This window comes from Trichosurus vulpecula, chromosome 6 (assembly GCF_011100635.1).
Source record: "Trichosurus vulpecula isolate mTriVul1 chromosome 6, mTriVul1.pri, whole genome shotgun sequence".
Taxonomy (NCBI): domain Eukaryota; kingdom Metazoa; phylum Chordata; class Mammalia; order Diprotodontia; family Phalangeridae; genus Trichosurus; species Trichosurus vulpecula.
Window position 1 is genome coordinate 260,440,047 of NC_050578.1, and position 72,089 is coordinate 260,512,135.

At 35.7% G+C, this 72,089-nt stretch overlaps 1 protein-coding gene and 2 pseudogenes across 1 annotated transcript; all 3 read left to right on the forward strand.

Annotated features, from left to right (window-relative positions):
* The first annotated feature begins 21,413 nt into the window (after positions 1-21,413).
* LOC118854991 (vomeronasal type-1 receptor 1-like) lies at positions 21,414-22,352 on the forward strand. The gene has a single exon (XM_036765145.1). It carries the CDS (start codon positions 21,414-21,416, stop codon positions 22,350-22,352), a length of 939 nt encoding a protein of 312 aa, XP_036621040.1.
* A 5,543-nt stretch (positions 22,353-27,895) lies between these two features.
* LOC118855278 lies at positions 27,896-28,423 on the forward strand (annotated as a pseudogene).
* Positions 28,424-66,912: 38,489 nt separating this feature from the next.
* On the forward strand, positions 66,913-67,586 carry LOC118854992 (annotated as a pseudogene).
* The last annotated feature ends 4,503 nt before the right edge of the window (positions 67,587-72,089 follow it).

Consider the following 72,089-nt stretch of genomic DNA (forward strand, 5'->3'; position numbering starts at 1 on the left):
CAACATGAAGAAGAGCACAAAAAAAGGACCATTGATTCTTTTTATGGAGACAGGCATGATGAAAATACCAATTTGGAAGAGGGTAGCAATGACACCATAGCTACATCTGATACCTCAAAAGGTAATGTGAACTGGTCTCCAGCCCAAAAAGCATTGCTGGAAGAGCTAAAGGAGGATTTTAAAACCAAATTAGGGAAGTAAAAGAAAAAAATGGAAAAACTGAAAAAAAATCCACTGACAAAATCAAGTCCCTAAACAAACAAAAAAAAATTGGTGAAATGGCTATGTAGATTCAGAATCTAAATAGAGAAAATGACACCCTGAGAGGTAAAATCAGCCAATTGGAAAAGGAAACTCAAAAGCAAAATGAAGAGTGGAGCAAGTGAAAGCTAATGAATCTGTGAGGCATCAAGAAGTAGTAAAACAAAATGTAAAGAATAAAAAAATAAAAAAAAATGTGAAATATCTGATTGTGAAAATAACTGACCTAGAAAATATATCCAGGAGAGACAATTTAAGAGTTATTGGTCTACCAGAAATCCACAATGAAAAAAAGAGCCTTGACAGTATCTTCAAAGAAATTATCAAATACAACTGCCCAGAGGTCCTAGAACCAGAGGGCAAAATAGTCATTGAAAGAATGCACCGATCGCCCCCTGAAAGAGATCCCAAACTGAAAACACCAAGAAATATTAGAACCAAATTTCAGAACTACAAAGTCAAGGATAAAATATCACAAGCAGCCAAAAAGAAACAATTCAAATATCGTTGAACTACAGTCAGGATCAAGCAGGAGCTCTCAGCTTCCACATTAAAAGACAGGAGAAATTGGAATATGATATTCTGAAGGGCAAAGGAGCTGGCACTACAACCAAGGATCAACTACCCAGCAAAAATAAGCATAATTTTTTAGGCAAGGAGATGGACATTCAACGAAATAAGGGAATTCCAGACCTTCCTGATGAAAAGACCAGAGCTCAATGGAAAATTTGATCTCCAAATACAAAACTCAAGAGAGACATAAAAAGGTAAACAGGGGGAAAACACCCACAATTATTAATCAATAATGACAAATTACTTGCATCTTTATGTAGGAATATATCATCTTATGTATGTTTATTATATTTATTTATTATTATTTATTATTTATATTTATTATATATATATATATATATATATATATATATATATATACATACACATATATATGTCAGTGTTGAGAACAGTACAGCTATTATGACAATTGAAAGGGATACACATAAATTGTGAATTCCTGTATAAAATAATTTATATAAGGATAAAAAACATAAGTAAGGGATGTAAAGGGAGGGCTATGAGAGAAGAGGTAAGGAGGTAGTAGAAAAGGGTAAATTAAACCAAATGAAGAGGCACAAAACATATTATAGTAGAGGGAAAGAAGGGAGGGAGAAGAGCAGTATTTGAGCTTTACTGTCATCTGATCTAGTTCACAAAGGGAATAACATACCCTGATAAGTATAGAAATCTAACTTGTCCTACAGGATGTAGGAGGGGAAAGGGGGAAAAAGGGAGGGGGTGGTCAGAAAGGAGGGGAGAAGTAGCAAGTGGGAAACGGTAAGATAAGGGAGGGGAATAAAGAGGCAGGTAAAATGAGGAAGGTGGTGGTGAAAAGCAAAACTTTGTTGAGGAGGGGAAGGGGAAAGGGAGAAATAAAAGCATAAACAGGGGGAAATAGGATGGAAAAAAAGACACAGATAGAAATCATAACTGTGAACGTGAATGGGATGAACTCTCCCATAAAATGGAAGCAGATAGCAGAATGGATTAAAAACCATAATCCTACAATATGCTGTTTACAAGAAACACATTTGAAACAGGGGGATACACACAGGTAAAGGTAAAAGGCTGGAGTAAAATATATTGCACCTTAGCTAAAGTGAAAATGTAGGTATAGCGATCCTAATCTCAGACAAAGCAAAAGTAAAGATAGATTTAATTAAAAGAGATAAGGAAGGACATTACATCCTTCTAACAGGCACCATAAACAATGAAGCAATATCATTGTTTAACTTATATGCACCAAGTGGTATGGCATGCAAATTCTTAAAGGAGAGGTTAAGGGAGTTACAGGAAGAAATATACAGCAAAACTATAATATTGGGAGACCTCAACCTCCCCCTTTCTGAACTTGATAAATCTAACCTCAAAATAAATAAGAAAGAAGTTAAGGAGGTAAACAGAATTTTGGAGATAAATGGGGATAAAAAGGAATATATTTTCCTCCTTGCGGTACATGGCAAATACTCAAAAACTGATGATGTACTACGGCGTAAAAACCTCACAATCCAGTGCAGAAAGGCAGAAGTAGTCAAAGCATACTTTTCAGATCATGATGCAATAAGAATTATTTGTAACAAAGTACCATGGAAAAATCAGCTAAAAATTAATTGGAAACTGAATAATCTAATTCTAAAGAATGAGTGGGCCAAAGAACAAATCAGAGAAATAATTAATAACTTCATTCAAGAGAATGACAATAATGAGACAACATTCTGAAACTTATGGGATGCAAAAAAAGCAGTTCTAAGGGGAAGTTTTATATCTCTAAATGCTTATATGAATAAAATAGGGGAAAAAGAGATCAATGATCTGGGCATACAGCTGAAAAAGCTAGAAAAAGAGCAAATTGGAAATCCCCAATTAAATACCAAATGAGAAATACTGAAATTCAAAGGTAAGATTAATCAAATTGAAATGAAGAAAACTATTGAATTAATAAATAAAACAAAGAGGTGGTTTTATGAAAAAAACTATATAATTGATAATTATAGCCAATTCTGATGAGAGCAAGGTTCACTCATTCCCCCTCACCTGCCCTCTCCCCTCCTCCCACAGAACTGCTTCCTCTTGCCACCTTTATGTGAGATAATCCACCCCATTCTATCTCTCCCTATCTCCCTCTCTCAGTATGTTGCTCTTTCATCCCTTAATTTCATTTTATTTCTTTTAGATATCTTCCCTTCATCTTCAACTCACCCTGTGTCTGCTCTCTCTCTTTTACATATATATATATACACACACATATATATATATATATACATATATAAACACACACATATATACATACATACATATACACATAGATATATAGATACATACACATTCACTTATATACATATATATATATATATATATATATATATATATATATATATATATATATATATGCATATTCCCTTCAACTACCCTAATACTGAGGTCTCATGAATCATACACATCATCTTTCCATGTAGGAATGTAAACAAAACAGTTCAACTTTAGTAAGGCCCTTGCAATTTCCGTTTCTTGATTACCTTTTCATGCTTCTCTTGATTCTTGTGTTTGAAAGTCAAATTTTCTATTCAGTTCTGGTCTTTTCACTGAGAAAGCTTGAACGTCCTCTATTTTATTGAAAATCCATATTTTGCCTTGGAACATGATACTCAGTTTTGCTGGGTAGGTGATTCTAGGTTTTAATCCTAGCTCCATTGACCTTCGGAATATCGCATTCCAAGCCCTTCGATCTCTTAATGTAGAAGCTGCCAGATCTTGGGTTATTCTGATTGGGTTTCCACAATACTCAAATTGTTTCTTTCTGGCTCCTTGCAGTATTTTCTCCTTGATCTGGGAGCTCTGGAATTTGGCAACAATATTCCTAGGAGATTTCTTTTCGGGATCTATTTGAGGAGGTGATCGATGGATTCTTTCAATTTCTATTTTGCCCTGTGGCTCTAGAATATCAGGGCAGTTCTCCTTGATAATTTCTTGAAAGATGGTATCTAGGCTCTTTTTTGATCATGGCTTTCAGGTAGTCCAATAATTTTTAAATTATCTCTCCCGGATCTATTTTCCAGGTCAGTGGTTTTTCCAAGGAGATATTTCACATTGTCTTCCATTTTTTCATTCCTTTGGTTCTGTTTTATAATATCCTGATTCCTCATAAAGTCACTAGCTTCCACTTGCTCCAATCTAATTTTTAAAGTAGTATTTTCTTCAGTGGTCTTTTGGACCTCCTTTTCCATTTGGCTAATTCTGCCTTTCAAGGCATTCTTCTCCTCATTTGCTTTTTTGGAGCTCTTTTGCCATTTGAGTTAGTCTGTTTTTTAAGGTGTTGTTTTCTTCAGTGTATTTTTCAGTATTTTTTTGGGTCTCCTTTAGCAAGTCATTGACTTGTTTTTCATGGTTTTCTCCCATCCTTCTCATTTCTCTTCCCAATTTTTCCTCTACTTCTCTAACTTGCTTTTCCAAATCCTTTTTGAGTTCTTCTATGGCCTGGGGCCAGTTCATGTTTTTCTTGGAGGCTTTGGTTGTAGGCTCTATGACTTTGTTGTCTTCTTTAGGCTGTATGTTTTGGTCTTCTTTGTCACCAAAGAAAGAATCCAAAGTCTGAGACTGAATCTGGGCGCATTTTTGCTGCCTGGCCATATTCCCAACCAACTAACTTGACCCTTGAATTTTTCAGTGGGGTATGACTGCTTGTAGACTAATGAGTTCTATGTTCCACGTTTGGGGGGGAGGTGCCAGCTCTGTCAGACCCGCACTGCTCCTTCCCCACGAACCCCCAACCCGAACTGGGCTTAGATCTTCGGCAGGCTGTGCACCCCTGCTCTGATCCACCACTTAATTTCTCCCACCAGGTGGGCCTGGAGCCGGAAGTAACAACAGCTGTAGCTGCCCAACCTCCGCTGCCCCCGGGGCTGGAAGCCGAACTGCGAATTCCTTCCACTCCTGCAGCTTTTCCCACTAACCTTCTCCGCAGTCTTTGGTGTTTGTGGGTCGAGGGGTCTGGTAACTGCAGCAGCTCACTGAATCAGGGCGCTAGGGCCCCCTCCGCCCGGCTTCTGGTCTGCATGGTCCACGCCGCTCAGGCTGGGCTCTGCTCCACTCCGTTCCCAGCTCCCAGCTCCGTGTGGAATAGACCTCACCCAGAGACCATTCAGGGTGTCCTGGGCTGGAGCCCTGCTTCCCTCTGCTGTTCTGTGGGTTCTGCCATTCTAGAGTTGGTTCAGAGCCATTTTTTATAGGTTTTTGGAGGGACTCGGTAACGGAGCTCACTCTAGTCCCTGCTTACCAGCCGCCATCTTGGCTCTGCCCCTCTGTTCAGCACTTTCCGTTCTGCAGTTTCTCTAGATGCTGGCTCTCCCTTTGTGTCTGCTGCCTCAATGTCTTCTTGATGTCTGCTTCTGAATCTTGCAGCTCTCTGCTGCTGTCAGTTTTGCTGTTTTCCAATTCCGTTCTCTCTTCTTATACAGTCCTAGCCATCAACTGATTGACTACAAGTCAGCGTACATACCACTGTCTCTGGTCTTAGCAACTCCCCTTAGAACCCTGAGGGCTTCATGCCTCTCCCAAACCAGTTTGCTAACCAGCCTGGGGCCTCACATCTAGTTAGTGTAAGGTATTGGCTGGTCTCTAATCAAGCCTCCTTTTGTTGGCCCCACCAGAAGCATATTCAGTGAGAGAGAAAGATCTTTCACTTATTGATTGGCTTTACACATTTCTCAAAAATATTAAATGGCTGAGGCATGGGGGAACTGGGCAAAGTATACTCATCAAAAATCATTTGTAAAGACCTCAACAGGTATTTTTAAGCAATAATTATCAAAATATTCTGGTACTGCCTAAGAAATAGAGTGGTGTATAAGTGGAATGTATTAGGTACATATGCATTAGTAATTTTGTGTTTAATAAGTAAAAATTGATTATTTGACAGAAACTGCTAGGAAACCTGTAAAACTATATGCCAGAAACTAGGAATAGATCAACATCACACCACATATGAAGATAAGGTCAAAATGGGTACATGATTTAGACAGAAAGGGTGATATCAGAAGCAAATTAGGAGATCTAGGAATAGTTTATTTGTGAGATTTAAGGAGTAGGGAAGAATTTGTGACCAAACAAGAGATACAGAGCATCACATGATATGAAAAGAATCATTCATCTTCTTAACTTCTTGCTTGTTTGTTTTTGTTACATTTATCTACTTTTATGAGGGTAAAGTTGAGCCTCCAATAATACAATTGTACCATCTCTATTTTCCTGTTACTCATTTAACATCTGATTCACAAATTCACATGCTATACTGTTTTGTGCATATATATTTAGTATTGATATCACTTAATTTTCTATAACATGTTTAGCAAGATATAGTTTCCTTCCTCCTCACTTTTAATTTGACTAATTTTTGCTTTGCTTCTCGCTTTGTTCTCCAAATTCATATGCACAGCAATGTATCCAATCTAACTCATCCTATTTTCCCTAAATGTGTGATCTAGTTTTTTTTTCCTTTAAACAAACTCCTAAAATGTACGATCATCATTTTTTTCTTCAGATACTAAATCTGTTGATTTCAAATGATTATTGTGACTACTAGTGCAAAGTGAAATTAATTATAATTATTTTTAGTAACAACAGGGTCAATTAAGGTTTTGTAGAAAAAATCACAAGGATATCTACATTTCAGGAATTGGGACACTCACATATTAGTGTTCAGAGATAACTATTTCCATTGTTCCTGTGACTTTGAAAGGCCTTTATGCCCTCCTTTCATAGTATCAGACAGAAGGGAAAAAAAAAGTTTCACAAATGTAATGAGTTGCCCCTTTAGAGATTTTAATTAATCATTTTTGTTGATGCATATTTTTACCAGAGATACTGTTGTTTCTTCTTCAGACACATCCTAGATTTCTTCTGCTGACTTTTGTTTTTGAGGTGACAGGGTAATTACAGCTCTTGAGGGAGATGAGCTCAGTAAAGACTGTGCCTATAACTACAGCCCTCAACATTCCCACAAAAGACATATACTCACACGCATGCACACATACACACCTGTTTACACACCCACACACAATTGTAGTCACTGCTTGGGCAGCACAGATCAGAGTGGTGATTAACTTTCCACTTCTGCCACAGAGATTCCTAGAAATCTCATCTAGAAGGTTGTCTCTGTGTTTGGGATACAGAAGAGACCTTGCAGATGAAGTTCAACAGGTATTATTTTGTGTTTAAATTACAGCAAGGGCATATTATCATTTCCTAGGCATTTTTCTGGTGTCTCTGCTTTTGTCCCCTCCCAAAAGTGGTCCCCAACCAGCTTAAGGGGAGTGGGTGTAGGTGCAGGTTATAGTTTACATGCCGGGAGATACTGTGCTGTAACAATCCTGTGAGAAAACTAGGTCTTAATTATACCCCTTCTGATTAGATGAGAAAGGGAGCTATAACTTCTGAATCTGAGCTCAACACAAGGAGCAGCAGAAGGCTCTGATCTCTGATCTTTGATCCAGGCTCAACATATTAGAAAAGTCACTGTGAGCTGTCCAACAATTGCATTGTGCAAACTCAGAGTCCTCACTGTCTTGTTGCATAGGCAAAGCACTATGGGCCTTAGACCCCTGGCTGCTGCTCTTACTGGCTTCCGGCCCTGCAGCTTGAGCATAGCCCCTTCTCCTCCACACAGACTGTGGGGCTTTGAAAGAATGTAGATGACAGGCTGAGTTCCTGTGGGGATTGTTAAAGCAAATGCTACACAGCCTAATTTCTCTCCCTGTGGCAGACTCAGAGATTCAGAGCAGAGAGGTCAGAGCAGTTGATCTAAAGCCCACCTTTTAGAGGTGAAGGAACTGAGGCCCAGAGAGATTGAGTGACTTTCAAAGTGCCACAAAGTCATGACTGATGAGGATTGGATTTGAGTGAATGTGCTTCTGACTGCTATGCAGGCCTCTTCTACTTCCTTATTCTGCTTCCCACAAGGCATTTAATGCCAGTTTCATTTGATGTAGCTATGACTGGCAAAATGGAAGATGCTTTCAATACAAACTCTGACTTTTCATTCCTGTCTCCTACATCATTTCATCTGACTTTTTCTTTACTCTTTCCCATGCAGCTAACTTCTACCACTCTAATTATCATGGCCGATCTACATTTTAAAATTTACTTTTTACAAATTGGGAAGAGCCAGTTCCTCTGCTTTTGTGCCTCAGATACTCTGGATGCTTGTGAATAATGGTGAAATGCTTGGACATTCAAATTAAAAGCACAGAACTTGAGTTCAGATTCTGATTGTTGATTAGTAACTGTGCTGTCCTAGGGAGACATTTCATTTTGGTTACAGATTTTAGCAATAGTAATTAGTAACTACTGATAAAGAGGCCATTGAATTAGCTATTGCCTGAGTATCCTTCCAGCAGTAGCTTCAATGTTGGAGTGTCTCCTTGGCAGGGAAAAGACTCTGTCCCCATCCATTCCCCAGGGTTTTTAAAAAATATATATAATACACAGGCAGTTACTAAGTAATCAGGTCTGCCAAGAATTCCCTCAGGCAAAGTAGTAGAGGGGTGAATAGCAAGGTGAGAGGATGACATAAAATTATGCATGTGAAGTATTTATTAAATGTTGATTGGAAGACCTTTGGGAGGCTGCATTCTACTATACTCGGTTGTAAAATGAGAGTGCAGAGAGCTTCTGGGAGTGAGCATTGTGCCATATGCAATACCCTGCCATAGTCTATTCCCCTGGATTTTAAAGATAAGTTGCAATAGAGTTTGAAACTTTGTCCTGACATCTTCTCAGTGTCTGCCACACAGGGAATTGTGTTACCTAAATTAAAAATTCATAAATAAACAAACAAACAAACAAATAAATAAATAAATAAATAAATGAATGAATGAATGAATGAATGAATGAATGAATAAATAAATGAATGAATAAATAGTGTCCAGCGATTTATTTTTTAGTTCTCTTTATCAGGTGACTACTCCATGTATTTTATATGGTGCAAACTTCAGTGTTTATATGGCATAGGGAAGAGTGAGATAATTGGCTGGACCTGTTTACAAGAATAAAGGGCATGCAGAAATTCATCTAACAGAAGCAGGTGACATAGCTTGCATGACGGGTGAGCCTGTGGCTGTGCAGCTGTAGTTCTGTAGCTGCACCACCTCTGCTGCCCTTGGGGCAGTGGCCAAACCAGGAATTCCTTTCAGTCTGTCCCTGCAGCAGCTTTTCCCACTAACCTTCCCCGTTGTCTTTGGTGTTTGTGGGTTGAGAAGTCTGGTAACTGCCACAGCTCACTGATTCAGGGTGCTAGGGCTTGTTCCGCCTGGCTCCCAGTCTGGTTGGTCCGCGCGGCCCACGCTGTGCTCTGCTCTGCTCCGCTCCCAGCTCTGTGAGATAGACCTTACCCACCACACATCCAGGTTGTCCTAGGCTGGAGCCCTGCTTCCCTCAGCTATTTCGTGGGTTCTGCAGTTCTAGAATTTGTTCAGAGACATTTTTTATCCGTGTTTGGAGGGACCTGGGGTGGAAGCTCATGCAAGTCCCTGTTTTCCAGCCACCATCTTGGCTCCACCCACCCATAACTATAGTCTTAAAAGGGATAAATGGATCTGTAAAATAATCTTACTGACAATAAGTCCACTTGCGTTTCAAAGCTAGTTTTCCTATGTAGATCTGTGCTTCATGTTCTTCAGGAAATATCCATGTAATAAAACTTATACAATGTGGAATTTCACTAAACGTCTCCTCTTTCCTTACTCATATACCAGTTAATTTCATTTATAACAAATTCAGTGAATGTTTCACTTTGTTGAAACAACCTGCCATTAATTTTAGTTTAAATTAAATATGTTCAGTTTCCATTTTTACGTGAATGCAAACATATTATGTCTATAATGCTAAACACATAATTGAATATATAGCATATTCAATAATTGTGAATAGATATTATATAGAGGTACATATATATATATATATATATATATATATATATATATACACCAAATTAGCATTTGAATGAGAGACAAAATATTTAAATAAGAATACTAGAAGAAAATGAAGAGAATTTTACCATTTACAGGTAGGTAATACCGTGGATAGTGTTTTGTCTCTGGAGTTAGAAAGACATGATTTCAAACCTGGCTTCAGACATTTATTGTCTTCATAAGCAAGGGCAAGATCCTTTCCTTCTCTCTGCCTTGGTTTCCCCAAGTGTCAAATGTGGATAATAATAGTACTCATTTCCTAGCGTTTTTCATAGTTTAGTAATTGTTAAATATGAAGTGATCTTCACATTGTTGACATAGAATGGAGTCTTAAAAAATACTTGATAATTTGCATTGCTCAGTGAAGATTTCTCATGCAAAATAAACCTAAAACATTTGTGATTTTGTTCACGTGCCATAAAGATGCCAATTTTTAATGATCACTAATAGAAATGTCTTAGATTATTTTAAGCCCCTCTCATAGTCATGTGACTTCTTGATGATTAGACAGATAGTGATATTTTCTTAGTGTTTTTTGGGGGGAAGCTCATAGGCTTTAATAGGAGTGACTAGTATAACTTTCTTAGCAAAACATTCTGTAATCACTTATTTTCTTCTCTTCCTGGTGCATAGGATGATTAAGTTAATGATTGTCCAAGATAGTCAAAATATCTAGTCTGAAAGGGATGCATGGATACCACAATGACATTTATCAGGACTGTCCGTTTCTCACCAAAGTTAGCTCTGTTTCCTTTTTAAAACGAAGCTATATCCTACAGGTATGGTATGCCCATTACCATAAAGCCTTGTTCTTGGCTTGTTGGGTGAGAAAGTTGGGTTCCTAGTGAACACTAAAAATTCCTATCTTGAACAGCATAATCATATATATTAATTTATTTTTGGGGTAGGAAGTCAATTACATACTCCTGAGTCATTTAATGAATTTTTGGGTTTTCTTGAATCGTTGATGTGGAGTTACTTCACTTGGGTCCAACTCTTAGTGAGTATACTTGGGGTTTTCTTGGCAAATATATTAGAATTGTTTATCATTTCCTTCTGCAGCTCACTTACAATGGAGGAACTGAGGCAAACAGGGTTAAGTGACTTTCCAGGGAAACATAGCAAGTAAGTGTCAGAGGCTGGATTTGAACACAGGTGCTCCTGACTCTAGAATTGATGCTCTCTCCACTGCACTATCTAGCTGCCTCAGTCCTTGAACTTTTTTTCTTATTTTATTATCCAGTGTATATCTTTTTCTTTTGGTGGGTGGTGGGGAGAAACAGAGACTGCTCAACCACGTTGTTGTTTTTTTTAAATTTCTTCATAGGTTTTTTGTAAGGGATCAAATAAGATATGAGTTTAGCACACCGCAGACTTTTAAAGTCATGTAATGTAAGCTATATTTACTATTTTGTAATAATAAAGACAATACTTCCATATTTGCTATAATTGAAACACTGAAGTTTTTTTTTTTTTTACTTCTTACAGTCTTTGAATTAAGTAGGTTCTAAATATATTATGTCGTTTTCATTTTTGCATTGTTTTTAGATTTATGTGAAAAACCAGGATTATGCATTGATTGCCCCCTGATGATTTTGAAGACCTGTTATCACGAAATTTAACAAAAGGGTATGTTGAGGCAATTCACTTCACAAGATATCATTTATACATTGGGCACCGAACCTATTACTAAATGGGTATTTGGCCAACCTACATTTTGCCAAAAGATCTGGAATGAGGGCTAAAAGAGATTTTTAAACTAGGTGTGCCTTCCTTCTGAGTGGTGTGATAGTACATCATTTGTACCCTCCCTGACAAAGGTAAGGCAATTGTGAGGGGTTGACATTTTAACAAGGAAGTGGGTTAATAGCTCTTAGCTGCTCCGTATTACTTCATCTTTGGGGGTGGGGAAAGCAGGACTAATCCCCTGATGAAAGTGGGATGACCTTCAGATAAGACTGATCCTGCCCCTCTGTGACAGTTTTTCATTTATTCATGCATTTATCAATTAATTAATTAATTAGTTTATTTATTTATTTATTTTTCTTTTTTTAAATTTATTTTTATTTTCAGTTTACATGACTCAGTTCTACAAAATTTTGAGTTCCAGGTTTTCTTCCCTCCCTCCTCCCTCCTCCCTCCCCAAGGCAGAATGGAATCCAATATAACTTCCATGTATAACATCGCATTGAATTAATTTACACACTAGTCAAATTGTGGAGAACAATTATGACCAATGGAGTGAATAATGAGAAAGAAGAAAAGAACCCCCCCCAAACAAAGACCCAAACAGAGGAAAAAAAAGGTGGGGGAAAGGTGAGCATGAAATGTGCCTCAATCTGCATTCATACTTCGTAGTTCTTTCTCTGGATGTAGATAGCCTTCTCCATCTTGAGTCCTTTGGAATCGTCCCTGCACCTTTTGTTGCTGAGAAGAGCAAAGGCTGTCAGGATTGGTCCTCACAGAATCCATATATCTGTGGCTGTGTATGATGTTCTCCTGGCTCTGCTCTGCTCACTCAGCATTATGTCATGTGGGTTTTTTCAGGTTCTTATGAAGTCCGTCTCATCCCCATTTCTTATAGCACAATAGAATTCCATTATATTCATACACCACAGCTTGTTCAGCCATTCCACAATTGGTGGTGCATTCCTTTGATTACCAATTCTTAGCTACCACAAAAAGAGCCTCTATAAATATTTTTGTACATATGGATCCTTTTTAAACTTGTGTGATTTCTTTGGGATACAACCCTAGAAGTGGTATTGCTAGGTCAAAAGGTATGAACATTTTTATAGCCCTTTGGGCATAGTTCCAACTTGTTCTCAAAAATGGCTGAATCAGTTCACAACTCCACCAGCAATGTAACAATATTCCAATTTTCCCACATCCTCTCCAGCATTTATCATTTTCCTGTTTTGTTATTTTAGCCAATCTGACATGAGAGATGTGGTACCTAAGAGTTGTTTTGATTTGCATTTCTCTAATCAGTAGTGATTTTGAGCATTTTTTCATACATCAATAAATATCTTTTATTTCTTCCTCCAAAAACTTCCTGTTCATATCCTTTGACCATTTCTCAAATGGGGGAATAACTTTTATTCCTATATATTTGGCTCAGTTCCCTGTATATTTTATAAATGAGGCCTTTATCATAGAAACTACTTGTAAAGATTTTCTCCCAATTTTCTGCTTCCCTCCTAATCTTTGTTGCATTGGTTTTTTGTACAAAAACATTTCAATTTAACATAATGAAAATTATCCATTTCACATTTTGTAATGCTCTCTACCTCTTGTTGTGTCACAAATTCTTTTCCTTTCTGTAAATCTGATAGGTAAACTATTCCTTGCTCTCCCAAATTGCTTACAGTGTCAGCTTTTATTCCTAAATCATGAACCCATTTTGACTTTATTTTGGTATATAGTGTAAGATATTGGACTATGCCCAATTTCTGCCCTACCATTTTCCAATTTTCCCAGCAGTTTTGGTGAAATAGTGCATTATTAGCCCAGAAGCTGTCCTCTTTGGGTTTATCAAAGAGTAGATTGCTACAGTCGTTGACTTCTCCGTCTTGTGTTCATATCCTATTCCACTGATATACAACTCTTTTTCTTAGCCAGTACCAGGTAGTTTTGATGACTGCTGCTCTATAGTACAGTTTAATATCTGGTATGGCTAGGCCACCTTCCCTAGCATTTCTTTTCATTAATACCCCAGATATTCTAGACCTCTTTTTCCTCCAGCTAAATTTTGTTATTATTTTATCCAGCTCTATAAAATAATATTTTGGTAATACAATTGGTATGGCACAGAATAGATAGATTAATTCAGGTAAAATTGTCATTGTTATTATATTAGCTCAGCCTAACCATTGGCAATTGATATTTTTCCATTTATTTAGAGTATGTTCATATAGGCCCTGGATTTGCCTTGCCAGATAGACTCCCAAATATTTTATAGTGTCTACAGCAACTTTGAAAGGAATTTTTCTTTCTATCTCTTGCTGTTGGGCTTTGTTAGTAATGTATAGGAATGCTGAGGATTTATGTGGGTTTATTTTATATCCTGCAACTTTGCTAAAGTTGTTTATTATTTCAAGTAGTTTTTTACTTGATTCTCTAGGATTCTCTAAGTAAATCATCATATCATCTGCAAAAAGTGATAATTTCATTTCTTCTTTGCCTATTCTAATTTCTTTTTCTTCTCTTCAATTTCTTTTTCTTCTCTTATTGCTACAGCTAACCTTTCTAGCACCAAATTGAACAGTAGGGGTGATAATGGACATCCTTGTTTCACCCCTGATCTTATTGGGAATGCATCTAGCTTATACCCATTACAAATAATGTTTGTTGATGGTTTTAGGTAGATGCTATGTATAATTTTAAGGAAGGCTCCATTTATTCCTATGCTTTCTAGTGTTTTTAATAGGAATGTGTGCTGTATTTTGTCAAAGGCTTTTTCTACATCTATTGAGATGATCATATGGTTTCTGCTAGTTCTGTTGTTGATATGGTCAATTATGCTAATAGTTTTCCTAATATTGAACCAGCCTTGCACTCTTGGAATAAATCCTACCTGGTCATAGTGTATTATTCTGGTGATAAGTTGCTGCAATCTTTTTGCTAATATTTTATTTAAAATTTTCACATCAATATTCATTAGGGAAAATAGACTACAATTTTCTTTCTCTGTTTTGACTCTACCTGGTCTGGGTATTAGTACCATATTTGTGTCATAAAAAGAATTTGGTCGGACTCTTCTTCACCTATTTTCCCAAATAGTCTACAAAGTATAGGAATTAATTGTTCTTTAAATGTTTCATAGAATTCCCATGTAAAACCATCTGTCCCTGGAGATTTTTTCCTAGGGAGTTCATTGATGGCCTGCTCAATTTCTTTTTCTGAGATGTGGTTATTTAGAAATTTTCCTTCCTTTTTCGTTAACCTGGGCAATTTACATTTTTCTAGATATTCATCCATATCTCTAATGTTGTCTAATTTATGGGTATACAATTGGGCAAAATAATCCCTAATTATTGTTTTGATTTCCTCTTCATTAGAGATGAACTCACCCTTTTCATTTTTGATATTAGTGATTTGATTTTCTTCCTTTTTATATCAAATTTATCAAAGGTTTATCAATTTTGTTGAATTTTTCATGAAACCAGCTCTTGGTTTTATTTATTAATTCAATAGTTTTCTTGATTTCAATTTTATTAATATCTCCTTTGATTTTTAATATTTCTAATTTGGTATTTAATTGGAGATTTTCAATTTGTTTTTTTTCTAGCTTTTTCAGTTGTATGCCCAAATCATTTATCTACTTTTTTCCTTATTTTATTCATGTAAACATTTAGAGATATAAAACTTCCCCTAAGAACTGCTTTTGCTGCATCCCATAAGTTTTGGAAAGTTGTTTCATTATTTTCATTCTCTCGAATGAAGTTATTAATTATCTCTCTGATTCGTTCTTTGGCCTACTCGTTCTTTAGAATTAGATTATTTAGTTTCCAATTAATTTTTAGCTTATTTTTCAAGGGTTCTTTGTTACAAATAATTTTTATTGCATCATGATCTGAAAAATATGTTTTGACTACTTCTGCTTTTCTGCCCTGGATTGTGAGGTTTTTATGCCCTAGCACATGGTCAATTTTTGAGTATGTGCCATGTACCACTGAGACGAAACTATATTCCTTTTTATCCCCGTTCAGTTTTCTTCAAAGGTCTATCTTATCTGCCTTTTCTAAAATTCTGTTTACCTCCCTAACTTCTTTCTTACTTATTTTGAATTTAGATTTATCAAGTTTAGACAGGGGGAGGTTGAGGTCTACCAATACTATAGTTTTGTTGTCTGTTTTTTCCTGTAACTCCCTTAACCTCTCCTCTAAGAATCGGTATGCCATACCACTTGGTGCATATATGTTAACAATGATATTGCTTCATTGTTTATGGTGCCTTTTGGCAGGATGTAGTGTCCTTCCTTATCTCTTTAATTATATCTATCTTTACTTTTGCTTTGTCTGAGATTAGGATTGCTGCACCTGCTTTTTTTACTTTAGGTAAGGTGCAGTATATTTTACTCCAGCCCTGTGTGTATCCACCTGTTTCAAATGTGTTTCTTGTAAACAGCATATTTTAGGATTATGGTTTTTAATCCATTCTGCTATCTGCTTCCGTTTTATGGGAGAGTTCATCCCATTCACATTCACAATTATGATTTCTTATCTGTGTCTTTTTCTCCATCCTATTTCCCCCTGTTTATGCTTTTATTTCTCCGTTTCCCCTTCCACTCCTCAACAAAGTTTTGCTTTTGACTGCTGCCTTCTTCAGTTTACCCTCCTTCTTTTTTCTCTTCCCTTATCTTACCATTTCCCACATGCTACTTCTTCCCTCCCTTCTGACCACCCTTCTCCATTTTTCCCCCTTGCCCCTACTACTGTCTGCAGGACAAGTTAGATTTCATTCTTATCAGTGTATCTTATTCCCTTCTTGAACCAGATCAGATGACAGTAAAGCTCAAATACTGCTCTTCTCCCTCCCTTCTTTCCCTCTACTAAAATATGTTTTTGTGCCTCTTCATTTGGTGTGATTTACCCTTTTCTATTACCTCCTTACCTCTTCTCTCATAGCCCTCCCTTTACATCTCTTACTTATGTTTTTTTTTTTTATCCTTATATCAGTTATTTCATACAGGCATTCACAGTCTATGTGTATCCCTTACAATTGTCAAAATAGCTGTACAATTCTCAAGATTGACATATATTTGTATATATATAAAACAAATATAAGATGTTATAATCATATATAAAGATGCAAATAATTTGGCCTTATTGATTAATAAGCTTTGTCTGGGTTTTTCCCCCTGTTTCCTTTTTTATTTCTCTCTTGAGCTTTGTATTGGGAGATCAAATTTTCCATTATGTTCAGGCCTTTTCATCAGGAAGGTCTGGAATTCCATTATTTCATTGAATGTCCACCTCCTTGCCTGAAAAATTATGCTTAGTTTTGCTAGGTAGGTGATCCTTGGCTGTAGTCCCAGCTCCTTTGCCTTCAGAATATCATATTCCAATTTCTTCTGTCTTTTAATGTAAAAGGTGAGAGATCCTGCGTGATCATGACTGTAGTTCCACGATATCTGAGATGTTTCTTTTTGGCTGCTTGCAGTATTTTCTCCTTGATTTTGTAATTCTGAAATCTGGCTATAATATTTCTTGGTGTTTTCAGTTTGGGATCTCTTTCAAGGGGTGATCGCTGCATTCTTTCAATGATTATTTTGCCCTCTGATTCTAGGACCTCTGGGCATTTATCTCTGATAATTTCTTCTAAGATACTATCAAGGCTCTTTTTTTCATTGTGGATTTCTGGTAGACCAATAACTCTTAAATTGTCTCTCCTGGATCTATTTTCCAGGTCAGTTGTTTTCCCAATCAAATATTTCATATTTTTTTTCTATTTTTTCATTCTTTACATTTTGTTTTACTACTTCTTGATGCCTCATAGAGTCATTAGCTTCCACTTGCTCTACTCTAATTTTTAATGAGTTACCATCTTCATTTTGCTTTTGAGTCTCCTTTTACAATTGGTTGATTTTACCTCTTAGGGTGTCATTTTCTCAATTATTTTGAATCTCTGTAGCCATTTTGCCAATCTAATTCTTTAGGCACTTGATTTTATCAGTGGATTTTTTTCCATTTTTTCTATTTTTTCTTTTACCTCCCTAATTTGGATTCTAAAATCCTCCTTTAGCTCTTCCAGTATTGCTTTTTGGGCTTGAGACCAGTTCAGATTCCCTTTTGAGGTATCAGTTGTGGGTATAGTGTCATTGCTGTCCTCTTCCAAATTGGTATTTTCAACATGCCTGTCTGCATAAAAAGAATCAATGGTCCTTGTTTTTTTTTTGTGTTCTTCTTCATGTTGGTTAGCCTTTTCCTGGTTTTACAATAAATTCTGCTTTTGGGGCTCAGGGCTCTCTGTCTCAGCTTTCTTATTCTGAGGATTGTGAGTCTAGTTGTTGGCTTTCTTAATTATAGCCTTCAAGTTCCTGAGGTGTGGGGGAGGGGATCTGGCTGCCTGAGGTCTTTTCCCCTAGGTTTGCTCTCCTACACTGTTGCTCTTCAGCAGTGGTCTCAGGTGTTTGATGTTTGGGCTGGTGTCTGGCACTTCCCCTGGGAGAGCAAGAGTACCTCTGGGCTCCTGGTGTTGACCTCTGCTGGCTCTGCCCCTCTGGGACTCAGGAACTCCTACTACTCGACCACTGAAGCCCCACTTCTGTCTCCTCTATCCAGCATTTATTTTTTTTCTGAGGAATTCTCTGGGTGAGGGGGGAGGGATTAGAGCTATGTACCTGGCCATTATGTCTCCCAGAAGTTCAAAAAGATGCATTTCATACCTTCGGGCTGTAAACCTCAGGAGATGATATCTCACTGCGGATGCGTTTTGCTGCCTCTCATTGCTTCCACAGACTGCCCTCCTGTGTTGGGAGGCCTGGGGATCTCCGCCGGTTTTGGGCGCCCAGCTTTCTCCCAGCCTGTCTCCCACATGAGTTTCCTGGCCACCCGCTTCCACTTTGGTGCTGTATGGAGCAGCTCCCCACGCTGAGCACTCTCCAAGCCTACAGATTCGTTCCTTCACCTTTCAGAACCTCCTGGCTTGGAAATTTGCCTCACTCAGACTGCTTGTGGTTTCTAACTCTCTCAAATCCGCTCAAATTCACTTTTTTATAATAATCTGACAGAACTTGTGAGAGAGCTCCGGTAAGATGTCGTTTTCACGTGGCCATCTTGCCTCTGCCTCCCACAACCAAATTGTTGAAGACATATTGTCCCTGTGGCCTAAATGCAAGCAGTACTTTGCCTAGGATCCATGTGCACCAGAGAAAATGCTTCTACATATGAGTCATAAAAGATGTCTCTTTAAGTTTCATTCCATTCTCATAACAAAATTCACGTCCTGTATTTGAGGTAAACTGTTGTTTTCAGCTTATTTTCACACAAAAGACTCACATATTCAAAGACTAATAAATAAGAATGTTCGCAATTACTTTGCTATGCTTTTATTTATGAGGATAATGCATTTTGTTAAAGATTTTGTTTTCAGATATTCAATTCACCAACATGAAGATTTATTGGGCAAGTCCATGGTATATACATGTAAGGACAGAGAATGCGCCCGTAAATGGTAACATATTGGGTAGTGTTTGGCACGTCCAAAAGGTATTCCTTGAAATGTCTTATATTTTGGTCTGATTATCAATCTGCATGAAGCAGATACTGAAGTAGAAAAAGAGCTCAGGAAGATTTATTGGTTAAAATGAGGAGCCCATGGGAGAAATAGCAGAAACCACAGAAGCCTACTAGGCCATCTTCAAAACCTATTAAAATCAAGAAGAGAATAACTGTGAGTTACCAGGGAATATTGTCACCAAGCAATGGTAAAAGTCTAAGTCTTTTTGGAAAGTCAGAAAGAGCCAGTGAATCAACAATGGATGGTATTTGAGTAGAAAGTTGTGAGTGCTGACCTCAAAAAGAAAATGATTTTTTTAATGATTCTGCATATATACTTACAGATATAAATAAAAATGGTCAGTGTATTAAGGATTTGGAAGTCTTTTTCATATATGATATCATTTGATCATTATAGAAAACCTATAAGCTAGCTATCCACATTTTACAGATGTAGTTATGATACATATAGAAATTAAGTGATAAAGTTAGTAGTCATGCCACTAATGAGCAATAAAGAGATCTTCAATGGTTAAGCTGCTGCAATCCCAATCCAAACCTCTCTGAACCATGCCTTACTGGCATAAAATCTATTCTAGATGCTTTGGAGAAAACAGCATCATTTGCAAAAAGATATAGGTCAAAATCTTTCAAAAGTTATATATACACACAAATATGTACATATATGTATGTATCCATGATTAGTCTTGCCCAAAACCTACTTTAGTTCCTTCATTCTACTACCTACAGAAATTTTAAAAAATAAATTTACTTCCCATAATACTAAAGTCATGTATCCCTGCATGACTTTCCCATCATAATCAGGAAGGCAGGCAATTGATTTACTATCTACTATGTAGTAGAAAGGGCCATAGAATTGAAGAGGTACCAGTACCTCCTGTGCTTTGAAGCTGCTTTCTGCTAACCTATAAAAACAATTGTTGCCTAAGCTTGCTTTCTGCACTGACTCAAAATTGCTTGTGATGTCAATCAAGAGAATAAAATAAGAGTTTAAAAAGTGGACAACAGAATCCTTAGCAAAGTTGTTTTCCTGACATCTTGCGGGTCTGTGATTATGTTTCCCTGATTTGGAAGCCTTTTCTATTCTGAAAGCATTCCCTCAGAATTATATCCCTTTTGGAATAGCCAGAGTATGTAGTAGGAAGATACTGACAGCAATAGTGCAGCTGCATTTGTGACAATAATTTCCCCCTTGAATGCTTCTCTGTGGTCATGGATGTGCCTATATTAGAGGGACCATTATCCTGGAGGTAAAAGGATAGGAGAGCCTTCCAACAGCATAGTCTGCTACTAAAACTAGTTTTATTTTCCCTGCCATCACAAGTAGCCTGAGGAAGACCATACATACTTAGTTTAGCAACTACAGAATCTCCAAAAATGGGGTTATTAATCCATTATATCTAACCAAAGCCAATACAGGTTTATTAGCATCCTGGACAAATGGCCTTGATGTTGCCTGATAATTCCATCATAGCTTCATATAAAAATAAGTGTGGAATTATAGGGAACTATATGAAATAAATTTCTTTTGAATGGTCTTTATGATACATAAAGTACTTGACTTTATTAATTGATATAGAAATAATTTTTCTTCAGATTATGTAAGGAATGAGAGGAAAATTCAAGGCTAAATCAAAATCTTCAAAAATAGTAGAGGACTCTAGTGCAATTCTAACTTGTGAAAGAATCTTATCTACTCTATTATTATGAGAAGTCATTAACACTTTAGATTCTGGTCTTTGGTAAAGGATAACTCACCAAAACTCTGACAACTTCTTTTCTTTAATTTATCAAGCTTACATATGTTTCTCTGCTGTTCCAAAAATGCTTCATTTCTGAATTTGGAAGCATAAAAGAAAAGAAAGTTATTATTTTTCCACATGTGTGCTAGTTAGAATTGACTTTTTCCAAGATTTTGTTAATGGGCTGTTGATTGACCAACAAATTGAACCTTAATTTTGCAATTTCTTAGCCTCATTGAAATTTTTGTCTCTCACATTAACTGTAGAATGCCTTGAGATTTAGTACATTTTCTCATATTTGCCATGCGCTTTATCTGAAGCCTTATTTTCCCAAGGCTAAACATTTCAATTTTTTTGAAATATGTATCCTACAGTATTTGTATTCCTGTAAGATTTTTATCATATCAGTCTCCAATCTCTAGATAAGCTGTACATTTTCAATTCTGTTCTTAAAATGAGGCATATGTACACACACAGAGAGAAAATAGAATATATAAACATACATACACAAGATATAAAAAGGAATAAAAATAATCCCTATTTAATGAGTGAAATTTCATTTTGAATTCCCAGTTCTGTAAAAGTCTTCTTTCTTCCTTTCCAGGTCATCTTGTATCTGAAGACCATTTTCCTTTCCAAGAAATTAAGGAATGCAATCTTCTGATGATATCCTCTGCATTTTCTACATGCTTCAGATTATAATTGGAGTCTTTGGGAATGTCTTACTCCTTTGCCTGTATGCTTTTAACTTAATCAGTAGTCAAAGGATAAGACCCATTGATGTAATTTTTGTTAATTTGGCCCTTTCCCACATTGTGATGATACTCTTCAGGGGAATTCCAGTGGCAATCCAAGTGTGCATCCAGAAAATTTTCCTGAGTGACATTGAATGTAAAATCATAGTTTATCTGCAAAGAGTGTCCCGGGGTCTTTCCCTTTGCACTACCTGCCTCCTGAGTGTCTTCCAGGCCATCACCATCATTCCCAGCAGCCCCAAATGGGTAAAAGTCAAAGCCAAAGTCCCACAGTGCCTCATCCCATCCTGTGCCTTCATGTGGGTATTCAATTTGTTGACAGACTTGGTTGTGCCTATGCATGTGACTGGCCCTAGAAACGACACAGTCAGTAACCTTAACAGAAACCCAGGGTTTTGCTTTATGGACTGGAAAGGTATGTCTGCCTCAAAACTTGTTATTTGGAAATCACTTCATGATGCAGTGTTTTTAGGGCTCATGGCCATTAGCAGTGGTTACGTGATGCATGTTTTGTTCAGACACCACTGGCAAGTTCAACACCTTCATAACACTAGCCTCAATCCCATTGCCTCACCAGAGACCAGAGCCACCAAAGTCATCCTGTTGCTCACTATTTTCTTTGTATGCTGTTATTCAGGTGCTTCCATCATTATCATTATAGTGGAAAATTCTAAAGAGATAGAGAGATGGGTGACATACATGTCTATTTTTTTGACCTCCTCTTATTCTACAATCTGTCCCTTTGTTTTAATCAGTAGTGACTCACAGATCCTCAGTTTTTGCAATGTTTTCAAAAGGAGGAAAAATTCTTATCCCAACTTATTAGTATCTTAGACCAAGTAGTTTTAACTTTGACTCATGGAAGTAAAAAAAATATATACCCTAAAATCTCAGTCCTAAAAGGGGACCCTGGGGCAAAGATCAAGTTTCTCTCAATCAGAAAATGACGATTTCACCTTCTCAAACCTTTTTTTTTCCTTTACATATGCATCATTCTGTCCACAATAGCAACACAATTGGAGTCCAAAACAAAAGAGAGGAATGTTCACTAAAGTTTGGTAAAAATTGAAAATTGTGGTCCCATCTCTCATAGAAAACACCTTAATTGTAACCAAGTTCAATACACCTACATTCTGAAAACCAATGTCCAGAGATGTTAATAATTTGAACAGGTGCACACAGAGAATGAGTATCTAGAGAAATTTTAAATGACATTTTCCTTACTAGATAATCTACAGAGCTACCCATTGTGTCTCTTCTCTATATTTAGCTAATAACTATTTACATTTTAACATGTTTTCTCTTAAAATAATGAACTTTTCATCAACTACATCCCAATTTTCAGACATTTTTTAAAGAGAAATGAGATATGGGGATTTTAGGAGAAGAGAGGAAATGAGAGCAAGAGAGAGAATAAGGGAGAGACACACACAGACAGAGAGAGAGAGACAGACAGAGAGAGAGAGAGAGAGAGACAGAGAGAGAGAGAGAGAGACAGAGAGAGACAGAGAGAGTCAGAGAAAGACAAACAGAAAGAGACAGAGACAGACAGACAGACAGACATAGAGACAGACAGAAACAGAGACAGAGACAGAGAGATAGACAGAGAGAGGCAGAGACAGAGACAGAGACACATGGAGGGACAGGGTCAATTCAGCAAAATTGGCCAACATTTTGAAAAGAATTGACAGTATATGGAGTGTAGCTATTCATTTGTCATGGTAAAATCACAACACTCAACTCTGAGTCAGAGATTCAAGGTCCAACATCTGTTTATATTGCTTACTTTTTGTGTGGCCACTTCCAAGTCCTTTACACTCTGTTAATTTTAGATTTTTGTCTGAGAACAAAACTAAATACAGAATAGGATTGACCAAAATCTAGGGTTCTTGACAAGTCTAAATAATTCTCTCTACTCACCAAATTTTCAATATCTTGAAGTTTGAAACAGCTAATATATACGAAGTTGTCCCAGTTGATTGCCACCCTCTGGAAGACCCACATAAGGCATATAAGCCATGCTCCTACTATCATTAAGGGTCTTAGGTACTTAAAAGTGAAATTAAAATCCTTTACTAAATTTATTAAATTTGTAAAAATTATTTATCGAAATTATTGCATTAATTATAAAAGGTCTACCCAGAAACTATGAAAAAATGCTCTAAATCACTATTGATTACAGAAATGCAAATCAAAATGAATTTGAGGTACCACATCACACCTATTCTATTGGCTTACATTACAAAACAGTAAAGTGATAAATGTTGGATAAGATGTGGGAAAATTCTAACACTAATACATTGTTGGTGGAGTTGTGAACTGATTCAGACATTCTGGAGAGCAATTTGGAAATATGCCCAATGGATATGAAACTGTGCACACCCTTTGACCCAGCAATACCAATTCTAAGTCTGTATTCCAAAGGGATCATAAAAATGGGGAAAGAACCCACATGTACAAAATATTTGTAGCAGCTCTTTATGTGATGGCCAGGGATTAGAAATTGAAAGGATTTCCATCAAATAGGGAATGGCTGAATAAGTTGTGGTATATGAATGTAATGGAATACTATTGTACTATAAGAAATGATGAGTAGGCAGACTCCAGAAAAACCTGAAAAGGCATATGTGAACTGATGCTGAGTGAAATGAGCAGGACTAGAAGTACTCTGAATACATTAGTAGCCACATTGTGCAATGACTGATTTTGATAGACTTAGCTCTTCTCAGCAGTGGAAGGGTCTAAGACAACTCTGGATGTGCTATCCATGTTCAGAGAAAGAACTTTGAAGTCTGAAAGCAGATGGAAACATACTATTTTCTCTCTTTTCTTTTGTTATTTTGTTTCTTCTTTCTTGTGGTTCCTCAAATTAGTTCTAATTCTTCTTTACATCATGAATTTCCTATGTAAAAATAGGTTTAATATGAATGTATAGGTAGAGCCTCTATCAGATTGTATGTCGTATTGGGGAGGGGGGAGGAGAGGAAAGGGGAGGAAATTTAAAACTCAAAATATATTGGAAGTGAATGTTGAAAACTAAAAATTAATTTTTTTTAAAACAATCACCTACCCGGCAAAACTGAGTATTGTGCTCCAAGGCAAAATATGGATTTTCAATAAAATAGAGGACTTTCAAGCTTTCTCAGTGAAAAGACCAGAGCGGAATAGAAAATTTGACTTTCAAACATAAGCATCAAGAGAAGCATGAAAAGGTAAACAAGAAAGAGAAATCATAAGGGAGTTACTAAAGTTGAACTGTTTTGTTTACATTCCTACATGGAAAGATGATTTGTATAATTCATGAGACCTCAGTATTAGGGTAGCTGAAGGGAATATACATATACATACATACATATATATATATACACACATATATATACATATATATATATATATACATATATAGACAGATGGCACAGGGTGAGTTGAATATGAAGGGATAATATCTAAAAATAATCAAATTAAGGGATGAGAGAGGAATATATTGAGAGATCGAGAAAGGGAGAGATGGAATGGAGTAAGTTATCTCACACCAAAGTGGCAAGAAGAAGCAGTTCTGTTGGAAGGGAAGAGGGCGCAGGTGAGGGCTATAAGTGAATCTTGCTCTCATCAGATTTGACCTGAGGAGGGAATAACATACACACTCAATTAGGAATCTTGCCCCACAGGAAAGAAGGAGGAAGGAGATAAAAAGGGGGGATGATATAAAGGAGGGCAGATAGGGGAAGGAGGTAATCAAAAACAAACACTTTTGAAAAGGGACAGGGTCAAGGGAGAAAATTCAATAAAAGGGGGACAGGATAGGATGGAGGGAAATATAAATTAGTCTTTCACAACATCAGTATTGTGGAAGGGTTTTACATAATGATACACATGTGGCATATGTTGAATTGCTTGTCTTGGTAGGGAGGGTGGGTGGGGAGGGAAGAGGGGAGAGAATTTGGAACTCAAAGTTTTAAAAGCAGATGTTAAAACAAGTTTTTGCATGTAACTAGGAAATAACATATACAGGCAATGGGGCATAGAAATCTGTCTTGCCCTACAAGAAAGGAAGGAAAAGGGGATGGGGGTAGTGGGGTGACAGAAGGGAGAGCTGACTGGGGAATAGGGCAATCAGAATACATGCCAACTTGGAGTGGCAGGAGGGTAGAAACATGGAGAAAATTTGTAATTCAAACTCTTGTGAAAATCAATGCCGAAAACTAAAAATATTAAATAAAAATTAAAAAAAGAAAGAACTTTAAAATTAGTAAGAAAAAGTGAGGCTGGTTACCTTGCCCAGCCCTCCCTCACTCAAATCAAAGTCAACTGCAAGTCATATCATCATTTCCATGATGCCATGGTCCTCTTGGAAAACAAAGGACAAACACAACCTGTGAGTTAACTCAGCTGCCTGTATGGGGACTCAGCTAGTTGGGTAACTCAGCTTGTCCTTTACCCCTCCCCCTCCCCCCCACTCTCCCTTTCTCTCTTTGTCCCTCTCTCTCTCCCTGTCCTTCTCTTTCTCTCCAAAGCAAGGTAAATTTTGATGGCCAGAAGCTGCTCACCTTACTTGGGGTTTCTAGCTAGATTTTGTTTTCTCTTTTCCCCTTTCCCCCCTTCCTCCCTTCTTCCTTTCCCCCCTTCCTCCCTTCCTCCCTTCCTCCTTTCCTCCTTTCCTTCTTCCTTTCTTTCTTCCTTCCTCTCTTTCTTTGTTTCTTCCTTCCTTCCTTCCTTCCTTCCTTTCTTTCTTTCTTTCTTTCTTTCTTTCTTTCTTTCTTTCTTTCTTTCTTTCTTTGTTTCTTCCTTCCTTCCTTTCTTTCACAAAATCTTATACCCAGTTCACTTTAAAGCTTATAGATTGGACTACAATAGGTCCATGCCCAAGTTGCATTTAATGGCTGCATTTTGCTCTTAGAGCAAATTTCAAGGTTAACTGTTTCTTTTTGGAACAGCAACACTAAGAGTCTTCCCCTCCCAGGTTTTTTTTTTCTTTTTTTCTAGTTAAAGGGACCATCCCTTTATTGACTTCTTAAAGAGGTGTTACCTCACTCTAAGTGAGTACACAAAAAGGTCTTAACCTAAAAGGGCCAGGGTCTCTCTTTTCATCCTGGGTCATCTCCAATCATTCTGATGAATATTTGGTCACTGGATCCAGATGGCTTTTTAGGAGAAAGTAAGGCTGGTGCCATTGCATAGCCCTCCCTCTCTCAAATCGAAGTCACCTGCAACTCATGTCATCATTTCCCTGATGCCACGGTCCTGTTCAAAAAAGAAGGATAAACAACAACAATAATTTGAAACATTTGAAACAGAAAGACATAGGTAAACTAAAGGGCTGGTAAAGAACCTACTATGGTGCAACTGAAGTGAAAATGGCAAGGGTAGCAATCATAATAGGGTAGCAATCATAATAGAGTATCTAGGGGGCACAGTGGAGATAGTACAGTCTAGTGTTAGGAAGAACTGAATTCAAATCCAGCATCAGACACTAGTTCTGTGACCCTGATAACGTCACTTCAATCATGTTTGCCTCAATTTCCTCATCTATAAAATGAGCTAGAGAAGGAAGTAGCAAACCACCCCCACATATTTTCTAACAAAACCCCAATAGGAGTTACAAAGAGTTAGACATGACTTAAAGAACTATACAACATAAATAATGATCTTAGACAAAGAAAAAATAAAAATAGACTTAAGAAAAAAGAAACTACATTATGCTAAAAGGTACCATACACAGTGATATGATACCAAAAATTTTTACATCAAGTTTCTCTGATAAAGCAATCTTTCTTCAAAAATATAATAAACATAGAACTGATTCATATTAACAAAAATAAGAGCCATTCCCCAATTGATAAATGGTCAAATGATATAAACAGTTTAAAATCAAAGCTATGTATAGCCACATTGGGAAAAAAATGTTTTAAGTCCCTATTGATTAGAGAAATGAAATTTAAAACAACTCTGAGGTATCATCTCACACTTGTCAAAAATGACAAATGCTGGAGGAGATGAGAAAAATGTTGCACTAATCATCTGCTGGCATAGTAATGAATAGATCCATTAATTCTGTGGAACAGTTTGGTCTTGTGTCCAAATAGCTATAAACTATACACACCCTTTGCCCCATGCATACCACTACTAGGTCTGCAGACCAAAGAGATCAAAGAAAAGGAAAAGGACATACAAAAGTGCTGAAAACATATCAAAAAGCATGGGAGCAAGCACATAGCCTTGCTTCACGTACTTAGAAAGCACAAGAGCATTGTGCATTAGATAAGACTCTTGCAAGTAAGCCCTCATGAACGTGACATACAATATTGATGAACTTCTCCAGACACGAGGACCCTGGAGGCATCTATGTGCCCCGCCCCCTATCTACCCGCAGCTTCTGGTGCACTCTACCTCCTGCAAAACGACATGAATAATGCCCGTTATCTTTGGAAAAGAATTCATTCTGCTATAAAATCTGCAAATTCTGAGCTTGCTGGAATCTGGTCAGTAGGACATAGAATCTGGCAGAGAGACTTCCCAGGAATCTACACAACCATCTGCTCTCATCAGTGGTCTGAGACCATTCAGCCCATCATGGAAGCATTCAGAGATGCCGCAAGAAGAAGAGCCTTTGCGCGGGTTTCTCAGGCATACACCTCCATCATCACCGATGACTTCGCAGCGTTTCTGGGACTTCCTTTACAAGAAGCAGTGAAAGGTGCCTTGGAGTAAGGATGGCAGGCCGACTCCACCACGAGGATGGTGATGCCCAAGAAGCCCAGTTCCCTCGATGTTTCCTTTAACAGATTTATTCCTTTATCAGAGCCTGCTCCAATTCCACCAATCCCCAACGAAAAACACTTAGCCAGATTGACGGACTACGGGGCTTTTCTTGAAAATTGATTCATCGGCTTTTCTGTTCGAGATCAAACTTGGAACCCTGTGTACTGACCAGTCCAGAAAAGTGACATTTTCATTGCCTTCTGTTGGATGAAACACCCCGACATTCTTTATTAGAACATGGGATAAAATATGTATGTTATATACAGATAAAAAAAGGAAAAGAAAAAGCAGCCTTCAATCTGTACTCAGTGTTCATCAGTTCTCTGGCTTGGGACAAATTTCATTTTTCATCAAGAGTTCTTTGGGACCCTCTTGGATCCTTGTCTTGATCATAGCTAAGTCATCACTACAGTATTGCTATTTCTGTGTATAACTTTCTCCAAGTTCTGTTTACATCAATTTGTATCGGTTCAAATGTCTTCCAAGGTGTTTCTGAAACCTTATTGCTTGTCATTTCTTATAGTAAAATAGTATCTCATCAAAATCATAGCACATCTTGTCCCCCATTCCCCAACTGATAGCCGTCCCTTCAATTTACAATTTTTTGCTAACACAAAAAAAGCTGTTATATATATTTTTGTAAAAATATGTCCTTTTCCTTTGTTCTCTTTGGGATTTAGAGCCAGTAGTAGTAACACTGGATCAGTGGATTTGTAGGTGTACAATCTTTTGGACATAGTACCAAATTGTTCTCCAAAATCTTTACACTACTGTACAACTCCACCAACAGTGCATTAGTATACTACTTTTTCTACATCCATTGGAATATTTGTCATTTTCCCATTCTCTCACATTAGCTAATATAATAAGTGATGGGTGGTATTTTAGAGCTGTTCTCATTTGCATTACTCTAATTGGGAAAAGGGAGTTTTTTAATAAAATTTTTTAAATAAAATTTTCCTATGTCCCCGTGTATTTGAGAAATGTTATCTTTGTCAGATCAACTAGCCGCAAAATATTTTTTTTCCAGTTTCCTGGTTTCTTCCTAATTTTGACTTCACAAAATCTTTTACATTTCATAGGAACCTTTTTGATGTTTAGCTATTTCCAACCACCCATTGGTCCAGTCTTTTCCCTCTGTTAACTATTTCCTTTTTATACTATTTAAAACTTGCTTTACATATATTTGTTTCCACATTTTCCACTGACCTGCACTAAATTATAAGTTTCTTGAGGGCAAGCATTTTCTTGCCTCTTTTTATATTGTAGTTGGAGACAAAAAGACAGGGAGAGGGAAAAAGAGAGACAAGAGATAGAAACAGAAAAATAGGGGAGGGGGAAGGTATTTTGAACTCATCGCTTCATACAAAGCAATTAGGTTTTTTGATAATTTTTTTCCATTTATTGGTAGTTAATTAATTCACGGAAACTGACAACCTGATGGTTGTTATCAAAAAGAGCCTTCAAGATATGAATAATTTACCCTGTAGCTGGAGTGATACAGCTTTTTCTTTGAATAAATCTACCTGTAGATAATAAAAGCAATATTTTCATATGAGTTCATTGCAACATATGTATATATATATATATATGTGTGTGTGTGTGTGTGTGTGTGTGTGTGTGTATAAATTTTATTAGTAAGAATAGATTGCTTCTCTGTGTGTGTGTGTGTATGTGTGTGTGTTTTGTAGAAAATCTCACCCAAAGCCCTAAATTACAGGAACTGAGTTCCTCAGATATTAGGGCTAAGAGATCATGATCTCCTTTGCTCCTAAAACTAGGAAAGGTATTGCTCTCTCCTTTGCTGTTATCAACCATAGGAGAAAAAAAAATTTCTTTCCCAATTATCCAGTTAGTCTTATAGACATTCTAATTCATCACTTTTAATTACTGATGTGAGGTTTTACCTGAGACAAAAGGTTGTTTTCTCAAGACAAATCTCAGATTCCTTCTATTGACTTTATTTTCTGCTTGACTGGATAATTACAGCTCTTAGGGGAGATGAGCTCAGTAAAGGTTATCTATGTAACTCCAGCCATGTTCATCTCCACAAACCACATACATATACTCATGCATGCACATATACACACCCACTCACATAACTACACACAACTCTAGCCATTGTCCTGGCATCACAGGTTAGACTGCTGAGTCACTTTATGCCTTGGCCAAGATTCCTAGAAATATCTTCTATGAAAATGGAATAAACTCTCTCTGTGCTTGGGATAAAGAAGGGAATAAGTAGAAAAAAGCTTCAGAAGATATTATTCTGTCCTAAAAATGCAGCAATTTATAATGCCAGGTAGTTAAAGAGTGTCTCTGCCTCTGCCCAGGCTTTACTATGGTGGTCAGGCAGGTTAAGGTGAATGTGTGTAGGTGCAACATTCAGAAGGTTATGATTCAGAAGGGAGATTCTACAATGTAACAGTGCTGGGAGAGAACTGGGTCCTGATCACTCCCTTTCTGACTAGATCAGGGGAAGGAGCTTTAACTTCTGAGTCTAAGCTCAAGGGAAGTAGCAGCAGAAGGCTTTTATTTCTGATTCAGCTTCAATGTTTTAGAAAAGTCATTGTGACTTGTCCAGCCAAATCCCTGTCCAGGCTCAGAGTCCTGACTGACTTGTTGCATGGCTAGAAAATTATGGACCTTAGACCCCTGGCTGCTGCTCTCACTGCCTTCAGGCCCTGTAGCTTGAGCCTGGCCCCTTCTCCACCACTCAGGTTCCAGGGCTTTCAAAGAATGTGGATGACAAGCTGAGACTTCCTGTGGGGGTTGTTAAAGCAAATGCTCCACAGCCTAATCTCTCTCCCTGAGCCAGAGTCTTAGAGACTCAGAGAGTCAGAGCAGAAAAGAAGTAAGAGGAGTTGATGTAAAGCTTGAATTTTACAGGTGTGGCAACTGGGGCCCAGAGAAAGTTAGTGACTTTTTCAGTGTCTCAGAAAGCCATAGTTGATAGAATTTTCCTTGAATCCAGATGTTCTCTGTCTCCCATTGCAGATCTCATTTTACAGCCCTTTTCTGCTTCTGGGGTGAGCTTTATGCCTATTTGATTTCAATGTAGCTGTGATTGGCAAAATGCAAGTCACTCTCAAAGGTCTTTGCCCTTTCATTCCTGTCTCCTACATCGTTTGCTCTGCCTTTTTCTTTACATAATCCTCACTTCTGCTACTCTTATAATCATCTTCCACATAAAATTTAGTGATATCCTATATTCTAAAAATTACCTTTTTTATAATTTGTGAAAAGCCAGCTCTCTGCTTTTCTGTCTCAGATGTCATGGATGCTCATGATTCATGGTAAAATGGGAAAGACACCAAATTAGAGGCACAGGACAAGACTTCAGATTCCGACTTTGTTGGTTAGTACCTGTGCTGCCATGGGGAGATCATGTCAGTTTTCTAGGACACTCATTTGATATTTAAATAGCAATAATAATAAAAATATTGGAAAAAGAAATCATTGAACTAGTTATAAGCTAAGAATCCTTCCAGCAATATTTTCAATATTGAATTGTATCTTTGGAATATACGAGATTCTGATCCCATCCATTCCCCAGGTTTATTGTGGAATAGAAAACCTGATACTAAGCAATTCACGTCAAACAAGAATTTTCTTGGGTGAAGTATTAGACTGGGGAATAGAAAAAGAGGGATGCAAAAGCATGTAAGTGTTTTCTCAATATTTATTTAAACCTTGATTGTAAGGCCTGTGAGAGGCTGCATCCAACTGGACTCCCTGGGTCAGAAAAGGAGAACAGAAAGTGGTCTGATGTGGGAGCACTGTGCGTAGTTTAGAATATTGGCACGGTGTCCTTCCACTATATTTTCAAGTAAAGTTGCAACAGATCTTGGAACTTTGCTCTGCCATCTCCTCAAAGCCCCAAGAGCTGGAAATCATGTTAAAAAAAACAGAGGTCAAGGATGCTTTCTTAATTAGCTTTATTAAATAACTATTCTATGTATTTTATAAGGAGTAAACTTGAATGTTTAAAGGGCTACAGGAAAGAGTGAGATAATCAGCCAAATGTATTTTGAGCAAAAAGGAGCCTCAAAAAGACATCTAACAGAAATTGGACACATATCCTTCATGACCAAGAAGTTCTGTTTTATACAGATTGCTATCATATTATGAAATGGCATTTCAAAACTGATCTTCCTTAGAGGTAGATGGAATCATCAGTAAACTCTCCATTTGCTACTATTTTCCCTAACTGATTCTCATGCCAGATTCTAATTCTAGTAGGGTTTATATTCTGATGTTTTCTTATTTGTCATTATAATTATGTCATATTCCTAATTAATTAATTGGTCATTAATTTGATCTTAAAACAATTCAGTTCTTAAGTGATTCCTATGTGTTATTTGTCATCATGTAATAATGATAATAGCAATAGCAATAACAATAATAATAATTACTACAATTTAAACACTAGGTTACTCTCTCTACCCATGTCTTTGTTTTTGTCTCTCCCCCTTTCCTTGAGTGTTCAGTCTCCATCTTTCATATACTGTGGGAAACACAGGATAGAATACTGGATCTGAAATCAGGAGGCTTGAATGCTAATTCAATCTCAGCCACTTAAGAGATGTAGGACTCTGGAGAAGTCACCGAAGCTCATCTCCCTGAGTTCCCTCAATTGTTTAATGGGAATAGCAATGCATGGATTCCTTCCAGTTGTTAGGTGATCAGAGGATGGTCTGGCAATCAGCATGTGCTTAATAAATGCTTCCTTCCAACTTCTTTTCCTTAATTTATTCCTTGGTAACTTCTTTCCTTCCAAACTTCTCTCTCTCTCCAATTCCTAGGTGAACTATATCTCTTTCTATCTATCTCTAAGTCCATGTACATATATGAAACACAAATATATTTGGATGTAGATGCTGTTTTTCCTATTATTCATTTAAAGGCTGATGATCGATAGCTCTAAAATTTTCCCTTTCTTTAAGTGAATTCTGAAGTTTATTTTGTTGGCTGCAATGAGAGTGCCTCTGTGCTTTGTCCTCTTCTGTCTGAAATAAACACCTTGCCTTCCAAATTATGTTGTCCACTACAATTAAAGCAATTCTCTTTTCAGCAGCTCTCTCATCCAACTTTGCAGCAAGCTGGGATTCAAGATATTGAACTGAAATTTGAATGGAACAGTTTCTTTGGATTTTTTTATAATACATAATCACTTTCTGTGAAGTTAAAGGCAAGTTTCACTGTCCTTCTTTTCATGGATAGCAGGAATACACTTGTAAACACGTTCTTTTGTTGTATTTGCACTTCCTTCATTTGAGAAACTTAACATTTATCTCTTCTCCCTGGTTATCAGTTTTCCAAGTCAGTCACTTTGTTAAAAACTTCATAACATATTCAGTCTGTACAGCAAAATTTTTTTCTCCACACCCCTTTCTTGGACCTCACCTTCCTCTGAAGGAAAAGTCAATAATTTTGTCTTATCTACTTGACAGATTCATCTTCATCTAGCCCAAACTGGGAATAGATAAAAATATACAATTTCTGAATTTACCTTGATATTGTAATTATTGTATTTAATGCCTATGGTCTTCATTTTCTTCAAATAGTGATAATAAATGTATTGCTAAAGCCTATAATGCTAAACCTGTCTTTAAAGTGCAACATATAGAATAATTTTGAACAGAAATGAAATGTGATTATTATGCATAATATAATTTTTTAATAACTAAGATTTTTTTATTTGTAGTTTACAACAGTTTTCCACATGATTTTGAGTTCCAGATTTTCTTCTCCCCCGCCTCCCCTCCTCCCCAAGATGACATGGAACCCAATATATCTGCTACATATAATTTCCCATTGAACTTATTTACACAATAGTAAAGCTGTAAAGAAGAATTATGACCAATGAAATGAATCATGAGAAAGAAGAAACAAAACCCAAAAATGAACTAAAAACAAAAGAAGAAAAAAACACAAAAGAAAAAAATAGGAGAGCAATCCTGCATTCAGACTCCATAGTTCTTTCACTGGATGTAGATAGCTTTCTCCATCATGAGTCCTTTGGAGTTGTCCTCGAACCTTGTATTGCTGAGAACAGAGAAGTCTATCAGGGTTAGTCATCGGAGAATCCATATATCTCTGGTGGTGTATAATATTCTCCTGGTTCTTCTCCGCTCACTCAGCATTATATTATGCAGGTTTTTCCAGGTTATTATGAAGCCTGTATCTTCCACATTTCTTACCACAAAATGGTATTCCATTACCTTCATATACCACAAATTGTTCAGCCATTCTCCAATTGATTGGCATCCCCTTGATTTCCAATTCATTGTTACTACAAAAAGAGCCACTATAAATATTTTTTGTACGTATGGGTCCTTTTACCACTTGTGTTATCTCTTTGGGATACAACCCCAGAAGTGGTATTGCTGGGTCAAACAGTGTGAATATTTTTATAGCCCTTTTGTCATAGCTACAAATTGCTCTCCAGAATGGCTGCATTAGTTCACAATTCCCCCAGCAATGTAACAATGTTCCAATTTTCCCACATCCTCTCTGGCATTTAACATTTTCCTGTTTTGCCATTTTAGCCAATTTGACCGGACAGATGTAGTACCTAAGAGCTGTTTGATTTGCATTTCTCTAATCAATAGTGATTTCAAGCATTTTTTTCATATGCCTATAGATAGCTTTAATTTCTTTCTCTGAAAACTTCCTGCTCATACCTTTGACCATTTCTCAGTTGGGGAATGACTTGTATCCATATACATTTGGCTCAGTTCCCTGTATATTTTAGAGATGAGGCCTTTATCAGAGAAACTGGTTGTAAAGAGCATTGGCTTTTTTTATACAAAAACTTTTCAATTTAATGTCATCAAAATTATCCATTTTGCATTTAGTAATGCTCTCCATCTCCTGTTGTGTCATGAATTCTTTGCTTTTCCATAAATCTGATAGGTAAACTATTCCTTGCTTTCCCAAATTGCTTATAGTATCAGCCTTTATTCCTAAATCATGAACCCATTTTTACTTTATTTTGGTATATGGTGTAAGATATTAATCTATGCCCAATTTCTGCTCTACCATTTTCCAATTTTCCCAGCAGTTTTTGTGAAACAGTGAATTCTTAGCCCAGAAGCTGGATTCTTCGAATTTACCAAAGAGTTGATTTCTACTGAGTCTTGTATACCTATCCTATTCCACTGATCCACGACCCTGTTTCTTAGCCAGCACCAGGTAGTTTTGATGACTGCTTCATTATAGTACAGTTTTATATCTGGTATAGCTAGGCCACCTTCCCTAGCATTTCTTTTCATTAATTCCCTAGATATTCTAGACCTCTTGTTCTTCAAGATCAATTTTGTTATTATTTTATCCAGCTGTAAAATATTTTTTTTGTAGTTTGATTGGTATGGTACTGAATAAATAAATTAATTTAAGTAAAATTGTTGTTTTTATTATATTAGCTCAGGCTAATCATGAGCAACTGATATTTTTTCCATTTATTCCGATCTAACTTTATTCATTTGAAAAATGTTACATAATTATGTTCATATAGGCCCTGGGTTTGTCTTGCTTAGGATTTATGTGGGTTAATTTTATATCCTGCTACTTTGCTGAAATTGCTTATCATTTCAAGTAGTTTTTTAGTTGATTCTCTAGGATTCTCTAAATAAATCATCATTTCATCTGCAAAAAAGGATAATATAGTTTCTTCTTTGCCTATTCTAATTCCTTCAATTTCTTTTTCTTCTCTTATTGCTACAGTTAACATATCCTGTACTAAATTGAATAGTAGAGGTGATAATGGACATCCTTGTTTCTCCCCAGATCTTATTGGGAATGCATCTAGCTTATCCTCATTACAAATAGTGCTTCTTGATGGTTTTCGGTAGATGCTATTTATAATTTTAAGAAAGACTCCATTTATTCCTATGTTTTCTTTTGTTTTTAGTAGGAAAGGGTGTTGTATTTGTCAAAGGATTTTTTTCTCCATATATTGAGATGATTATATGGTTTCTGCTAGTTTTGTTGTTGATATGACCAATTATGCTGATAGTTTTCCTAATATTGAACTACCTCTGCATTCCTCAAATAAATGCTACTGGGTTGTAGTGTATTATTCTTTCGTATTCTTTTTTTTTTAATTTAATTTATTTAATATATTTAGTTTTCAGCATTGATTTTCACAAGAGTTTGAATTACAAATTTTCTCCCCATTTCTACCCTCTGTCCCACTCCAAGATGGCGTATATTCTCGTTGCTCCATTCTCCAGTCAGCCCTCCCATCTGTCACCCCACTCCCCTACCATCTCCCTTTCCCTTCTTCTCTTGTAGGGCAAGATAAATTTCTATGCCCCATTTCCTGTATATCTTATTTCCTAGTTGCATGCCAAAACTTTTTTCTTAGTTGTTGTTTTGAAAGTCTGTTTTTAAAACTTTGAGTTCCAAATTCTCTCCCCTCTTCCCTCCCCGCCCTCCCTCCCTAAGAAGGCAAGCAATTCAACATGGGCCACATGCATACCATCATGTAAAACCTTCCAGTATACTCATGTTGTGAAAGATTAACTGTGTTTTGCTCCTTCCTAATCTATCCCCCTTTAATGAATTTTCTCCCTTCACCCTGTCCCTTTTCGAAAGTGTTTGTTTGTGATTACCTCCTCCCCACATCTACCCTCCCTTCTATCATCCCTCCTTTCTTATATTCTTCCTCTTTCTTTCCTGTGTGGTAAGATACCCAATTGAGTGTGTATGGTATTCCCTCCTCAGGTCAAATCCGATGAGAACAAGATTTACTCATTCCTCCTCACCTGCCCCCTCTTCCCTTCTTAGAGAACCGCTTTTTCTTGCCACTTTTATGTGAGATAATTTACCCCATTCTATCTCTCCTTTTCTCCCTCTCTCAATATATTCCTCTCTAATCCCTTAATTTGATTTTATTTTTTTAGATAGCATCCCTTCACATTCAACTCACCCTGTGCCCTCTATGTGTGTGTGTGTATACATACATACATACACACATATACATATATATACACACCTACATACATACATACATAGACACAGACATATGTATATATATATATATATATGTATACACACACACAGACACACAGACACACACACATATACATATATATATATATGCATATTCCTTTCAGCTACTATGATTAAGCGGACTTAATCCCACGTGGTCTAAAAGCCTCTGTTGGCCCAGACATGTAAACTAGGCCCTCCCTGGAGTTAGCCCAGCACCCAGCAAGGCTCCATGAGATAAACTGAGTCACTCAAAGAAAACAAAGGCCATTCTGCTTACAGCCTGTAGGACAAGTTTGATTTCTATACTTTTCAGAGTATGGTATTCTCTTCTTGAACCAAATCTGATGAATAAAGCTCATATGCTACTCTTCTTCCTCCTGTCTTTCCCTGTACTATATTGTGTTTCTGTACCTCTTCATTTGATGTAATTTATCCTTTCTACTACCTCCTTACATCTTCTCCCAGAACTCTCCCTTTACATCTCTTAATTATGCTTTTTATCCTTATATAAGTTATTTTGTACTGACATGCACAGTCTATGTTTATCCCTTTCAGTTGTCATAATAGCTGTGCTATTCACAAAATTGACACACAAACACATATTTGTGTGTATATATATATATATATATATATATGTGTGTGTGTGTGTGTGTGTGTGTGTGTGTGTGTGTGTGTATATAATGTAATAATCCTATATAAACAATTTTCCCTTATTAGTTAATAAAGTTTCTGGAGGTTTTTCCCCTTGTTAACATTATTATGTCTCTCTTGAGTTTTGTATTTGAAGATCAAATTTTCCATTGCATCCTGGCCTTTTCATCAGGAAGGTCTGAAATTCCCTTATCTTGTTGAATACCCATTTCTTGCCTGAAAAATTATGCTAAATATTGCTGGGCAGTTTATCCTTGGTTGTAGTCCAAGCTCCTTTGCCCTTCAGAATACCATATTACAATTTCTTCTGTCATTTAACAGACAAGATGAAAGACCCTGTGTGATCCTGAGTATAGTTCCATGACATTTGATTTATTTCTTTTTGGCTGCTCGCAGTATTTTCTACTTGAGTTTGTAATTCTGAAATTTGGCTATAATATTTTTCAAAGTTTTCAATTTGAGATCTCTTTCAGAGGGTAATTGGTGGATTCTTTCAATGGCTATTTTACCCTCTGGTTCTAGGACCTCTGGGCCGTTACCTTTGATAATTTCTTCAAAGATACTGTCAAGCCTCTTTTTTCGTCGTGGATTTTCAGTAGATTAATAATTCTTAAATTGTCTCTCCTGGATCTATTTTCCAGGCCAATTGTTTTTCCAATCAGATGATTCATATTTTTTTCTATTTTTTCATTCTTTACATTTTGTTTGACTGCTTCTTTATGCCTCATAGTGTCTTTACCTTCCCCTTGCTCAATTCTAATTTTTAATGAGTTGCTGTCTTCATTTTGCTTTTGAGTCTCCTTTTCCAATTGGTTGATTTAACCTATCAGGGTGTCATTTTCTCTATTTAGATTCTGAATCTCCCTTGCCACTTCACATATTTTATTTTTTTAGACTTGACTTATCACTAGTTTTTTTTTCATTTTTTTCCATTTTTTCTTTTACCTCCCTAATTTGGTTTTAAAAATCCTCCTTTAGCTCTTCCAGTAATGCCTTTTGTTCTTGAGACCACTTCACATTCCCTTTTGAGGTATCAGATATGGGTATAGTGTCAATGCTATCCTCTTCTGAATTGGTATTTTGGTCTTCCCTGTCTCCACAAATAGAATCAATGGTCCTCATTTTTTATGTTTTTCTTCATGTTGGTTAGCTTTTTCCTGGCTTTAGAGTGGATTTCTGTTTTTGGGGCTCAGGGATCTCTGTCCCAGGTTTCTTCTACCAGGGATTGTGAGTCTAGTTACTAGCTTTGTGTATTATAGCCTTCAGTTTCCAGAGGTGTGGGGGAGGGTTCTGGCTGCCTGAAGTCTCCTTTTCCCCTGTGGCTTCTCTCCAGCACTGTTTCTCTTCAGAATCATCTCAGCTGTTGTCTATACTGGTGTCTGCCACTTCCCCTGGCTGTGCAGAGGTACATCTGGGCTCCTGTTGTTGACCCCTGCTGGCTCTGCCCCTCTAGGAATCAGGAACACCCACTGCTCAGCCACTGAAACCCCACTTCTGTGTCCTCTATTCCAGCATTTTTCCTGATGAATTCTCTGGGTCAGGGAGGGAGGAATTAGAGATGTTTACCTGGCCTTTATGTCTCCCAGAAGTTCAAGAAGATGCATTTCAAACCTTTGGCCTTCAAGCCTCAGAAGTAGATGTCTCGTGGCCAGAGGCATTGTACTGCTGCCTCTCATCATTTCCACAGACTTCCATCCTGTGCTGGGAGGCTTAGGGATCTCTGCTGGTTTTGGACACCCAGCTTTCTCACAGCTGAGATCACTGGCTTGTTTCTGCAGCTGCTTCTGCTTTGGTGCTGTCTGGTGAAAGCACTCTCCCAGGCTACAGATCTGTCTTGTCGACCTTTTGGACTCTCCTGGCTTGGAATTTTGCCCCTCTCAGTCTGCTAGTGACTTCTAACTCTCTCAAATCTGCTCTGATTCACTTTTTTAGTGGTATCTGGCAGAACTTGTGAGAGAGCTCCAGGAAGACACTGTTTTCTCATGGCCATCTTGGCTCTGGCCCCATAATATGAAATTGTGAAATTGGCATTTGAATGTTATTGATTTTCAACAGCAGTGGCATGTGCTTTGTGACTGGGATTCTTTAAATTAGATCACATTGATAAAGGGACAATAATTCAAAGGAAAATAAAAAAACAAAATAAAAATTCTAAGTATAATTAGTTATATATACCACGAAACAAGAGGTGAGAACTAGTTTTGTTCAATCTTAGGCATTGAGCTGGTATTGATGATAACATAACATGGGACTGAAAATAAATAGGCGTATACCAGTCACGATAATGCCATGTAAATGACAAAAAAGACAGGACAGAAATATAGAATCTGAGATAGGGAATGACACAAGGGTATGTGTGGACAACATGATCTTATTGATTTTTAATAAGTTGCAACAGCTTAGTGTTTTAATGTCTCTTTGAGATAGATTGTACAAGCTGAATTTCCCTATTGGCTTCAGACAGACTGCTGATAAAGATGTTCAAAGTAAGAGTCATCCAATGGTTGATAGAATTATAGGGAAAGGAGAGATGCTTTCATAGTAAAGGGTATAAGGTAAGGGTCACATCAATAGCAGGAGAAGAAAATCTTCTATTGTTCTTGATTCCAAATATGTTGTGTGTTGTCCTGAATATGAAAAAAGTGGAGAATGATCAAGAACTTTGACTTTTTAGACTTTCTGGGGATCTGAGCTCAGTTTGAATAGATGGATATTGGGCACCAACTATGAACAAGGACATATGGGACCTAAAAGAAGTACAGGGATGTAGTTATTCTCTATTATAGAGCTTAAATTATAGTTAACAAGAAAAAAAATTATGACATAAAATAAACAATTTACATTGCTGTCCAATTGAAGAATGTTACAAGTTATCATTAGCTGCTTACTAAAATTATACAAAATAATAATACACAATATAAGAATAATAGTAACAAAGTCAATAAATTTAATTACAATAATAACAATAATATTTTGTATTTCACTAAGTACAAGGCATAGAGTTAAGTGCTTTTCAAGTATTATATCATTTGATCCTAAGAAAAACCTGGGAGTTAGGTGATATTATTATTTCCTTTTGACAAATGTGACAATGGTGGAAAGCAGCCATTATGTGACTTGCCCAGTCACACAGCTAGTAAACATCCATGGCCAGATTTTAACTCAGCTCTTCCTGACATCAGGCATGGTACTCTTTCCACGGTGCCACTTAGCTGCTTTCTTTATGCTAAAATTACAAGTAGAAATAGCCAAATATTTCAATAATAAATTCTCAGAAAAGAAACAAAAAAACAAAAAAAATATAACATCTTCTGTTAAAATTATTAATACAAATAGAGAAAATATTTAATTAAATAAGAATATTGAAAGAAAATAGAAACTGAAGATTTTGTGGATGTATCTGTATCATGATGGTACGATCACTTAACATATTTCGACTTTCATTTCCTCATCTATCAAATATAGATAATAATAGCACCCACTTACTATGTTTGATGATCAAAACCATTTAATATTTGTAAAGCAATTGTCATATTATAATACTGATATTCAGTAGGTGCTTAAAAGTTGTTTTTCCCCTCGCCTTTTTCAATAAAAATTTATTATCCCAAATTAATATTAAGCATTTGTGATTTTGTTTAAACCTCATAAAGACACAAATCACTGATGTTTAATTACTTACAAATGTCTTAGAGTGTCTGATCAAAAACTTCAAAAGTTAAGTGACTTGTCCATCATCAGAGAAATAGTAATATTTCTTTTAAAAAAGGAATTCCTAGGATTTTCTGGGAGTAACTAAATTTATTCATTCTTAGTTTCTTTTCTTCTCTTCCCAATGTCTGGAGTAAAGAGATTTATGAGTGTCCAGGACAGCCATATTTCAAGTTCAAAATGGACACATGAATACCAAGGCAATATCTGACAGGATTCTCAGTCCCTCTCCAAAATTAATTCAATCTCTTCTTTGTAATCAAGCCATAAAGTCCAGCTTCAGCATGAGTTGCATAACGATTTCCATAAAATTTTGTCTTTAGTTTCTTGGGTGAAGAAAATGGTTCCGTAGGAAACACTAAATGTTTCTATCTTGATGATCATTATCATGAGCTTTGACAGAGCCAACACATTTAACAATCCTCCACAATTCCTTTGTTTCAATAACTAAGAATGCCAAGAATGTCTATTACATTTTCCTGAGTCATTTTATGAATCTTGTTCTCCAGGAATTTTATTTCCTAGTTTATAGCCAAGGTATGCCTGTTTAATTATTATTTTTTGTGGGAGAGTCAGTGGGGGTGTGTGAAAAACAATTCTTCAACCATGTTGCTAAGGTTTAATCTAAACCAAATATAATTTTTGGCCATGTAACCTAAAGACAGGAAGCATTATGCTAAGGAGTCATTTACATCTGGGCAAAAGCATCTAAAGATGAATCACAGGGTCTGTAACTCTTCAGATTTATTAAATTCTCACAGTATAATCCCAATTATGTCTTTGTGAATAAACTTTTGCCATTCATATGATTTTCAAGTAAAAAGCCTGTTACTTTCTTAGACCAACTAAACTTATGAATTTCTGAAATTATTATCTTATAATTTCATTCACCATTCTTCTGCCTTGTGTTAAATATTTTGTTTTCAGAAATTCAGTTGCACCAGTATGAACACTTGTTAGCAAGGTCATAGTATGTACATTCAAGGACTGAGAATGGCACCTTAAAATAATATCAAATTTGTCCATGTTTGGCAAAGTAACAGGGTATGTCAGTTCAAGGTCATGAATGACTGCTGCATTTCATGTCTATGCAAGATATGGAGACACAGTCTCAAAAACATTTTAAAGATCATTGATGATGTAATACTAATTCTCAGACGAGAGATAATAGGCATAAATACAATCCAAACCCAGTCCCTCTATTTTTGCATGTCCATGTGTCAGTGTAATTGTGGGTGTGCACATACATGTATAGAATTTTGGACTTCAAATCCAAAAAAATCTCAACATGAATTCCCAGACTTCCCAACTGCCCACCCCACTTACAATTTATATTATCCTGGACAAGTTACTTAACTACTCTTAGTATTATTTTGTTTATTGACTAGTGTATAAATAAATTCAATGCGAAGTTATACGTGGAATTTACATGAGATTCCATGCCATCTTGGGGAGAGAGGGGGTAGGGAGGGGAGAAAATCTGGAACTCAAAATTATGTAGAACCGTGTGTTGTAAACTAAAAATAAAAATTAAAAAAAAGAATAGTGGTACTAAAATCAGGCTGCAAATTATCTGTTTAATTTCATCTCAAAGTCAAATTGTATTGCTGCTGTTGTTTACTTTTGAATCTAAGTCCAATGAAAGGCATTTTACAGAAACAAAACAAAACAGATGTTAACAGATGTAACAGATGTTAAATGTTATACTAGGAGACCATTCTGCAAAATTCTTAGGAAAATTACCTTGTACTTATTGAGCACATATTCTACTAGCAGAAGCAACAAGCACAGTGATATTGAAGCTTTTCACTATGTCCATGAATTCTATCTGGTAGATAGAAAACCTGGAACCTTAGTCTATGAAGCTTCTTTGCTTGCTTTTTTTAATCCAAAACTTCAACTTCATAAAAATAGAAAAGTGCCTCTTTGTATAGAGATCAGAAAGTATTCTTGAGTTTACTCTTAAAGAGTTCAATGGGTTTTGAGATTTTAAATGATTCCTCAAGACAATTTTGACATTATTTATCAGAAATGTGACTTGAAACTCTTTTTTTTAATCTGTATGCCTCAATTTCCCCTATGTCATGGTGCATGCCATGGCCATAACAATAGTAGTCATTGCTATTTTTATTCAACCCTTATTCTGTGCAAAGTACTGTGCTATGAATTATAGAAGGAAAAGAAATCAAACAAATAAACTGTAGATTTGTAGATCTAAGTAGATCTCTCCTCTCATAGAGATATGATCTAGTCAGGGAAAAGAAGAAAAAAATAACCCTCATATACTTGAATGTCTTACAGAGCAGGCAAAGGGGTATGATTGCAATCTTACATAAGGTCCTGGGAAAGAAATATGGTTTAGTTCATGAAAATAAGGTGTGTTTTTCAAAAGCTTTATATTTTTTTAAAATTATTTTCTTCCAATAACTGTGAAACATATGGAATGTTTCATATGCTTACTTATTTTTCCATGAATGAGTAAATGAGATGAAACTAATCTGATTTCTTCAAGTGCTGAAGAGTTTGTAGGTAAAAACCTTTCCTAGAATGAGCAGAAATATTAAGAAAGATCACAATTTATACAATAGATTAAAAGTTCTAGAAAGACTTGGATTCCAAATGCCAGTAAGTGATATATAATTTTCCTTAGAAATGAAAGAGGAAATAGATTGTCAGCTTATTCCCTAAATAAGGCCTTGGGATTTGGGTTCATCTGAAGGAATTCATATGCTTAAGGTTCGTGTAAGTATATTAGTATCATATTGACTCACACTAGGGAAAAGCAAAACCAAACAACCCCCTCCCCCTACTGATAATTGTAAATCTTATGTGTGTCCCTATGGAGCTGATTATATTTATCCCTCCAATTGAATTACATTCTATCCTACTTGTATTCACTACAAGGGCAGCTAGATGGTATGGTGGAGAGAGCACCAGGAGTCAGGAAGATCTGAGATCAAATCCAGCCTTCTACACGTGATAGCTGTATGACCTGGAGTGAGTCACTTGACCCTATTTGCCTCAGTTTCCTCATCTGCAAAGTGAGCTGGAGAAGGGAATGGCAAACTACTTCAGTATCTTTGCTAAGAAGATCCTAAATGGGGTCATGAATAGTCAGACATGAGTGAAATGACTGAACAACAACCCCAATAAACTACAAGCACTTAAGTTAACAAAGGTAGTGAGAATGTGACAAATTTTATTTGAGGAAAAGATCAGACTCTCCACAGGAGAAAAAATTTAAAAAGAGTTTTTTAAATAATATTTTAATAGTAACATCAAGTATTAATATATAAGTTTTGTAGAAAAAATTGAAGTATATAAAATCTATTTTTAAAGCATTTTGAGGAAGTTAGCTCAATTCTCAGAAATGAATTGGGCACCTGGAATTCAAAAGGCAATATGAGTGGGCAGATCTTAATAAAACCTGGTCTATGACATCAAGAAACTAATTTTCTGGTTGTGGATGGATAAATAAATAAGTGAACATTGAGACATCAATTTCATTCTTAAAGGGTACCCAGAACTGAGTAGAATTACAAAGTGGGTATCTTTTCAATAACAGTAAGACGATCACTACCCTCATTTTGACAACTAGTCTTTCTCTAGCACAGCCCAGTATCACATTAATTGTTTCTTGGATCATTATGAGTTGAAGCCACAAAATATACAGTTACTTGTCCTGCTGTTTTGCCATGGCTTGCTCATCCTGTATTTAGGAAGTCAAGTTATTCAAAGAAAGGATAGTTTTCTTATCCCTTCCCCAATTTTTTTTTTGATTTGGCCCAAAAGGCTATTTATTCTTGGTGTCTATAATTCATCGCATTAGTAATAACTTTAAGCTTTGTACCATTTATGGAATTCATTACTCTTCCATACCAATTGTATCGTGTTTATTTGAATGCCTTATATTCATCATTCTTTTTATACAATAAAATTACATTACATTTATATGATAACAATAGCCAAGTTTTATGTAAATCATTAAGGATTCCAAAGCAGATTAAATATACTTCTTCACTCAATGCTCATAACAATGCTGCAAGGGAGGTTTTATCATGGGATTCATTTTCCCAATAAACAAAATAATACTAAGAGTAGTTAAGTAACTTGTCCAGGATAATATAAATTGTAAGTGGGGTGGGCAGTTGGGAAGTCTGGGAATTCATGTTGAGATTTTTTTGGATTTGAAGTCCAAAATTCTATACATGTATGTGCACACCCACAATTACACTGACACATGGACATGCAAAAATGGAGGGACTGGGTTTGGATTGTATTTATGCCTATTATCTCTCGTCTGAGAATTAGTATTACATCATCAATGATCTTTAAAATGTTTTTGAGACTGTGTCTCCATATCTTGCATAGACATGAAATGCAGCAGTCATTCATGACCTTGAACTTAATATGGAGCTGTATAAAAATGTGATCCTGCTCCACTTTTCCAATCCCTGATCATTGGTTCCCCCTTCTGGTGTTCCACTGCTAGAGACTCCTCATGACTATTGCTGATCTTATTGAATTACTTTATCAGTTTTTGCCCTCTTATAGCTATGAACTCTAAAAGACAACTGACTCGCCTACCTCAGTCATGCCCATTAGCAGCTATTCTAGTTTATTCATAACTTTAGCATTTTTCCCAACTCCTAACAATTAATTGACTCCAATCCATTTTCACATTTTGTCTTTGCTACCAATGTGACATCTCTCTACATACACAGCTTCTACCTTTGTCCAGGCAGTCATTTATTCTCTCCTAGATTATTGAAACAGCTTCTTATTCAGGGTCCTGTCTCAAGTTTCTCTCCACTAAAATCCATCTTATACACTTCAGCTAAATAATTTTACTTCGGCATAGAACTGACCATGTGTCCATGATGATGTACTGTTCTCCTTTACCTCCTAATTAATTACCTCATTTGGCTTCCTCTTACCTCAGGGATAAAATATAAACTCTTCTGATTAGCTTTGAAAGCTTTTTCTAACTTAGATGATATCTCTTTCAATTCTCATTAGAAGCTGTGCCTCCTTCACAGTCTTTGGTGCAGAAGTCTTTCCTTCATTTTCTTGTCTCCATGACTTTCCCTTACCCATCCCACATATGAAAATTACATCCTCACATCGATCAGTGAAACATAAAAGTAATGGATGTTTTTTCCAAATAAGAAGCAAACAGGAATTAGGGATTGAGAGAAAGACAGGAAGAACATACTATGAGATAAGAGGAGCCAAAAGAAAAGTATCTGTAGGAACTAGAGTAATACATTGAACATTAATAGAATGAAATATGAGTAATTGAAGACCTAGTGATGGCAGGAAAGAACACATGTTAAAAGCATGCTTCCCTCCTTATTATGAAGTAGAGAGGGGAAATTCAGTAGAATTAAAATATTTTCAGATGATGTTATTGTACTGAGCTTTATTCTTAGTTTGTGTTTTTTTGTGACAAAGGGGTTTTGCTTTGTGTATGGGGTACATTGTGTGTGGTGGGGTAGGGTGGGTGGGTGCATTTCCAAAAGAGAATTAAAAAAAACTTGATATAACAACAGAAGGCATCAAGGAATACTTTATCTTAGAATGATGAAAAATGGAGTAGAGAAGTCCAAGTTCCTCTTTCCATTTTCCAGCATAGTACCTAGATCTCAGACCAAACATGTAATGAGGCCATAGAGTTGAGAAATCAAATAAGAAGCATCCATTAAGTACCTATTATGAGACAGACACTATTCTATATCTTCAATATACAAATAAAAAAGAAGTAATTACTAATACCAAGGCCCAGATAGTCTATTGGTAGAATTAATATGTATGCATGTAAGTACATGCAGAATAAATACAAAATTAAAATTTATAGTTAAAGAGGGAGATCACTGACTATAGGGAAAAGGTATGGGGCAAAGTTAGAAACAGAGTCCTTCAGCCCCATTGTCTTCAGAGCAAGACTAAACTGTGAACAATGTAGCCAAACATCATTTAAGTTAAATGAAGGAATTCCAGTGCAGGAAAAAAAATAAAATGAGTATTTTTTATGTTCTCACCATTAAACTTATATCCATTTTGACCTTTCAATCCAAGAGCACAGTTTTTTCAAAAATTGTACAAGACTTGACTAAAACCTGAAGAGAAGAAATATCTAAACCTTAACTTCCTGATATTTATCTAAGCTCAGCTAATGTAGTTTTGTTTTCTTTTTCTTGAGCCCATATATGCTCCTCCCCTCTGACTTACACTTGTACTCTGGATCCTCAGCTCACAGTTGTTAGTCACATGAATTCTAGAACCCCGTGTACATGAACTCCTCCTACTATATGGCATTAGCCCCTTCCAGCATGTTCCCAATCAACAGTAGACAAAAATATCTCAAAGTAATGTGGTTTTCTAATAGGTTATAAAAGAACAAGAAATAGAAATCATGCCTCCATAAATCCAAGTTACACACACACATACACAGGGAGAGACAGAGAGAGAGAGAGAGAGAGAGAGAGAACATACAAATCATCTGTGATTAGGATGAACACAGTGATTACTGCTACTACTGCTACTGAACAAATGTAGGAAATGCTTATGGCCAAGACTATTCAATTATCTTCCAAGTCCGGGGTTCCAAGTCATTTCTCTCCTAGTGGAGATCTCACCACATTCAACTCCCAATTGCATGGATCATGTATATCTTAAATTCATGAGAAGTTATCCTCTTTGCTGCCAGAGGTGAAATTTTTCAAAACAGCTAAAAGTATCAAGTGGCTGCCTTTCCTTAATTATTGTAGATTAGATATTATTCTTTTTAAGGAATTAATTAAATTATTTGATTTAATATTTTTATATTAAAATGTAATATTTTATAATATAAGAACTATATAATGTATAACATTATAAGTATTGAATTATATGTATACTATACATAAAATAATTAAATGGAAGCATTTTTATTTATTCATTTAATTTCATCATCAAATCTAACATATTTTAATTATCTATTTATTCAATCATTTATTCACATATTATTAGCTTTATTTACCTATTTGGTTACTTAATATGCATTTACCTGCTTGTTTACTTAATAAGCATTTATTTTTACCTGTTTATTTCATGTTTTTATTAAGTGACACATTTATTCATTCATCTATATATTCATTAATTTTTGTTCAATTATTTCTTTATTTGAATTTATTCACTTATGAATTTATTTTTGATTTTGCTCATTTTTATCTTCATTAATTTGTATAGTAATTCATATGTTCATATTTATTTTCAGTTTTTTTATCAATGCATTAATTCATATACTTGTTTGTTCTTCATATGCAGCAGATACAATTACATATACATTTAGACATGCACATATGTTTATATACATATGTGTGCATACAGATATGTATGTGTGTTTTCTCTATGAAGAAATATATCACTTTTTTGAAATTTGATTTATGGTTAGCATGAGAGGATGTTTTGACATTATTCCAATGGTTAGTGATAGTTACTGGAAAAGCACTTTCTTTGTTATTGGGAATTCCTAATTGAAGAAACTCTTTGCATTGGTGCTCACCACCATGTTCGTTGCATATTGTAATTTTAGAGAGATGAATGGGGCATTGTGATATAAAACATCTTGCCTAAAGTCACATAAACTGCACATGTTACGGGAAGGACTTTAACCTAATTTTTGTCAGCTCCCCAATATTCTTTCAACCAATGACACCATCTTGTTTCTTAACATATTTAGTGAAATGATGACAAAAAAAATCAGGTGTATTCTACCATACAATTTTATCAATAGGTACAGAGAAAAATGATTAAGAAAAAGACCTGTTTAGTGCAAATATACTACAAAGCACAGAAACGTGTTGTTTGTGAGAATAGTTATCCTGGGAAAATCATTTAATTCTGTTTGTCTCAGTTTCTCCATCTGTAAGATGATCTGCAATAGGAAATGGCAAATCATTCCAGTATCTTTGCCAAGAAAATCCCAAATAGTCAAAGATTACTGAGAAGACTGAAGAACAACAACAACATTAGGAGATTTCCTAATAAGTAAAATTGAAAATGTAGTGCTTTCCATAAGTTTTTTTTTGATGTACTTTACTAAATTTAATGATTTCAGAAAGTAAAAATAAAAAAAAAGAATAAAAATTGGAAAAAATAAACTTCGTGGAACTCATGAATAAAAATAATGCTGGAGTCAATTATGGCACAAAATCATGAAATAGAAGTATCCAAAAGAATGAAAAATTGATAGCAAAGCAATAGGCCAATATATGGCATGGTGATCAGGGCATTGAGCTTAGAATTAAGGAGACGAGTTCAGATTTGGTCTTAGAGAGTTACTATATCAGCGTGACCTTAAGCAAGTCATTTAGCAACCTTTTGCCTCAGTTTCTTCATCTGTAAAAATGGGAATAATAACAGCATCTACCTTCCAGGGTTGTTGTAGACATCAAAGGAGAATATATTTGTAAAGTTCTGGAAACATAGTAGGCAGCAATAAGGAATAATAGAAATAACAATAAAATCTGAGTCATTATCTACAAACAAAACAAATGTAAAAAAAGAATAAAATTAACAAGGATTATCATACCTGAAATCCAGTCTACAGTTCAAAGAAAAAGAAATAGTTCAAATAACAAGGAAACCTTTTAAGGATCAAATAAACATATTTTCCAACTGTTTCAAAAGAAGTAGAATATTTGACTAAAACATTCCAAAAGTAAATATAAAATAATTCATAAACAGTTCAATTTCCAAATTGTACATGATCCTGAATGGAGAGGGGGACATTTATTTGAATAAATAAGTACCTAATATATCCTTTTGGATATACTTGGATTCACTAGAATCTTTGAATTGCAAATACAAGGGGCAAGAGAAAATTCAGAAAGAAAATCAGTTTGAGTTAGTGGAAAGGTTGTTGTTGCAACCTTTATTTTTGACGTGAACCAATAACATACTGAGATGATATCTTGACTTGCCTGTGAATAGGATTTAAGGGAGGCTGAGTTGCACATTTATCAGCCACAGTCTTTCTTCCAGAGTTATTAAAGTACAAAAGCAAGACAAAACTCAGCATGCCTGATAATGACATAAGATGCTGTAGATGACCTTGTTGTGATAGGTGTCTGACGTCTGACTAGGCTTTAAGCATTCCACAGTTCCTGCTTAAGTCAACTTAATGGCCCTTGGAACAAATTGTTCTTATCTGCCTATTCCACTGGAGGAAGTTTTCACATGTTTGAAGTAGTTATCCCCTTGACTGGCTGATGGGTTTGAGGCCTTGAGCTACCCTCAGCCTGTCTGCCTAGAAGGCCTTCTCAGAGTGTTATTGCTGAGCACACTACAGATTCTTGGAGGCACAGATGAGAGTTGACTGACAGGTAGACAACAAAGTTAGAAGAACTACCTAGAAAATGGATCAGCAAGTGCTCGTACCAGACTTGCCAATCCTCTTCATATCAATGAATTTGAGCCACTTACATTTGGATAAGAGGAGTAGAATTAAATGTCTTTTTTGATTTCCTTTATCTTCAGGTGTCAAAGAAGGGATTAAGATTGACAAGCATGGGGGCAGCTAGGTGGCACAGTGAGTAGAGCACTGGCACTGGAGTCAGGAGGACCAGTTGACACACACTAACTAGCTGTGTGACCTTGGGCAAGTCACTTAACCCCAATTGCCCTGCCAAAAAGCAAAAAAAAAAAAAAGAATGACAAGCATAGGATGTAAGGTTTTAGTGTTTTTTTGTTAATTTGATCATTTATTTTTTTGATTTGAAGATGATAAATATATGGGAAAACCAATAAAGAGGGTAAGAAATAATAGGATGAACAAGCTTATTCATTTTTATCATAACTGGGTTGGGCCACAAGATGGATATACACAAAGAAAGGACTCAGGGGGAAAGTAGGGCTCTCCTGAAAGACATTCTTATATGAAGCATACAAAGGATGAAGTAACATATAAAACAAAATTTATTTAATATGCAAATAATTTAAATTCACCATAGGAACATAAAGGATATCATGAAATAAAATGGAAGGTAGACATGGACAGAACTACACAAACTCAAAACTAATTTCAATTTCAGAGAATAGAATAGGAGCAAAATGGGTAAAGAATATAAATGATTTTGATTTAGGAAGATGCTCAAATAAATCTAGTATGATGAATATTAATGGAAAGACCACAGTCCTAAAATGAGAGTGGTAATTCAGTGACACAATGTTTAGAGCCCCTCGTCTGGAGTCAGGGAGAACTGAATTAAAATCTGGCCTCAGACACAATAAACTATGTGACCCTCAACAAGTCACAACTATTTTTTTGTGTCAGTTTCTTAGTCTGTGACATAGGAATGATAATAGCATGTATCTTCCAGGGTGGCTGTGAGGATCAAATGAGTTAATGTTGTAAATTACTTAACACACTGCCTGGCACATAGTAATAAATGCTATATAAATGTCAAATGATTATGTGATTTATGATACTGCTGCTGATGATAAATATTCAAATATAAATATATATAAAATAATCAAAATAAAACCTCTTTGAACTTGCTATATAACTATATTAAACTCAAAAGAGTAACATGGAAGATTCATTTTGCACCACAAAGGCAGGTAAAGTTGGGGAGAACTAGTCACAATCAAAACAAACTTCAGCTTAAGATAATAGAACATAAAAAAGATGGAAAGCAAAAAAGGAATTTCAGAATTAAAGACTGACATCTGAGAAAAAAATAAATGAGGATGGATAGGGAATGGGAAGTATATCTATATCCTTCCAATAATTGATTAGTGCTTATTGTATTTCATCTTTTTTAAAACCTCTGAGAAAAAAAAACTTGTCAAAATGAGGGTTTCATTTAGGAAAATACAAAAATAATTTCAATATTATGAATGCTACTGGAAAGAAATGAAATAAAATGAAGGGGAATAGCAATTTCCTTTATTGAAATAAAGTAATATACAATGAAGAATTAAGAACTTTAGTTCTTTCAATAACAGCAATATATAAATAATGAAGCTCCCAGCTTCTTGGCAGAGAGGTAACAAAATATAGATGCAGAATGAGACATAAATTTAAACATGACCCATATGTGAAATTATTTTTCTTAAACACACAGATATATATGCATGCTTGTATGCATGCATGTATGTCTCCATATATGTTATATATGTATATGTACATACATAAATACATGCACACAGATTTAAAATGGAAAACGTAATATTTTGGGGAAGAAACATTTGGGATAGGAAGGGCTAGGTACAAAAGAGAATTCATGCTACTACAAAAAGATAAGAGAAAAGAAAAATGTGTATGGAACTTTGGAATATGTCCAAGATAGAACTGAAGAAGTTTTAGAAGTGGATGCAAATAGCAGACAATGAACAACAACATGATAATTTTCATATATACTTTTAATAAGTCTTCATATAATTAAATTTAACTGTTCGGCATACAATTTCCTCCTATATTTTATTTTTATATGGAAAGTTACAGCAGTGCTCATTTTCAGATTCATGAAAACAATTATGGCTTTGCAAAAGAGTATAATTGGGAACAAGCCAACCCCCCCCCCAAATAAAGTAATTGAAAGAACATAATATTGTATTCACAACCAAAGTCAGAAAAATAAGACATAACTTTAACAGTGGGGGAAAAATATTAGAGATTGGTGGAGGCGAATATCAACCTAAATCTTATAACTTTAAATGAGAATAAATTAAACAGTGAAATAAAATTTAAAAAAAAATAAATTGGATAATAGAACAAAACTAAATAGCGTTGCTTTAGAAGAAATGCATTTCAAAGACATAAAAAGAAAAGTAGTAAAGGATATCATGGGAAATGTTATTTCTATGCATCAAATGGATCTTTAAAAAAATGGGAGTTGCAATTATGCTAACTGACAAAGCCAAAAGAAACATTACATAAATTTTTTAAAAGGATAAACAATAAAACTATATTATCCTGACACAAACCACAGACAATGAACCAGTATCAATAATAACTTTATATAGTTCAAATTTTTGAACGTCTAAGTTCATAAAAGAAATGTCTGTTATAATGCATAGAAAGTAACATGATGGAGCTATGAGACTTCAATATCTCTCTCTCTCAAGTTTAGATAAACCTAACACTAAAATTTACAGAAGTAAAAATATGGAATTGAACCGATTGCTGTTAGAGTAAATTGAATTAACTGTCATAAAATCTTTTCTAAATGAGATAAATACATTTTAGAGCACCACATGGAACTTTGATAAAAGCTGACTGTAAACATGAGTATGCAGATATTTTAAAGAAGTATATTTTTAAAAGCAGAAATAATTATTTTATCTCTCACAGATTACAATGCAATAAAAATAAAAATTAGCTGATGGACTACAAATAAATAATTCAGACTCAGTTTGAGACCTAATGAAATGCAAACAATATTGGGGTCAAAGAACAAATCCTAGGAACAATTAATAGCATATAGAATAATAATAATGAAATAACACACCAACATGTCTGGGATGCAGGTAAAGCTGTCCTGGGAGTTAGAAGACAATACATATCTTTACAAAGATGCATTTACAAAATAAAAAAGAGAAAATAAGTATGTTTTTGGTTTTGTCCAATCACTGCAAAAATTATAAAGTCAAATAAACAAACAAAAGGTAGAAACTGATAGACACAGAAGAGGAAGTGATTATATAAAAAAATAAAAGATGTTAAAAGTTAAACTTGTAGTATTGTTTTACTTCCTGAAGAAGAGTAAACTCTTAAAAGCTAAGCTAATCAAGAAGAGATATTCCTTTATACCTAAACTGCCTATAGATTTAGTGAATAACATAAGTTGATGAGATTTTATTAATATGCATTTAGTAACCAATAATTTAGAATAAACAATGTATTTTACAGGAGTAATTTCTAAGTTCAAGTCAAATATTATAAACTTCTAAGGTTATGTTCCCTGTTTCTGGCACCTGGAGGAAGGGAGATGGATCCTAGCTGGTTTTAACACGAGTTCTTTTTTTTCAGTGAGCTATACGAACCCATACTACATACTCTTTAAGACACGACTAAAAGGGTTATCTCTAAAAAATTTATAGACTGATGGATGTAAGTTCTAACACAATAAAATATCAAAGCTAATAGTTGCCCTACCCTAGAAACTCTCCATTACATACCCATATTCTAAAAATTGGCAAAAGCAACAAAACATGATGGAAAAAAATCACAAGAAGTATACTTTGTCAAGTGACATACTTTGTCCATTTAAATTACATTCAAAACAAAGTTTCTTAAGATTTCTCTGATTTCCACTACTTGTTCCTTTTTATTATTGTAAAAATAAGCTCTGTAAACAGGTCAGTTGCTATCAGTCACTGAGATATTATTGGCCTCATTTTGGGGTAATTGTTTACTGTGCCATTAAATCAATATATTTGGACGTTTCTTGCCTCATACTTTCCATTTTTAGATAAAAAAAATCAATACATAAAACATTAAATCTACACATATCCATACACATATACATATGAACATATATATATATACATACATACATACATACATATACGTGTCTCTAAATCTCTATCACGGATGTTAATGTGTATGCAAGTATGTAGAGATGACAACAGTGAAGAAAAGATGAATAAAGTCAAATCAAGTAACTTACAGACCAGTGATAACCCTGGTGGTCTTATGCTGAAAATTAATAATTCTTCATCATAGGAAGAATAGAGAAATTATTAGAGCAGAATATAAATGTTGTCAAATGAAACCAGTGCTTAGAAATTTTGGCTTATGTTTTTGGTTTTTGAATGGGACTCATGCATTAAAAGAAGGCCACTTAAATATAAGATTCATTCTTTTAAAGAAGCAAGTTGCTGTTACTCTTTACAAGCAAATTTAGATTCCAGATCAAATATCTTTAGATGTCATAGAATCAAAGAAACAACAAACATTAATATTTTCCTACTAAATATCTTGCCCTGTGCTATGCCATAGGGATATAAATCTTCAAACATAAAACAATGCCTAATTAATAACTACCCATTATGGACAGAGATTTGCACCTGAGATTAAGATTGTTTCTGCCTCTAACACTTGCCATATTTTACAAGCTGACAATGTCATTTATTATTGTTATTATTACTATTCCTTCAGGAGACATGATAATCACAGCTCTTGGGGGAGATGAGATCAGACGAGGGTGTCCCTATAACTCTAGCCTTACCCATCCCCACCACACATATGCGAACATACACCCACACATGCACACCCACATTTTGGTGGACATAATTCTGTATTGTTCTCTGGCAGAACAGACAAGCCTGGTAAGTGCCTTTGTCCACAGGACTCAGATAAAGAGATTCCTAGAGAGAAAGAAAAAAACTTTTTTTTCCCTTGAAGGAAAGCAAGCTTCTCCATGCTAGAGATTCAAAAGTGACTTGGTGGCAAAAGTCTCAATATGTATTATACTGTGCTTAATATTCCAGCAGTAACATTATTTGCTGGGTTAGCTGATACTTTTACACACATACCCTCCTATTCTGGGCCTTTAAACAGGTTGTATCAGAAAGGTAGGTGGAGGATGGGCACAAATTGGAAATCCTGATTCAGATTCTGCACCAGATCAGCTGCAGGGAACAGATGTATCTTATTTATTTCTGTTTTGCTTAGATCAGGGAAAGGATGGGAAACTACTGAGTCTGAGTCCAATGTAATGATCAAGAGGTATCCTTGATCTCTAATCCAGATTCTGTCAGGGGGAGAAATCCTTGTAAAATGTCAAATAATCTCACAGAATAAGCTCATAGCCCTGACTGTTTTACAGAATTGCTAAGAAAGGAACTTGGCTCCTATTTTCTGTGACTTCAGGACCCTTAACCTGACCCCACCCCCTCCTTCTTGGTACGTGTCCCAGGGTTCTGAAAGCATGTAGATAATAAGGGGAGAGTTCCTGTGGGGAGAACTGAACTACTGTGGACATGTTCTTGAAATAACAGGGCAGGATCTCCCTGACTGTCACTGTCTCTCTCTCTCCCTCTCTGTCTCTCTCTCTCTCTCTCTTTTTCTCTCTCTGTCTTTATCTCTGTCTTTGTCACTGTCTTTTCCTCTGTTTTTGTAAGTTTCTTTCTGTCTCTACTTCTCCCTCTCATCACACACACACACACACACACACACACGCACACACATACATTTATGCATAATAGAGGTCAGATTTTGTTTAGTAAAAAGTCCTCAATTTCTGGATGAGGCAACTGAGGGCCAGAAAGATTACTGACTCTTGCATACACACAGAAGTAGCAATGAGAAGAAATTCTATTTGAATGGAAGACCTCAGTCACTTTCCAGCACCTCAGATTGCTCCACTCTCCTTCTCCCATGGCTTAAGATATCTATTCTCTATAGATGTCTGTACCTATATAGATATCTATACCTATGTAGATAGATAACCTATCATAGATTAACTGCCAATGAGCTGTGGCTGCCTTCTCCATCTTTGATGCTACATGCCTGTCTGTCTTTCCTTTTACTCCTTATGAGGATCCTTATCCCTCTCTCTCACTTAATGAAGATCAGCCTTGTGATCTAGTTACTTCACTCTTTTTCCAAATCGTTCTTTGTTAAGAGGATAATGGTACACGGCTGTCTGTGCAGTTTGGATAATCGGTGAAGAGCTTTCATTATAGGTAGAGGATCTGGGGGCAAATTTCAACTGTATCACCTTTTCCTGTCTCTGAATTTATTAAATCTGAATCCTTGAGGAAATTACTTCATTTTTCTATGCTCAGTTTACCGTTTATTTAAAAGGAGTGAGGAGACTGGACCAGATATGCCATAAGGATCTTATTATCATTAATTTCTGTAATGATATATCATTGTGTCATAAAAATATCTCTCCCTTCTTGCCCTACCATCTGGCTTCAGCTATTACGGGCAACCGAAAAGCTGATGCAGAGTAATTGATGCAGCCAAACTTATTACTAGGCTAGGGTGGAGAGTGGAATGGGGCACAGGCTGGCATGCCTGTTTTCTCAAGTCTTTTCTTTTTTAAGCCTCCACATCCAGGTATACAAAAAGCTGAATTTGACTAGACTGGGTTGTAAAATATTGGTGTTGTCGGCTTCAATGTGTTTTCAAGTAAAATTATAACACAGCATGGAACTTCCCCTTTCCCAACCTTAAAAATCTAGCACAGAAAACTGTGTTATAAAAAATAAAGGCAGTAATATATTTCATTAGATTATTATATATTGCTCATTAGATGACCATTTTGTGAAGTATGTGTGCATAAGCTGTCATTGTTCAAAGAGCTGGACCTGAGAAAGAGTTATGTGGCCAAATTTCCTTGGGGCACACGATCACCCACCAAATTTATCTGGCAGAAATTAAGTTCATACCTTTTATGGAAAAGGATTTCTATTTTGTGTGATGTGCCTATTGTGTGCAGAGGGAATTTGAAAAATGATCTTCCTGCCATTTAGCCTAGGTGGGATGACTGCTCATCTTTCCATCTGCTACTTACTCATTTTCCTTATCCATTCTCAGTTCAGTTTCTAAGGCAATGAAAGGAAACATTTTTTCATTTCCTTACTCATAATTAAGATTATAGAATGTGATCATTCAAATGGTTCTGAAGCATGCCCAAATTAAATAAATTTATTAAGCGATTAATGTTATATGACCTCATTATTCTCAAACTAACTTCAAATTTAAGAACATATAATTATGTTATAATAATGTTCATTTTATATATTTACATACTTGCAGGCCCTTGAAATTTGCACCAATGTGAATGAATACCAGAAGGTAGAGCACATGCCACTTAGATTCAAAGACTTACAGGATATCCTTAGGATAGCATCAGGTCATGTATGGCAAGGCAGTAATATTACCAGAAGACAACCTATCCATTAGAATAACTTAGCAGCCTAGGTGTGGCAGAAAATGAATCCCTAAAATACAGAAAAAATATTTAAGAAAATGTTTCGGTTAAAATGAGCAGTGAATTTGAGCCATACCCTAAACATGATGCCCACTATGACATCTGAGAAATCAGTTCGGTTATAGAAGGGAGTAATTGTTAGCAAGCAATGAACAAGGTCAGCAAGGAGACCTCCAAACCCTGATCATCAGTGAAATCCAGGGGAAACAAGTTTCTTCAAAGAGAGCAGGGAAATAATATATTTTGAAGTTGCGTCAAGTTCATTGTTAATCCATTAAGGAGCAGCACAAGAAATTTTTCAATGTATTCATCTCTTGTCCCCCAATCCAAAGCCCTCTCCACTCTAATACATTGTCCTCTAAGGCTTGTTTTGGAGCTAGAGAGAGACAGAGACTTGTATTTGTCAGTCCTCTCTCTTCCAAGTTTTTGTTGGTTTTTTGACACTGTTGATCCCACTCTTCTCAAAACTCCTGTTCTCTAGATTTATAGTACCCCACTCTCTCCTGGTTATCCTTTTATCTGACTATTCCTTCTCTGTCTCCTTTGCTGGATTCTCTTCCAAATAAAACCTTCTAGCTATAGGTTTCACACAGGTTTCTGTCTTGTGCACCCTTTTCTTCTTCTCCATACCACTTCATTTGTGATCTCGCCAACCGCCCTGGGTTTATTTGCTATTCATTCTTAAATACACCAATCCTGCTTCTGACTCTCTGCTGAACTCCAAAATGGTATTCCCAAATGCTTTTTTATACATCTGGAAGTGGAGATCCACTAGACAACTTGAAATGAACATGTGCAAAATGGAACTCATTCTTTTTCCCACTAAAAACTACCACTCTTCCTCCTATCTTCCCTGTATGTGATCAGTGATTACTCACTATCTCCCATCCACCTACTCCATATGCAATTTTCTACCAAGGCCTGTCCACTTCAAATTTGTAACATCTCTCCCATATGCCCCCTTGACTCTCTGATATTCTAAATACTTTTGTGCTGGCCTTTATCACTTCATTCCTAAAGTATTTCAATCCTCCAAATGAGACTCCTGTTAAATGTCTTTCCCTCATCAATCCATTCTTTATTCTGCCACCACAATGATTTTCCTAAAACAAAGTGGTGACCATATCAACATTCTCATTTCTAGTAAAATCCATTGGCTCCTTATTACCTTCAGGATCAAATACCAAATTCTCTGTTCAGCATTGAAAGCCATTTATAACCTGGACCTGTTCTACCTCTCCAGGCTTCTTATACCTTATTCGCTGCTTATCAGAAACTTACTTAGTTTCTGATTTAGTTTCTGATTCAGTGAGACTGGCCCCATTGCTTTTATTTTTCCAATCAAGATTGTCTGTCTTTCAGCTCCGGGTAATTTTTCTTACTGTCCCACATGTTCGGAATGCTATCACTTTCGTTCTCTGCCTGCTAACTTTCCTGGCTTCTTTTAAATCCCTAGTAAAATCCCATCTTTTAAATAAAGTATTTTATAACCCTTCTAAATTATAGTGAATTCTCTCACTTGAGAATTTCCTATTAATTCTGTATATACATTGTTCATATTTGTTTGCCTGGCACATATGAGTGATTTAATAAATGTTTATTAATTGATTGATTTAGATCTTGATTATAATATTAGAAGGGGCCTTAGGTCTTGGAGGGATCACATGAGTTGTCTCAACCTCCAAAAAAAACTACATATACTTAATTTTATGTTAATTCTACTTCCTAATTCCTTTGCTAAAGGAAATCTTCCATTGGGTCTTCTGTCTCTTTATGCTAAGGTTAGATATTTCTATGTTGCTTTCTTGTAATAGACAATAAGGCATTGACATTGATTTGTGGTCCAGTAAGTAACTGTATATCCTGTCTCTGGAAGACTGTGGAGTTGACTCAGTGACTAGAGTATTGCTTCTGGAGTTAGGAAGTCTTGGTTCAAGTAAAATTGATGCCAAGCAAGTAAATGAACCTCTGCGTGATTCAGTTTTCCAATTGCAAAATAGGGATAATAATACCACAAGTCTTTTAAGTCTGTGAGAATCAAATGAGACAATGCTTGTAAAGATCCTAGCAAAGTGGTTTACACTTAAAAGATGCTTACCAAATGTTTCTTTCTTTCTTCTAATAGATACTTAGTAAATACGTGTTAAATGACTCTGTAGTTCTAAGCAACTCTTAAGTATTGGATCAAAGGATCAAATTCAGAACACTTCAAGTCCAATATTCTTTCCACAATAATTTTTAAGATTTGTAAATAGATTCCTTATTTAATGACATAATTGATTCTCAGGCCATGCAAAATTGAGTACTCAAATGGTTCAGAAACCAAATAGTAAGATTTATGTTTGAAAGAATTTGTAATATTTTGTCTGGAGAATTGATGTTTTTGATTAATTTAAGTTTGAAGTATGAAACAAATTCCTTCCCTAAGATCATCCTACCTCCAAATGGAGTAACAAGAATTTCATACGTTCTATAAGACGATGGAAATTCAATGTGGCAGTAGATAATGATTTTTTTTTTGGAAAATCTTAGAAAAAGAGAATAGATGGTGATCAGTTTCATAGAGTTATCTTGTACCTTTTTTGGTCCTCAACTTGAAAACACAATGAGCTTTGCTCTAGTACAAAAATCAATCCAGTATAACAACAGTTTTTTTGGGAGGGAAGGCTGAAGACAACTTCAAGGAGGAAATAATGCTGTTGCCTTTTCTGTTCCACATGATATTAACTATGAAACATTTTCTATTCACAAGGGCAAACATTTTACCATGTCCAATGATACACATACTGGCATTACTATTCTCCAAATGCTGTAAGGAATAAAGTAACTTTATAGACTCTCATCACTCCACATGAAATAAAGTTTACTGAAGTTAATTTGATAAATGTGAAAGATGTTGAAGCCAAATGAGAAACGTTGATTCTATAACAGAATTCTCTGTCTCTTCCTCCAGGTCATTGTTGATCTGACATCCAGTCTTTTTCTGAAGACCAATACAGAATGCTTACTTCTAGAGATATCTTGTATTTTTTCTATCTGCTTGAAATGGTTATTGGGGTGTTAGGTAATTGTTTACTCTTTTACCTATATATTTTCCCCTTATTCGCTAGTCATAAGACAAGACCCATTGAACTGATTTTCATTAATTTGTCCTTTTCCAACACATTGATGATTCTCATCAGGGGAGTCCCTTGGGCAATCCAGTTGTTGCAGCTAAAAATTTTTCTTGATGATGTTAGTTGTAAAATTATAATTTATCTGCAGAGAGTGTCCTGGACGATTTCTCTTTGTAGTACTTGCCTCCTGAGTGTATTCCAGGCCATCACCATCAGTTCCAGAAACACTAGATGGACAGAGATCAAAACAAGAGCTCCAATGCGTGTTATTACATTTTGTATCTTATTGTGGATCCTTGTTCTGGTCTTTGTTGTGGCTGTGTTTTTTCGTGTGGCTGGTCCTTGGAACAGCACTGATAGTAAACAATGTAGGAACTTAGGGTTTTGCTCTTTAAGCAGATACACCATGACTTCTTCAACATTGGTAATATGGAAATCAACTTATGAAGGAGTCTTTGTGGTTTTTATAGTCATTACCAGTGCCTACATGATGCTTGTTCTACACAAACACCATCAGCAAGTCAGGTAAAGTCTTAGCACTAGTCTTAGCCCCAGAACTTCCCCAGAGATCAAAGCTACCAAAGCCATCCTTTTGTTGGTGAGCATTTTTTTGTTCTTTTATTCAATAACTTTTATCTTCATTATTTATATGCAAAATTCCCAAGATAGAAAACAATTGATGTTACATGTCTCTGTTCTTTTGACTCTGTGTTATCCAACTTTCATCCCCTTTGTCCTAATCAGCAGTAACTCCCAGATCTCAAATTCTTGTTATGTTTTCCAAGGGATGAAAAAGTCCTGTCCCTTCCCATCAACTCATCAGACCAAGCCCTTTAGAGTCTTGTAATATTAAAGCTTAAATGCTTTTGAATTATAGGTAGTCCAGTACTATCATTTTGTATGTGGGAATATTGAGGCAAATGGTAACATTTCCAGAAAATAGGCAGACATTATCTTCCTTCCCAACACTAAGATATCATGCTTTCTGTTCAGGTCAAAAAATGTTGGGCTAATAGGAAGGAGATGACTATGGCTAAGTGGTGCAGAGAATAGAGTGTTGGTCCCAGAGTCAGAAAGACTTGAATTCAAATCCAATCTCAAATACTTACTTGATATGTGACCCTGGGTAAGTCACTTTACTTCTATCCATGTCAGCTTTCCCAATTGTAACTAACTTCTAGCTTATTGTAAGCATCAAATGAGATCTGATTAGCTGTAAAGCTCTTAGCATTTAAGAACTGCTCCATGGGAGGGGAGGGGGGTGGCGGAAAGCAGGGACTAGCATGAGCTCCCCGCCAAGTCCCTCCAAAAACCTATAAAAATGGCTCTGAACCAATTCTAGAACTGCAGAAACCAAAAAACAGTGGAGGAAAGCAGGGCTCCAGCCCAGAACAGCCTGGATGGTTACTGGGTGAAGTCATTCATACTCAGAGGTGGGAGCGGAGAGGAGAGGAGCAGAGCCCAGCATGGGTCATGCAGACCAACCAGACCTGGAGCTGGGTGGAGTGTGCCCTAGTGCCCTGAATCAGCAAGCTGCAGCAGTTACCAAAATTCTCAACCCACAAACACCAAAGACAACAGAGGTTAGTGGGAAAAGCTGCTGGGCACAGGGTGATAGAGTTCACCTTTCAGCCACCGCTACCAGGGGTAGTGGAGGTGGGGCAGCTACAGAACCATAGCTGCAGTTGCTTCTGGCCCCAGGCCCACCTGGTAGGAGGAATTAAGTGGAGGATCACAGCAGGACGGCAGAGCCTGCTGAAGATCTAAGTCCAGTCTGGGTTGGGGGTTTTGGGGAAGAAGGAGTGCTGGTGTGGCAGAGATGGCTATAATACCTCTGAAATCAACAGCGCATCCCCCCAAGCTTGAAACATAGTACTCTTCACTCTACAAGCAGTCATATCCCACTTAAAAACTCAAGGGTCAAGTAAGTTGCCTGGGAACATGGCCAGGCAGCAAAAATGCACCCAGATTCAGTCTCAGACTTTGGAATCTTTCTTTGTTGACAAAGAAGACAAAACATACAGCCAGAAGAAGTCAACAAAGTTAGAGAGCCTACATCAAAAGCCTCCAAGAAAAATATGAACTTGTCTCAGGCCTTGGAAGAGCTGACAAAGGATTTGGAAAAGAAGGTTAGAGAGGTAGAGGAAAAATTGGAAGAGAATTGAGAAGGATGCAAGAAAACCATGAAAAACAAGTCAATGACTTGCCAAAGGAGACCCAAAAAATACTGAAAAATATGCTGAAGAAGACAACACCTTAAAAAATAGACTAAGTCAAATGGCAAAAGAGCTCCAAAAAGCCAATGAGGAGAAGAATGCCTTGAAAGGCAGAATTAGCCAAATGGAAAAGGAGGTCCAAAAGACCACTGAAGAAAATACTACCTTAAAAATTAGATTGAAGCAAGTGGAAGCTAGTGACTTTATGAGAAATCAAGATATTTTAAAACAGAAACAAAGGAATTAAAAAGTGGAAGACAATGTGAAATATCTCCTTGGAAAAGCCACTGACCTGGAAAATAGATCCAGGAGAGATAATTTAAAAATTATTGGACTACCTAGAAGCCATGATCAAAAAAAGAGCCTAGGTATCATCTTTCAAGAAATTATCAAGGAGAACTACCCTGATATTCTAGAGCCAGAGTGTAAAATAGAAATTGAAAGAATCCACAGATCACCTCCTCAAATAGATCCCAAAAAGAAATCTCCTAGGAATATTGTTGCCAAATTCCAGAGCTCCCATGTCAAGGAGAAAATATTGCAAGCAGCCATAAAGAAACAATTTGAGTATTGTGGAAATACAATCAGAATAAGCCAAGATCTAGCAGCTTCTACACTAAGAGATTGAAGGGCTTGGAATACGATATTCCAGAGGTCAATGGAGCTAGGATTAAAACCAAGAATCACCTACCCACCAGAACTGAGTATCATGCTGCAAGGCAAAATAGGGACTTTCAATAAAATAGAGGATTTTCAAGCTTTCTCAGTGAAAAGACCAGAGCTGAATAGAAAATTTGACTTACAAACACTAGAATCAAGAGAAACATGAAAAGGTAATCAAGAAAAAGAATAAAAAGAAATTACAAGGGACTTACTAAAGTTGAACTGTTTTGTTTATATTCCTACATGGAATGATGATGTGTATGATTAATGAGACTTCAGTATTAGGTTAGCTGAGGGGAATATGCATACGTGTGTGTCTTTATATATGTATATGGGTGTGTATATGTATGTGTATATGTATGTATGTATATATATGTAGAGAGAGAGAGACAGAGAGGGCACAGGGTGAATTGTAAATGAAGGGATGATATCTAAAGGAAATAAAATAATCTTAAGGGATGAGAGAGGAATATATTGAGAGAGGGAGAAAGGGAGAGATAAAATGGGGTAAATTATCTTTCCTAAAAGTGGCAAGAAAAAGCAGTTCTGTAGGAAAAGAAGAGAAGGCAGGTGAGGGGGAATGAGTGAATCTTGCTCTCATCAGATTTGACCTGAGGAGGGAATACCATACACACTCAGTTGGGTATCTTACCCCACAGGAAAGAAGGAGGAAGAAGATAAAAAAGGGGGGATGATAGAAGGGAGGGCAGATGTTGGAGAAGGTAATCAAAAACAAACACTTTTGAAAAGGGAGAGGGTCAAGGGAGAAAATTGGATAAAGGGGGATAGGTTAGGAAGGAGCAAAATATAGTTAGTCTTTCACAACATGAGTATTGTGGAAGCATTATACATAAGGATATGCATGTGGCCATGTTGAATTTCTTGACTTCTTAGGGAGGGTGGGTGGGAAGTTAAGAGGGGAGAGAATTTGGAACTCAAAGTTTTAAAAAAAGATGTTCAAAAACAAAAATAAAGTTTTTAATTCAACTAGAAAATAAGATACACAAGAAATGGGGTGTAGAAATTTATCTTGCCCTACAAGAAAGGAGGGAAAAGGGGATGGGAGGGGAGTGGGGTGACAGAAGGGAGGGCTAACTGGGGAACAGGGCAACCAGAATATACACGATCTTGGAGTGGGTGGGAGGGTAGAAATGGGGAGAAAATTTGTAATTCAAACTCTTGTGAAAATCAATGCTCAAAACTAAATATATTAAATAAATTAAATTAAAGCTAAAAAAAAGAACTGCTCCATAAATGTGGCCTATTATTGTAGTTTTTGTTGTTACTCTTATTATCTTTACCATCAGGCATTTGTAAATCCACAGTATTTCAAATATTGTAGCATAGAAGTCCCTGTATTCATCACCAAGTCTAACATTGTCCTTGTATAAGGGAAGAATCAACGGTCATGGAGCTTAATAAAGTGATCATCTCTGGCATGGATCTGAAGGAAGATTTGAGTCCCATTGGTCTTGACTATAAGGCCACAGTCATATCAAATACAGTAACTTTTTTAGATTTGATTGATTCACATGCTTTTTACTTACATTTAAACTCTTTAAACAGAGTTTTTTTGAAACAGAAGATGCTCATTTTCAAACATTTCATTATTCTACTCTTCCTTGTTAGTAGAAATGGAGGAATGAAAAAAAGAAGAAAGAACAGATTAAGGAAGTAAAATGGAAGAAATATGAGGGAAGAGGAAGTAAATGAAGGAGGAAAGGGAGAAAGAAGAAAATTTTAAAAAATGGAAGAAAGAAAAGTAAGGAGATAATAAAAAAAGAAAACTAAAATAAAGAGATATGGTAAAATAATCAGAGAAAATAATATGCTAAAGGAATTTGACATTATAAATGATGTTGCATACTCTGACTTTTTTATGTTCATGTTCTATTACATAAGGAAAAGAGCCCTTAATTTTGAACTAGGTACATAGAATAGAAAATCTGAAAATAGTACTTACTGTTTCTGTAGTTTTTGACAAGTCATTTTCTCTTTCCAGTCCTTTATTACTTTGGTCAAGTATTTAAAGGAAAAGTAAGGTTGGACTGAATAATCTCTAAATTTCCAGCCCCATTGATATCATACATTCATATTTCAAGTGATCTCAAACAAATTTTCTCTACTCACAATTTTCTACACCTTGCTGGTAAGAACTGCTGTCTTAATACCATGTATGTAAACAATCTGCTCGATTTTATCTTAAAGTTAAACATTTTGCTAGTGGTGGTGTTTATTTTTGAAACTTCTCATGAAAAGTGTACCATGTTATCAAAAAAGAAGGAAACTGAGACAAAACCTAAGTGAGGCAGCCATGGAGAGGCCTGCCTGCCTGGCCTGGCTGCCTCGGGAGGCCAATCCAGAGGTCACCAACCAGTTTCTTAAACCATTAGATCTGCATCCAAACTGGCAATTTGTTGATGTGTATGGTATGGAACCCAAAATCCTTAGCACGGTGCCATGTCTAGGTTGTATTGTATTGCTTCTCTTTCCAATTACAGGAAAGTATGAAATATTTAGAATAGAAGAGGAAGAAAAAATAAAATGTGAGGGACAAGATGTCATAAAATCAGTGTATTTCATGAAGTAAACATCAGTAATCAGTATTGTGGAATAATTGGGCTGATGCACACCATTGCTAACAACAAAGAAAAAGTGAATTTTGAATCTGGATCAGCACTGAAAAATTCTTGGAAGAATCTCTAAGTATGAATCCTGAAGAAAGAACCAGATACTTAGGAAAAATATGAAACCATTTGAGTTACTTGTGAATTGAGTGCCTATGAAGGTCATACAGAGCCACCAAATATAGATGAAAAAGTAGATTTGCGTTTTATTGCATTAGCTCATGTAGATGGGTGTGTCTATGAATTAGATGGTAGCAAACCACTTCCAATTAACCGTGAGGAAACTAGTGATGATACTTTATTAGAAGATGCCATGGAAGTTTGCAAGAAGTTCATGGAACAGGACCCAGAAGAGTTAAGATTTAATGCAATTACTCTTTCTGGGACATAGCTTATACATAGTGGAAACACCAGTACTGTATTATTTGTAACAGAAATAAAATTCCTCCTTCCATACACCAGTGTTCACAAATACTGTTATTTTCTTGATGTTATTGATGAAACTGACCAATAATAGTTTATGTGGATTAAACTTTGAATTAATATATTAACAAATTGATAAAAACAGCAATAAAGAAAACAAATCTTAATGTATGCCAAGACAACATTCTGCGAAATTCTTCAGAAAGTTACCTTGCATATATTATGTGCACATTTTACTAATAGCATTGACAAGCACAAGAGTGTTAAGCCATGTTCCTATGTTCCTCCAATTTAAATGGTTCAAATGGATCTCATATAAGTTTATTAGGTAGAAAACCCAAACTTAACACTTATTCTATGAAGGTTTTAGTTTGATTCTTTTTTAACTCAAATTCACAATTTAATAAAAATAAAAAAGTACCTCTTTTAGTAGTGACCAGCAAGCAATTCCCCATTAGCAGTTTCTAATTTATTTTTTATTTTTAGTTTGCAACACTCAGTTCCACAAGTTTTTGAGATCCAAATTTTCTCTCCCTCCCCTTCTTCCCCTCTCCCCCCACAATGACAGCATGTAATCCGATTTAGGTTCTACATATACCTTCAGAGTAAATTTATTTACCCAGTAGTCAAGTTCTTCCTTAGATGTTGAGCTATTAAATGACTTCATCAGGATCACTCAGACACTATCTGTCAGAAATGTCATTAGAAAATTATTTTTGTTGTTTAATGTAGGTACTTAGCTTTCCTGTGTATTTCAATGCTTGTCATCGACAAAAGTAGAGATAAGATTATTTTTGTTAAGTCTTAGGTTTGTGTAAAATATTAAAGTATTTATAGCAGAAGGAAAACAAAGAAACAAACAAACCCCTGCACATCTGAACAGGTCCCACCTCCAGTAAAGATGCAATGTACTCAGAGAAAAGAAGGAAAAAAAAACATCTCAAATAATTAAAAGTCTAACAGAACAGAGAAAGGGCAAGGAAGGGATATGATCTCAATCTCAAATAAAGCCCGGGAAAAGCAGTTAAGTTAATGGGCACTAAAGGATGTTTTTCCAATTCTTTAAATTTTCCAAACTTCTTTTCTTTCAATAACTGTATGAAACAGAAAGAACAAGTTTTATTTTTGTTACCTTCATATAGTATTGTTGAATAAATAAGATGCAATTAATATGATTTCTCTAAGAGCTGAGGGCTTCTAAGTAAAAAATAACGTTATTCTTTTCTTAAAATGAGTAGAAATATTAAAGAAAGATCACAGTTTGTAAAAGAGAACAAAATTCCTAAGTGACCTTGGATTGTAAATGCCAGTAAGTGGCATTTAACATTCCTTATAAATAAAAGAGGAAATAGATTGTTAATTTGTTGCCTAAATAAAGCCTAGGAATTTGTGTTCATCTGAAGGAAGTCCTGTGTTTCAGTATTATGTGGATATGTTAGTATCACATTGACTTCCCCTGGGGAAAAATGACAATTATAAATCTTCTGTGTGTCTCCATAGAGATGGAGATATTCATCCCTCTAAGTAAGTTATGGTCTGTCCCACTAATATCTACTACAAACACTCAAGTTAACAAAGACATTGGGAACGTGATGAATTTTATTTCAGGAAAGGATCAGAATTGCCACAGGAGAAATTTTTTTTAAAATCTAAATATATAATGTTTTAACAACAATATCAATTTTTCATATATATTTTTCTGCAAGAAAAAAATGGGAAATGTTTAAAATCTCTAGTTCTTAAAGTTTTTGACAAAGTTAGCTCAATTCTCAGCAGATATAAATTGGGCACCTAAGATGTGAAGATCATTGTGAGTGTTATGGATGTTAATAAAACCTGCTCTATGTCGTTAAGAAACAAAATACTAGTTTTGGATGAAAGATATTTATAAGCAAATATTAAGATATCAATATCATTCTTAAAATGTGCCCAGAGCTGAGCATAATAATACAGATTGTATATGTTCCTTAATGAGAACAGTAAGATAATCATTTCCCTCATTTTGAGAACTGGTCCTTCTCTAGCCCAGTCCAAGATCACATTACCTTTTTCTTGGTTCATTATATGCTTGAAGTCCACTAAATACACAGATATTTTTCCTATTCCTGTTTTGCAATAATTCCCTATCTTGTTGATTATATTAGAATAAAAACTGTTACTCAAGTTCTAAACTCAAAGGCACAGAATGATTTAGCACAATATAATAGGATAAAGCATCTTTAGTCCTGTTTAATGTCATGTAAGAGTCATGGCCAAGTTTTGGAAGCACCAGTCAAGTAGCAAAAAGATTTTGCAGGAAGGAACCAGGTGGGAAACATTCTAGTTCAAAGGGAAATAACACAATGAGGGAGCCAAGTCAATAGGATCCTATGTTTAGCCACGTCAAGGTCATCTGTGCAGCTTACACAGACAAATATCTATCTTAGCACTCTGGGCAGCACATGGCATTCCCTTTGAGTGACCGATTATTGGCCTCATGACAATGTCTGAAATCAAAGCTTTGAATATTCTACTTGCAGCATCTATAAGATGTCAGGAGTCTGTATTTAACATCTTAAAGAAACTTCTCCTATATCACAGTAAAAACATTATCGGTATCCATCATATTTCTACAAGTACATTTTCAAACAAATTTACATCATTAAAAAATATAAGCCTAGAAGCCACAAGTATTAAGACAAAAATTTACGATTTTTATAAGATTTGTAATACATTGTAATACATTAAATTATCAAATTAATATTAGGCCTTATCTTTATACATAGAATAAATTGATAAACTGAGCTACCCTCTTCTGAGAAAATATTTTCCCAAGATTTTTTTTTCTTAATGCCAAATAGTAGGACAAAGTCTGGTTGACCAAAATGAAACCAGAATAAATCCAAGTATACCTGGATTTACTTTCCAAATGATATCACATAAAATACTCAAGCATTATTTTCAAGTTTTTACTATTCTTTTCGACAACAATTTATTTCAGGCACTTCATATTATAAGGCTTATTATCTTCAGCTCATCCATTGTCATAAGTTTAAAGTGGCAGTCTCTTGGTTTCAGTTTCTAAACTACCACAGATATCCTAATAGTGGAGCACTTTTAAGAGCCTGTTCTCGGACACTTTCCACAATGAAAATCAAATCTGAATTTAAAATAGCTAATTATAACATTTGAATCCCAATCTATCGAAGGGTCATTTGATGCTAGTACTTCAAAAAGGGAGAGTCCATTATTGTCAATAAACTAATTTTTAAAAACAAGTGGTGATTTTCCCAGTAATTCATAGCACCATTTCATCAATGAGCTGGGTCAATTCTTAGGTCCCACCCACTTTTACATTTTCCTAAACCTAAGAGATAGGGGAGAAACTAGAGGATGAGGAGCTTCAAATTCCCATGCCCCAGCTTTTGGAGCCTAGAAATTTCAAGTTGAAATTTTTTTAAATTTCTTTAGCTTCTACTTCAACTCTGGTAATGTTGATTACAATTGAAATCAATTGAATGACTATCCATCAGTTTCAATCCCTGAAGAGATAGAAACAAACAAAAAAATTTAAAATATTTTTGACAATTATAAAGATCTTTCCTAAAACCTGATCTATGCAAACTGAGTTCTGATACCACATAAATAACCTATATTCACAGAAGTAGCACAAAGCTTTTTTTTTTCAAATAAAATTCACGCATATTAAAGTCCTTTCCTTAAATGTTTCTTGTTTTCCTGAAGGACAAAAGAGTTAATACTTCAAATTATCAGTTTAATAATCAAGAAGCCATATAGTTCCCATGATGCAAATTTTGTTTAGGGAACCAATTAAATCTGCATTTACAACATCTAATAGTGAAGATTATTTATCAATTAAAGTTTTAGAGAAAAATAAAAACAGGTAAAATAAATTCAGCTATACTTACCCCTTAACTTCTTACCTGCATAAATTACCCCTCTGGAAAGTGTCATAGCTCAATAAAAAACATTAAAAGGGAAAGTACCTTACCTTAATTCTTCAGAGTGTTGTTCTTGTTTTTGAAATTTGCTTTGAGGAGGGGGAAAGGAACATCCAGAGAAAGTCATCCAGTGACTGTCTAACCTGTTTCTTTCCCACTACAATTCACCATTATACTCCTGGTGTCATTTATTTTTCTTTCTGTGACTATTTGAATGATTTTCATTTTAAAATAATATTTTTTCAATTCAAAGAGAAAAATTAAATATTTATTAATTTCAAATTTTGACTTCCAAATTTCCTCCCTCCTCCAGTCAAATGCCTTTTTCTGAGGCAGTGAGCAATTTCATAGAGGGTTACACAAACATAAAAATCATAAAAAATGCAAAAACATATTTCCATATGATTTAGATTATGAATGAAAACAGAGACAAAAATGAAACAAAGTAAAAAAGTAGTATGTCTTGCTCTGCATTCAAACACCATCCATTCTTTTTCTAAAGGTAGATAGGACTTTTCATCATGAGTTAT

Excerpts from the sequence above, each read along its gene's own strand:
- LOC118854991 (XM_036765145.1), top strand. The coding sequence starts at position 21,414 with ATGCAATCTTCTGATGATATCCTCTGCATTTTCTACATGCTTCAGATT.